Genomic DNA, 72,089 nt, shown 5'->3' on the forward strand with positions numbered 1-72,089 from the left:
TGATAGTGTGGCTACGCTATACTATATATCTAAAGTGACCCAGGTTCGCCCCCCAGAATGTCGAGCCGCAGTTAATGGGGCCTCATCTGCATGCTGATATCTTGGTCATGAGATCGAATCGGTCCAGTTGTTTTACCCGTACCCGTACTGCGGGTGTCTGGTTCTTATTAGCTCTGCACGCGCTTCCCGCTCACTTGAATTCCGTGAATTAATTTCAGTTTTGCATGTTGTTATTTATTAAAATTTCAGATCGCCTTTCAGACGTTTTGCGATTCTTCGTGACGCCCTTTCATATGCGCCGCTGAGCTAATTTCTGAAACAAATTCCATTCCTTGCGATTGATATCTTTGAGATATACTTTCTGTATATGCTGGAAACGTATAAACTGCAATATCATATCTCTCCCCCAAATAAAAGTGTTTCTTTGTTATTTCGTTTGATAATTATTTTTATTTCATTTTGTTGTGTGAGTTTTTTGTTCCTCTTTTTGTAGTTATACATTTAAAAATTCTAGTGTTTTTTCACGCTTTACAATTGTAAATGTTTTTGTGTTTTCATAAATTCAATTGGTTTTTACACATAAATACGATGGATTTAGATTTAAATTAATGTTTTGTTTTATTTGTGTTAGTTTACTTGCCCATAACATACAAAGTACACCTAGTTTATGTTTATTTTGTTTTTCTTTGTTTTCTTTTCCTTTTAATTAAAATTAAAATCATTCAAATTGATTATCACAGTATTCACGCGAAAAATAAATATGCTTAAAAGGTAATTTACTTGTTTTACGTGGAAAGTGTTTAACTTTATAATTATTCGCTAGGAATTCATTATGATGACTTTGAAAATGTGCAGAGACTTTACTTAAATATTAGTAATACACAAACGCCACAGAGAACCTTAAGGAAATGAAATTAATTTGCTGGTCGAAGCAAAAAAATTCCATTTGATTTTGGCTTGCAAAATGTTGGTGGTCAAGTAAACTTTGTAGATTGTAAACTTGATCAGCAATATTTTGTATTGACTTTCAATACAATTATATTAAAATAAATACCATTAATAGTTAACATAAGCAAACCCCGATTTGTGCAGGAGTTGATACCTATCCGTAGTACAGAATTATGCTAGTATTTGATGTGTTTGCGACTTTGAACCTGCAAGATAATAAGCAAAGGTAGAGATAACGTTAGTAAATTTGTGGTAAAAATTTGTTATGTTAATAGAAATCTATAAATTTAAAAATAATAATGTATATTATATTTTGGGCAGTAATTTTTTATTATAAATCTTGACAATATTTTGCGAGTTTGAAAGTCGCAAGAAATAAAGGTACTCTTGTTGAACAAATTATTAAAATTATTATTAATTGTTAATTATTATAAAATTATTCTTTGAGTGATGGTAGATAATGTAAAAATCTCATATAGTTACTTTTTTTATAATAGAGAAATACACACCTGCTCATAGTGTTGCTAAGCTTCCTTTGATTTCTCCGGCACATTGCACTGTCTTTGTCCCTAACTGTGACCCTCGAATGGTCCTTTGACCCCCTAGTGCATCATGTAGGAGGACTCCTCGTCGTCGGCACCCGTGGGACTGTCCAACGAGGGATTGATGCGCTTCTCCTTCTGCCGGCGGTTGCAGAACCACACGCGCACCACCTCCTTCTCCATGCCGAGGCGGTCGGCCAGCTGGGTGATCTCCTCGGAGGTGGGTTTCTGGTTGGCCAGGAAGGCCTTCTCCAGAGCTCCGCGAATCGTGGTCTCAATCGAAGTGCGCTTCTTGCGACGGCGGCCGATGATCTCCGGAGTGCTCACTGTAGCCTGCAGGGCGGCAGGATCAAAGACGCCACCTGTTGCCTGAATTGTGCGATCGGCGTCATCCAACCACTTTTGCAGCAGTGGCTTCAGCTTGCACATGTTCTTGAAGCTCAGATTCAGAGCTTCAAATCTCGAAATGGTGGTTTGCGAGAAGTCATTTCCATATAGTTTACCCATGGCTAAGCCCACATCTCCTTGGGTGAATCCCAGTTTGATCCTGCGCTGCTTGAAGGTCTTGGCGAACTGCTCCAGTTCCTCCAAGTCGGTGGTTTCCTCCGGCGAGGGTTCACCCGCTGCCCGAGCAGCTGCAGCACTGGCCACCGTTTTGGGTTGTGGGGTGGTGGTTCCCGGGTTCATCTGCGTGCCACTCGTTGGCGTACTTGGAGTTAGCATGCCACTCAACTTCAGACTAGCCGCCGAACTGGGTGGAGTTATTTGCAGAGGGTGGTGGTGGTGCAACTGCTGGGGGGAACTGGCAGGACTGCGGATGGTAATGGGACTCCTAATCGAGTGGGGAGTGGAGCTGCGTGGCTGCTGTTGCGCCATCTTGTGGTTCAACTGCAGTGGTTCGTCCTGTTGCCTTTGTTGTTGCTTCTGCAACGCTTGCAACTGCTGGGTGGCTTGACTCAATGCTTGAAGTTGACTCTGCATCAGGAACTGGGCAGTTGCCACCTGGGTGGTCAGTGCAGGATCATCCTGTGCCAAACCCAAGGATCCACTCCTCAGCAACTCCATGTAGCTGTTGAACTGCTGCGTTAATGCAACCTGTCGTTGTTGCAACAACTGCTGGAACTGGGCAAAATCCTGTGGGGAAAGGGATCCCGTGAGCAGGGGATTACTCATTCCCAAACCAGCTGCCGCAAGTTGAGCCTGTGGCGAGGACATTCCCGGAATGGCCAGCAGTGGGGAGATGCCACTTCCCATCGAAGAAGCCATTGCTGCGGCAGCTGCAGCCGCTGCAGCCATCGAATTCGGAGTGGTGGCACCGCCCGTGGGCGGTAAAACCGGGGAGATCATTGGAGCCACCGGCGAGGGAACCGAAATCACGGGAACTGGCGAGGCAATCGCAGATTTAACCGAGTTTGCCGGGGATTGAGTGCTGTGGCGACTGTTGTCGCTGGTCAAGTTCAGAGCACCGCCATTGGCGTCCTCGTAGTCCTCCTCCTGTTTGTACTGATGGTGGTTCAGGTGGTTCAGGTGGTGCGCACTGTGGTGGTGGTGAGCCGGGTGCGGCTGCAGCGACATCAGCTGGCGCTTCGCCTGCTGGTGGGTCAAGGACAACGCAGGACTCAAAGGAGATCGGCAGCGGTCGCTGGAGGTGCCCACACTCGAATTATTGTCATCACAATCAGAAGCTGCAAAAAGGAGGAGAAGTTATGGTTAGGAAAATTAAATTTGGGAAAGCTTAATGGTGGAGTGAAAGAATGTAAATTTTATTTTTTTTTTTAAATGGTAAAAAAAAAACGCTTAATTGTAAATAAAGAGAATGGTTTCCATAATTATACATATTTAATTATGTCACATGAAGAATAGAAACCCCACATCATTTAGAAGGAACTAAGTCAATCAGAACATATTTAAAAACAAGTCCAAGTTCTGATTAGTTTCATTTACAAAATTCCATTCCTAAAAGCTATGATAAAATATTTTCTACATCATTTAAATTTAAATAAATATTTTGATCTTACGACCGCAGCCTTACTTTATTATTTACCCCATAAAAAATATTACCCGAAAAGAAAACCCACACAACTCTTTTCCAATCAATCTAAGAAAGAGGCGTAACCAACTGGCCAAATCCCATGGAGAATGAATTTGCCCATCCACCGAAGCTATGCAAAAATGAGTCATCCTGTTGTGGAAAGCCGGGAAAGTTCCTGACCATTTCCCCATTCGAATGTCCTTTTGCATAAATTTAGCATAGGCCACACGAGCGTTTTGTATAATTTTCGTTCAATTTCATAGTCCGTTGGTTTTCGGTTTCGAGTGAAAGCCTTTCACGTGACCACCCACCGCAGTGGGTTTATTATGCGAGAATGTCTATAGCTTTTCTTTTTTTTTCTTGTTCACCCCCTTCGGTTTTCTTTTTGGGTCCATAGTTTACATAGTTCCACCTTGACATCAAATGGAATTCTCGTGTTTTCTTTTCATTTTGGCTGACGCTTTTAGCCGCTTTTAAGTGGCATTTTAGCATTTCAAATGCCTGGCCGAGCGATTTGTATAAATTTGCTATTTGTATGCATTTTATTTATACAACATGGGCGCCGACGGGAGAGGGGAAAGGGGAGTTCTACCAATTGATTTGCAATAATATTTAAATACAGGACGAGTTCATTTTTGAGCTAAGACTGCGAACTAGATGGCCAGACTTCCTCCCTCGTAAATGGCAATCAAGGGAGTCAAACCCTTTGAAGTGGCCACTGGTTTGGGAATCCCGAACCCCTCACATATTCCCCCATTCCCCCGCAACCAATTTCCACATCCTGTCCACTGCAGGCAATTTTTGCATATGTTTGCCTGGGCTACTTTATGACTTGTGCTCGCCTCCTGATGCTCAACGCTGGATTCCCAATCCCCGATGCTACGTGAATTTGATGACTTATTCGCCCAAGTGGGCGACCCACCGGCCAACAGACAGACCAAACCAAACCGACCGGCCGACCACATGGTCATCCTTTTTACATATGCGACCGGGCCAGGAATGATTTTTCCTCGGACGGGCTACGTGCGTCCATTTGGTATTCAGATGATGTGCAAATTCGATTTGTATGTGTTGTGTGAATGGCCATCGGCAGGGGCGGAGATTATATGGTTTTTGAAAGGGGTTATAAGGAAACTAAGGTTATTTAAGGGGTCTTATTTGGGATGTATTAGGTATTTATTTCGTACTATCCAGATGTTGCTTTATAAAAATGACTACCTTAATCTTTATAAGGGGTCAAAAATAATTTTATATTTGTTATAGTAAAGAATGAACATTATAACAATAAGTAATATAATGTTATTTTGAAACCAGAGTACATTTTTCAAAAAGAAGCCTTTATAAAAATAGTTAAAATAAAAGATAAGAAAATGTAGAACTTATTTTCTTATAAAGATCCCTAACAATGAAACCCCTTTCGACCACGCTCCTGTTCCATTTAGCACAGCCAATAAAAAAAAGCCAAATGGTCAGTTTGACTGCACATTGAGCTACCCCAAAAGCGCTCCCACATACGGACGGCATAACGGAATAATTTTTGCATAAAATATATGTAAATATATATGTTCATGTTCGTGAAAGAAATCACAGCAACTGTGTCCAGTCCCACACACACACACTCGAACATACAACCTCCCTCACACATATTCGAATTCAAATCAAGCGAAATGCTGTCAATAATGTGGTAAAAAAAAAAAAATAAAAAATAAAAAAGGGGGCAAGAAAAGGTTGAAGTTGGTTTTTTGTTCGGACCGTGACTAACGAAGTCCATGAAATTTGAAAAGTGTGAATTGCAAATTGAACGCAGCCTCCTTGCAGAACGAGTTATGAATAATAATCGAAGGTTTTATGAATCTATCAAAAATTTATAATGCAACCAAACCCGGCAGTTCACAATGGTTTTCCACGCACTTCAGTTAGGGAACAATTAGGGGGAATCGACAGACCCAATTGTCACCTCAGAAACTACTTAAGAAGCTGTTAAGTCGAAACACCCATTTAATAAGACATCAAAATCAACTTAAAGACGCCCTTCCCTCTTGATTTTCCCCGGGTTAAATCACACATTCGAAAGGGCTGTGACAAAAGTTTTGACAGCCATTGTGTGAGGGGCGACCCTCCCTAGAAAAGTAACCCCTGAATCGGGATTTATATGTAGCATACCCTATATACGGAGGGAATAGCGCGTGGCTGTCGCAGGCAAGGGTTGATATTATTATTCCCTTCCCTCCGGTTTAATGTCTTTTTGTCGAACTGAAAACATGCGAGTGATTTAGTGAAACCGAGATGCCCAAACCCGCTGCCCCAAGCAGATGTTCCAGACCAGAAATATTTTAGTATGTGTATATACAGAAGGGCATATCTCTTTGAAGTGGACAAATCTCGTAAATCGTTTTTCGGACAACAGCTGATGCTGGAAAATGGGGAAAAGACAACATACACTTACCATTCGATTGCAGTGGCGACGGCGAACGCGACAGACGACTGATATCTGAAAATAGAGAGGATAAACACAAATTTTAGACTGGCTAAATTGAGACCACTTAAAGCTAAGAGTAAAATAACACACACACGTCGCGGGCATAAAACGGAAAAGGAGCAAATACAAATTTACCGGGAAGCAAGCGCCCAAGTTTACGATACACCAAATCGATATCGATATACATTCTAAGCCAGAACTGACCAAATGGCCAAATGGCCAGTCCAGACATCGACACCGTCGCCTATAAAAGGATATTTTTATGGACCTCCTCGAGGGGATGTCCGCCGAACAGAAAAGGAGTTCAAGGAACACCTGGTCCGAATACGATTTGAATTCTGGAGTCGGGAGCAGACGGCATTGCAGTGTGTGTTGGCTACAACTTTGTGTCTGGAGAAATTGAATTTTGTTCGGTCTTGCTGGCTAATTTACGAGTGCAACATGGTGACCCCTCTAAAATGCATTACAAATTGAGTGCTCTTCTTTTCGGGTGTTGTATGACAACTATGTACTTAGTTTCACGCTTTTATTTAGCTGATTGAATTACTAAGGTATTAAATTACTGGTTTAATGATGATTTATTTTTATGAATAAAAAATCAACTTTTATTTCTGCTACTTATTATTTACTTTATTTACTTTACTTTATTATAAGTACCTATATTTGTTTATTCACTTATAGTTACTAATTATCTTAAAAATCTTAGAAAGATATAAAAATCTAAAAGATGTATCTGTAAAATTAATTAATTTAACGCCTTTGACCATCTGACATTTCCAAACGTTTTCTCTTAACCGCTGATATGACCCTATAAATACAAGGACTCCCTTTCGATTTCGCTACCTAAGATCTAGTTCTCAATGAATCAGTTTATAGGGAGTGGGTTTCTTTCCTTTTGCTGCCACAGTCTTCCCTCGCTTCTGGCACACTTCTGTCGCCTCCTTTTGGCCACGCCTTTGACCCGCTAATTAAGCGGCACAACTGCTGCCACTTCAAGTGGTGCGGCATATGTGCTTATCCAGAATATATAGTCGCATATCGGACCGTAGAGTGCGAGTTAGGTAAATGAACATTTTACAAAAACCCGGCGTTAAACTGCCACATAAATTATGTAACTTGGAGGTGGAGGAGGTTGAGAGTCAGGGAAATTCAACACCCTCGCGCGTGTCCAGCACGAGTGAAATGAAAATGAGCAGCGGTTCAGAAACGATTTTCAGAATTTTACAGTTTTTGGCAGAGAAATTGCGAAAACCACAGGCGCACCCCCTAGTAAAATTTTTGAGAATCGCCCAGCGGGGGTGGCGGTTTGGTTTACGATTGAGGGTCGAGGGGGAAATTCGGATACATTGGACTGTGTGGCGCGCACAATTAGTCAATGACCTCGACAGTTGGCCAGCTGGGGGTGGCTAATACAAACACAAATGCAAACGGGCGGGCAGACCTCGTATGCCATAAGCTATACTCGTATGCTATATGCTATATGGTCATCACGTGCGCAGACCGAGACTGACTATATCGATTGATGTCGTCGTCGTCGGCGGCGGCGGAAGCTGCGTGTCTTGAACTCTTGACCCCACCATTTCTCCTCCATGAGCTTGCAGTGTGGAGCGTGGAGCGTGGAGCTGGGAGCCCCGAAAAGTAGCCGAAAATAAAACATAAATAAATAAAATAAAATACAATGGAGCGAAAGGAAAGCAAACATTATGTGCGTGCTCTTTGGCCTTTGTCTTCGTCTGGATATTCGTAGCAAAACAAAACCAGCAAAATTGCAAAAAGAGAGAAAGCTTCAGATGCGGCGAAATGAAAGCTTGATTAGAGGATTCAACGAGAGAGAACAATTAAGGAGAGTGTCCTTTTAGGCTCAAAAGCAGAGAGTAATTTAATGATAAGCCAACCAGTCTTCAGCATTTTTATAAATATTTTTCTTTGGTTCCTGAATTAATAGTACAACAATTTAGCTTCCTATTTATTTGCAAATCGATTATAATGCAAACAATTGTGTTTAAATAAATGCTAATTAAATATGCAACTACCATTTATAAGTCTTTCTAAAACCAATAAACTCTTTTTGAAAACCCTAAATAAGCCCTGTTGACTTTTTGTTTATCACGTAGCCTGCATTACAAAACAATCTTGACTGCATTTTCCATCGATTTCCGTTTGCTAATTGTAAATCTTAATCGATTCTTCAATTATTTCATTGGGGTTCCAAGAATTACCTATAAAATTGAGCCAGCGGACACACGCCCTCTTTCTTGATCGTCTTTTATGGCAGCGATATGTGATAAGAAGGTATTCTAGAACAGCAACAAAACCAAAGGGAAAAGCAGGAAAGACTGCATGAGCTCATGGACAATGACTAAAAATAATGTTATTATTCAAGTTGGACATTGTCGTCAATTGACGTGGCTGTAATCGGCCAAATATATTAATTTAAAACTGATTGGCGCACCAGCACTGTTTTATGTGGGCCTCGATTAATTTATTAAAATCACCGAAATATGACGAGACTTGTTTACTCCAAGAGGTGAACTTCTTGGAATCTTTGAGTGCCGTGCAGGTGTGCAAAACGTTACGTCGACTTTTTTTTTTGGTTCGGGCGATAAGTAGTCGCGATAAGCAAATCGTATTGTACAAGGTAAACTCTTATATGAATACCATGAGACATATATTAGCTATCGTTAGTTTTTTAGATTAGACGAATCATTTGCGTCACGTGCTCCAAACGAGGAATATAAGTACTGCTGCACGAAGTAGTGGAAATTTGTTTAAACTGAAAAAATCCCCATTTTTATCATCTTATGTCTGGCTAATTAGAATGTGCCATTGTCGCCTGATTATCTGGTGACTGGAATATGGATTCCAATTACCAAGTTACTCATCAGATTTTACATAATCAATCATAACCCATTCGAAAGTACCAATTTAAAGTCAGTACCACTCGGTGCACCTCAAGTGTGGCTCACCGGAATTATTACGCATATCCCGAACGATTTTTTACAATATTTGTCATCGAAATGCGCTTTTTTATTGCCCCGCATTTGCTGCGCTTCAAAAAACGATAATTGATAAGGTAACAAATTAAAAGTACTGTTTACAGCGGCCAAACGGTTCCGTTGAGTGCCCATCGCCACCATCGCCGGTTCCCCCCACCGTTCCTATTTACATGGCCACATTTGTGGGCCGGTTGCGCAAGAAATGCGTCTTTAATAAATATTTTTATGGTCCGGCATTTGTAATACCCATTTGCTAGTTTGTAGTTCTCGCCGTTCGGTGCCAGGGATCTTGAGACCCGACTTTAAGTGGGTCGCTGGGAGTTAATATTTATGGCGGGGACACCTGTGCCGGTGTTTGTTTTCAATAAGCAGATTGCATTTTTTTTCTTTGTTCCAGGTGTTGGGCATTGAGACTTGGGTTTTTAGTATGTGCAGAGCACCTGACTCACTCATGGTAATTTTCACGAGGTCTGGCTTAGTAATGCAGCGGTGAAAGGCACCAGCGCTTGGGGAAATCGGAATTGGGTGGTTACTTGTGGGGGTTTCATCCAAATACTTTTATGAGTTTCCATTGGAAAGGCTATTATTCTTGGGATAATTGGAAGCACTGATTTATCACCTGAGAGTGCATTTATGAAAGTTTTCTTAATATTAATATTGGTAATAATTGGTTTGCTATATTGGTTTTCTTTAAAAATTTTTCAAATTGCATCATTTAAAAACAAATCATTTTAACGGATTTGCGCCAGATAGTGTTTTAAAAGCTTGTATTCGATAATTATTTTTGAAACCAAAAAAGAAAGAAGGACGGCTATAACTACTAGGAACTTTTTGGATATATTATAGCTTACGCATGTACAATTTTTCATTTTAAAAAAATCGAATAAGCTTTTTAGAAAAAATCTGTTATTGTACTGCATAAATACAAACAGAAAATGTGCTAGCTTATAAGCTCTCAGCTTAAAAAATGGATAGCTCGTTATACGAATAATAATTACAGAGAAATAAATTTACTTTATAAATAAATAAAGTAGGAATACTTTGATTTTAATTGTATGTGTTGTTTTGAAGTTGCATTAATAAAAGCTTTACAAGCGCTTTTGTCTAATAAAACTTATTTTTAACATTTTAGTCTAAATATGATATTGATGTATTTTTGATACATAAAGCTTGAGGACATGTTTGATTTGAATGTATTGTAGTGATTTAGAGGACATTGACTTACATCGATTCTGCATTATGTGAACGGCGGCCTCGCGGGCGCTGGTCGGCGTGGATTTGAGCAAGTCGCGCTTCAAGGAGTTGTTATTATCCTCGGGACTAGCGGTGTGCCAACGTAGCTCCGACATAACCATTTTCACAACTCAATAGTGCAATGCAAATGTTTCTATATGCGATATGTTCAATGTTCTGACCACTGTAAATTCACTATAGCACTTCGTACTGATTGTTTCTTATTTGGTGTTTGTTATTTTTTTGTTACAGAATATTTTCTTCAATATTTTTCTTAATTTTTTTGGAAGCGCCGCTTTCGTGTGGACGCGTTCGTGTCTCGTGTGAAACTGACAACAGAGAAGCGGTCGAAGCGGTCAGGATAGCTCTCTGCGAACTAACGGATAATCGTTCTAGGCCTGAATGTTTTGGGTCCGGATGATGATGATATTATGATGATGGTGTGTCTGCTCTCTCTTTCTCGCTCTCTGAGCACTCTCTCCCTCTCTCTCTTTCTCTCGCTCTCGCCCTCCTTCCCACTCTCCCTTAGCCGGCGTTTGGGATTTTGAGTTGAAAACTGCTGTGTTTGTTGCACCCCTAAAAAAGCGTTAAGGGTTGATTTGTCCTTTTTTACAACACAAAACACACACAGACACCGTTGAACGCGGGGGTAAAAAACCGACTGGGGAAATGGTGGCGTATACGTGATAAAAAACGCGACCGAGCGCTCCACACGTTTAACTGGTTCCACTTTTTCGCGTCGACTGCAGTTGAGTTGGAATTTGAGGCACAAGGCAGAATCGCTGGCAGAAGAGTGAGAGCGAGAGAGCGACTTGGAGCTTTGGGGCACGCTCTCTCTCTCTAGCGTTAGAAATGCGTTCCACACCCCCGCACACACACACACCGTCACGCAGCGAGTCCAATTGGAGTGGAGAGGAGAAGTTCTGCGCTCTCTCGCTCTCGTTTTGAGTGATTTGCGAATGTGTGCGAGGGCGAGTGAATTGTAAACTAACACACACATTTTATGCGCTTTAAAATGTTGTGTGTGAGTGGGGGCTACCTCGTCTGTGGTTCGTGGGCTCCATTGTTGAACGTGTGTGTTGGTGTGTGTGTGAGATGCGTGCGCTTGTTTGGGGTGTGGCTTAAAATTTAAATTCGGCTTTCAAATGGCAATGGATTTTTTATACGGCCGCGCTCTTTGGGGCTGTGTGTGTATGCATATTATTTTATGATTGGCGAGTCAAAAATGCTGCCCGTGTGTTTGTGCGCTGGCTATGTAAAAATATTTTAAAGCTGCGTCGACGTCGACTGCAGCAGAATGCCCCCTCCACCTCCCCACTCCCTTTGCCTAAGACCTCACTTTATATTTGCAGCATTGTCGTCTTCTGATTTCGCTCTTTGTTCTGGCTCCCGTTTCCTCTCCGCTTTCGCAATTTTATTTGCCATTCATGTATGCACACATGTGCGGAGGTCCCCTATCCAGCCAAAAATCTCCCTTTCCCCCTCCTCCCTCCCCCCTGAAAGTTGGCATCTCCCGTTTTGAGCTTGCCACCCACTTGGCAGCATTTTCTTTCATTTTGGGTTTCTTTGCTTTTGTTTCTCGGTCTTGGCAAATTTTCTTTTTTTCCCGATTTTTTATTATTTTTACGGTTTGTTTTGGTATTGTGTTTGTTTGTACTCCGCGAAGAGACATTTATGGTGACAAAAATTGAACTTTTTGATGCTATCGGAAAATGTGAATTCTAATAGATGCCTTTATATTTTAAAATGTATAAGATAAATTTAAAACCGATTTAAAATAACAGACTATTTGAACTTAAATCAAATCTTAAACAGTGCTCAATTTCTCTGAATCTCTATTTTTATGCATATTCAAAACAAATGTTTTTTATATTCCTAAGAACTGCCGAGACAAACGAATTATAATGAAAAAGTCACATTTTCAAGGCGATCGCAACAAAATCTTTCCCATATAAAAAACTAGCCCAACTACCTGACCAATGCACAATGTGCGCACATATTTTTTATACGTAGATCTCTTTGTTATGGAAAAAAATCATAAAAAATTGTTACAAAGTCATAAAAAGTCAAAAATTAAAAACAGGTAAGAAGGAAATGTGTGCTGGCGAGGAAAATCAAGGCAGAGGAAAAGGTGACTGGGTCCTGACAAGCGTTTAACGCTTCCATCAATGATAGCCACCTAGGGTTCTCTTCGGATCCGTATAGTTTTCCTTTAGTCTGAAGGATTTCGCGCTGCTAGCCATCTTTTTACGACGCAAACTGGCTCGACTTCCACCTAAATCATAAAAAACATTCGATACGTTCGGTATCTCGGGATAAGAAGTCATTCGGCTCAGTCGGTGAGTCAGAAAGTCGATTCGATGGCCAACATCCTGGGTCTACATGTTAATTAGCCCAAAAGGCACTGGACCACTTTGACTACTGGTCATTCGCTCTCTCACGTTCGCAAAGAGCTGTTAAAAAAAGGATTTCTGGGATGCCCCGAAGGGTATTGAGGTTATTTTGGGCGAGAAAAAACCTTTTAAAAATCGCCTTATTTTTTTGTGGAAGATTTTACAATTCATAGCAATGCCGTCAATCAAAATGTTTATTTTTGTTTGTAAAATAAAGTCACTTTTAAATTTTTGTGTTCAAAATGTTGTTTTATAAAATGTATAAATCAATTAAAATGCCTCAGATTAAATACTTTTCTGTTTCACAGCTGAAAAGTTAAAAAAAATGTATATTCAGATCGAACTCAAATTTTTCAATTTAAAGATTTTAAAAGGCAGGGTATCAAATAGTCTGTACAGGTTGTTCTACATAGCCAATGTTGACTTGCTGACCGTTTGACTTTTTTATTTGCGTGAACTCGAACTGCGTCTTTTTGGCCTACTGTGCGTGTCCATAAAAAATATCAAAACTATTTGTCGGCTCGCTCGCTATCTACCTCTCTTTCTCCCGCCATGCGCTGACCCTTTCGCACTCACCTCACACTGCGAGGCGTCCTTGCGGAGCATCGTAAAAGAAAATTCGTTGCCGAGAATTACTTAAGTCAATGTAGGCAAAGATCATAAAAAAGGCAAAAAAGTCCAGAAGAGTTGAGCCTGGCAAACAACATTTTTATTGGGGCAGCCGGAAAATATTAAAAAGAAAAAGGAAAGGGAATTTTCCCGTGCCCATTTGGAGGGTACTTGGTAAATTGTTTGAGAAAATAATGAAAAGTGAAATGTCTAATGAAGTCGTAAAGTGTTTTCGACCAGCAAACATGTTGGCATGTGTTTGTATTTTAGTGGCATCTCCCTTTTTGGGGCTTGTTCTTGTGGGTTTTCTGATTTTTAGATTTTAGTGAATTGATTAATGGGAAAAGGAAACTGAATTTGGGGTAAAAATTAAGGTTATACTTTTCTCGGACTTAGAGATTTTATAGGTTCTAGGTTAAATGTATTTTAAAAGAAGACTGCATGCTAACCATATTAAATTTATCAGATCCTTTTACTTCACCATCAAATTTGCTCTTATGGACTGAGTCATATTTGTGATGAAAATTGAATTTTTTCAACTATTTCTGCACACATTTTTGAAAGTCATCCGCCCTTCAAAATTTTGTTATTGCACCCTTTCAGGAAATAAAGTGTATAGCAGAAATCTCACCCCAAATTCAGTGAGTGTGTGTGCGTTAATTAAATTTGTCCCTCATTCTAATCAGCAGCTTAGCATCTCCTAAAATCCGCTCACAATTTCGCTTGAAATTATAGGAAATTTGAACTCAAGTTACTTGGGGATGGACCAAAGAGGGTAGCTCTACCGAAAATTATGAGGGAAAAGGAAAAGCTGCAGCAGTCAGTCCTTGGCCCAGAATTATTCATGATCCTTGGCATCGCATTCCCCTTAGGTTTTTTACATATCTCCGATGGCAACTTCAATTCAGACTTTGCCTTTGTTTTGGGTAACATGATGAAGCACCGAATCATCGATGTCGAGGATGACATTCTTTGATTCTTATTTATGTCCTTACAGGAACAATATCGGTCTGTTTTTTTGGGTAGAAAAGAAGAGAAATCAATTGCGTTGTCTGCCTACCTCGATAAGGAAATATTCCTTAAAAAACATACGATAGAGCGAGGCTAAACAATGGAATAGCAAGGAACACGCTACGGTACTTTGCTGGCATTTGACACCCCAAAAATAAGGACACAATCCGCAGGACTCTCAGGTAGTGAGTGCCGAGTCCTTAGATATGCATATGCGAGGCGTTTACCCACCCCAACTGCAGTTTTTTTCCGCTTTTTTATGCAATTTTCAGCATGAAAATTTGAGTTTTCTTCTGTTTGCTTAGGGGTAGTTGGGAAACTTTCTCTGCGTTTCATTTTTTCGGCAGTTTTATAGCGATTTTCTTTAATTGCGTTTTTTCTTTTTCTTACTTTTTCGAGTATACCTAGATCTCCGATTGTGGTTGTTAACGGTTTTGATTTATTTTGCGCCTTTTCTCTCCTCTTATATTTTTAGGGACATATTATTCGGAAGTTTCCCACGAGTTTTAGGGTAAAAAACGGAAATCTTTTTGCATGCCTTAGGTTGGGACTTGGACAAGGGATAGTTGCCTAATGAAGTATTTGTTTAGGGTAATTGGAAATTAGGAAACGAAGACTGATATAAATTTTAAGATAAGTATTTAAATGAGGGGTCTAAGATGCATCGTTTGTAAAATGAGTTATTGACTTTGAAAAATAGTCTCAGATATTTTTGTTATAAGTTATGAGTATTCCAATAAAACACACACATAAAACAAACTCTTATATATATCTAGTTGTATGATAGTTTGGGTAGTATTATTCAAGTTAATTTAATTTTTGAACTTTTATATCTTGAGGGTTCTCAAATTGGTAATAATTAAAATATAAAAATTATAAAAAATCAATCCTTAAAGTGCAGGGTAACTTATTTTGTTATTACCATGTTTTTAAGTTATGAGAACTTAAAAGTTAATTTTTAAATATAATTTATCAATTAGAAATACTTTCAACTATACTTTTATAATGAGTTCTCTCTATTATAGCGTTTACAAATAATGTAAGAATATTTCATGATTTGCTAGATTTTAAACCTAAAACTACAGTATATTCCTATGAATATTACTATGAAATGTGTCCTTTTTGTGTTTCTAAATATATGCGCTATCCTTCTCTTTCCATGAAAATCTTCTAAACTTTAATTTTATCATTTTACTTCTCTACTCACCACTTGGTTGCTGCAATTTCAGGCGCTGCTCTAAATCTCGCACATCCTTGCTGGCATTGTTCAAGTGGCCATAGAGAGCAACTGCTGCACCGGTCAGTCCCAGGACCTTATCCTTTTCCTCCCCCTCAGCCCCCTGCTCCTGTTCCTGTCCCTGCTCCTGCTGCTGCTCCTGCTCCTCCATTTTCAACTGCAGAGGCGACGAAGCATTGTTGTTGGCAATCTGAGCTGGATGCAGCCGTTCGGCTCCTTTATCCTTTGGCTGCTCAACATATTCATCACACGATTGCAACTTCAATTCGAGCGTTAGCTTCTTGTCCCGCATCCTCGCTCCCTCGTCCTTTTCCGAGCGGGGGGAGGTGAAGGGCGACGGGCAGGACACCAGAGTCGAGGAGGCGGGGGGAGGAGGAGGAGGAGAGGAAGGAGCTGCCGTGATTTGCGCTGACATCGCGCATATTTGTGTCAACAGCAGTCAAAGTTCCGTCTTTGTTCTCCTCGGGGCTCGTTAGGATGGCTTCATTCGCATCTTGTTGGCCTGGCTCGAATTTAAAGTTGCCGACTGCAAATGAGGACAGTTGAGATAAATAAACTTTGTAGTACCAAGAATGTTTTTCAGTAGGAAACCCTTAACATAAAGCACGACATTGGTCGAAAGATTTTAAAGTTGTAAATTTAATTCTGCCTTTTTGGGCTTACAACAAAAATAATTAAAAAATAACAACAAATAAAATTAACAATTTCTTTAAAATAGCTTTTAAAAATATAAAAGTATATCATTCAAAAATGGCGTTTACTATGGATTTATTATTTAAATAAGTTTAATATTTCCTTTAACATGCAAGAATCGTTGTAAAAAAATTAATTCAATTAGTTCTTAACTATAAGAAGTCATTGGTGGCTTAAATAAAAATCATCAACACCATTGCATTTAAATATTCACCATTTTGTAGGCCTATATATTTAAATAACGGTTGAATAACCAATCACAGCTCCAAATCTCTATCTCTTAAAGGGTTGACTCCGGCATTTACATAAGCCTTTCGTTATGGAATCACAGCAACCCTTTTTTACGACTCACACCCCGAGTGCCATTTGAATAAGCTTCCCCCTGGTGGGCCATAAAAAAGGGGTTGATTTACATAAAAAACGGGGAGGCAGAGTCGTGCCTTCATTTTAATATTCTGCCCCAGGGGTTGACGGTCCAATACGCACACTCCTGGAAATATGCTGATAACGTCATATTTTCCCTGCCCTTGGAGTGGTGAAAATTCGGGGGGTTTTAGCTGAACGGGGGGGTCTCTTAAAAAAGCAACCAACCGGGCACATTTCATTGGCTGAAGAGCCTTCGCTCGGCATGTGGCCCAAATGTAAAAAAAAACTGAACGGGGAAATATGAAAAATATTTTCATGGCAAGGCGTTGAAATGTCTCCGGGTAACTGATGCTTGAAATAACGGCAGGACATCGCCATCATGTGTTCATTGAGTCCTGTTCCTGTTCCTGTTGCTGGGTAATTTCTCTGTTCAGGAATGCCACTAAAAAATGAGTCACATGGATGGGTTTGAAGTGTGAAAGTTCTTCGAGGGGGCAGGAAATTAAAAGGGAAAGCCTAAGTGTGCAGGAATGTGTGATGTTTTAAATAAGGGAAGAAAGCCTATAGAAGTAAGATTTGGTAAAATTTATAAAAATTTAGGAGCTTATTTTGATTATATTATATACCTTTATAATGTGAGGACTTAGCTTAACAATCTAAATTTTCAGAATATTTTATATATTGCTTTGGTTTCAATATATAATATGTATGTATATAATCAATAGATTCCTATCTGAACATTAAGGTTTAAACCTTTTAATCTACAATGGTGCAATCTCCCAAACTAGACAAACCGCAAAGATTAGGTAGCTATTTTCATCACCATTGTCATTATGCCTTATTTTTGCCTTTCCAAGAATTAACCGACATCTAGTTTTTTATCGCAAGGTATTTAGGATCTGCGATATTTCAGGATTTCAATTTCTCGCCTCAGCAAACAAATCTCCGCCTGTTGCGCAACCTGAATATCTTAGGGAAAGGTAAACTTCTGAGGACGAGCCGCCAAGGATATAATAAGGATAACTGCAACTACAAACGAATTGCAGTATTAAACGGAAGACAACAAAGACGCTGAAATTATTAGATTTTTTACCGTTTGACAGCGCATTTCAATTGCACAATTACGAGGAAGTGGCAGCACCGAGAAAAGGATCCTCCTACGGTCATAAATTTGTGTCAGCCAGGGTTTTCTTAATTGAGGAGCTATCAGAAGGAAGGACCTGCCCGAGATTGATGTCCATCCATCTCGCTCTCTATTTATTTGTTTCTCCCCCGAAAACCAGGTGTTAGCGAAATCAAAGGAGGTGTTTCTGGGGTCCAGAAGGATTCCGATTCCGATTCGGATTCGGATCCTGATTCTGATTTTGTACCGCAATACAGGAGCAGTCGCCTTCATCGTGGGAACTGCACATTGCGCAAAGGACAAAGGATCGACCTCACCTCACCTAACCAAGTGCAATTTGGCTTTTGTCCCATGGCAACTGCACCGCACCCGCTGCGTATTTCGGATCACAAAGTGTAACTGTAACACTGGCCAAGAAAATGAAGAAGAGTCCCGGTCCTAGACACAATAGCGAATCTGGAAAATCTGTAGAATCGGGGAATGATGATCACCAGCCCATTGTGATCCCTTGGCTACGCACCAAAAATAAGCGAAACAAAACGGCGGCACAATAGCAAAAGTGATTATTGTTGCGACTTTTGCTCTTTTGTGCATGCGAAACATGAATTTATTGCTTTTCTTTTGCGACTTTTTATATTCTATCTTGAGGTACTATGATGTTGGTGGCAGGTTTCAAACAAACAGCAAACAGCGTAGTAAAAATATGGTTGCATTTTCATTTTAAATACATCATTTAAATATTTTCAATAGCAACATTTTACGATATCGATGTTATAGGAGCAAAGTTTTTAGTTACCAAATGTTTTCTTTATGTATTTTTTAAAGATTTTAGTTACCAAATATTTTGTTTACATATTTTTAAATATTTTGTTTACTTTGTCACCCAAAAAATTTCATTAATAGAGTAGATCTAATGTCATTCTTGGGATTACAATTAATATGTAAACTTTGCCTTAAGTATAAATTAATCCTGATCTAAGTAGGCAAGCTTTTAAACTCGTTTACAAATATAAAATTCGACTATCAAGAAAGGTTATTTTGTGTGAGTTGTTAAAACCTACAATCAGCTCTTGCCCTCAAATCATTAAAAAATAGTAATATTCAACTAAAAGAAAAATCAACCGCAAAATGAACAAAATGGAAATGAGCCTTGATAATATCATTAAAACAAGTCTTTTTGGTAACAACAACAACCGTCGCAAAACTAGAGGTTACCGTCATCCTGGCGGTGAAAGAAAAACTAGAGAAACGTTCAGAAAACAAAGTTCAGCAAGTGGACCAAAAGGAATTTTAAAACGCCGCATAGAATCAGGAGTCATTCAGAAGAAAAAATTCACGCCAGAAAATGCAATCAGTGAAAAGAAAAGGATCTCTCGTCTCATTATTGGCAATTTGGACTATGGCGTAACCGATACGGATATCTGGGAACTATTTAAAGGCATCGGACGTATAAAGAGAGCGGTTGTGCACTATGATCAATTTGGCAACTCATTGGGAACTGCAGAATTGGCATTTAAATATAGATCAGACGCATTGAAGGCAATGAAGCAGTTGAATCAAGTTCATTTGGACGGACGTTTGATGAATATACAGTTGGTTTTGGACGCTAAGGATGTTATGAATTTTCCCCTTAATACCAGTTCTTTCAAGACTAATTCGTTAAAGCCACGCACTTTTAAGGAGCATATTATTAGGAATCGATCTTTGAACTTTAATAATTTCAAGTCTGTTACATTCAAACCTCGTGATTCTTATTTTCGTTCTTAAGAGATGGTTAACGTTGACCTGATGATACTGGATTCAAACCATTTCAAAACCCTCATGAAATCATAAAACCCAAAGAATATAGATTAATTTAATTTAATTAATTTAAACCAAAATAAAACTTGGCATAATAAAAAAAATTAATTCCAAATTTGTGGTTCAATAACGAAATTAATTTAGAAAGTCTCAAATTGATCCCTGGACAAAATTAATATTTTATTTAATTAATTCTCAAAGTCTAGTTTTAGTTTATAAAAACAAAAACGATTTTGTATTGTTTTGTAATGCAAAATATTTGGAATTTGTATATTATATTTCCATGTTGCCTGTTTTGTCGTATGATGTGCGTTATTCTTTTCATTTCTTGATCCCCGCCCAATGCATGTACATATTTAAGCCATGCATAAAATACACTGGCAGCAAATCTTCGGAGCAAAGCTTGGCTCTAATTTAAATAACGGCGCGCTCTGTTTAATGCGCACTTCGCACGCAACCTGGCGTCTTATTTTTTGCATACACTGAGCACAATTAGCGCTCTTAATTCGCAGTGCGTTCGTCGAGCGGAGTTCGTCCGCCCCTCGTCCTCGTTTTTGACGCCCCCGCTTTTTACACGCCTTTCTACACTTCGCTGCTTGTTTGCATAAATTTCGTGCCAGGCACCTGAGCCCCCCTCACTTCCCCCCTCTCTCCCCGTCTCTTTCCCTTCCACACTTTGCATGTGCAACCGCTCGAGACGCCACCGCTTTGCCCCTCTTGCCGCAAAACCTCTCCGACTTCTGCGTTTTTGCGTTTTGTAATTGCAGTTATTTGGCCCAAGTCGCGCATTATAAAAGCAAACATCAGCGGGCCGCAAAGCAAACGGTCTTAAATTGCGTAAATTCGTTTTAAACACATATATTTAATTTAATTTTTATTTCTATTGCATTTAAATTTGCCGAAGCAGCGCTGCAAATGAAGTGAAAATGTGTTGCAAGTCCATAATTATAGAGGATTTTCAATTGCTGCCTGTGGAAATTATAGACTAAGGTTGATATGTTTAAAATTGTTAAATAAATTATTCATTAGTGTTTAAATGAAAAATAATTGGTTTTTATGCATGATTATTATAGTTTGTGTTAAAGAAAACTAAAAAGGAAATTAAAATATTTAAATACCATTGAAATACGCAACCCATTTCATTAGTAGAAATTTTTTATATCTGCTACTTTCCCAAAAATATAACAACCATTATTTCCTAACAAAGAACCAAAATGTTCACCCTTTCCCACGCTGCTAAAAAAACCCGCAATATTTTCGCATTTTTTTTATGTGTTTTTCTCCCATTTAACCATATTTTCACAATTTAAAACCAACATTTCCCAAGAAAACACTCAATTTAATGCTGGTGGCAATAAAATCCTTTCTATTTTGGCATTGAAAAAATACGTTACAAAATTGTGCGAAAATGGGAGAAACACTTTCAAGAGGTTAAATGTCACTTAAGCGGATTCGAGTTGAATTTTTTTTCGCACCCTAAGATTTTTTTTCGGGTAATTACTTCCCGTTTTTTTGCAGATTTTTTAGCAAATTTTGAGCGCGCAAAGTATAAGGGAATTATAATGGCAGCTGCTCATAACGCAAAAAAGGGGTGGAAAAGGGCGATCATAAAATGTGGGCATGGCTCTAAAATAAAAAATCAAAAACTATATGTACATGAGTTTTCAACCCTATTTTGCATGAACATAAATGATAAGCGAAAAACAAAGTTTTGAAACTCCCGAGGGCCAATAAAAAATTGTTTGAAATAAAGAAGCTGGATGGGGTTGTATGCTATGTATCGAAAGAGATATCATTGTGATGATCACGAAAAAAAAAAACCAAAAACGAAAATCGAAAGCAGCGCGTGCTGGAAAAAGGATGCGCCTCTCGCTCGAATCCTTGAACCAAGCGTGCTGCGCATGCGCGCCTTGTTTGTTATTGTCCCTGTTATGTAACCCAATCCCCGGATCCCTGCAAGGGTTAGGGCACCCTGCTTTAAAATTGTTTCGAGTGAGTCGCTGATTTTTTTGAAAACAGAGAAGGTTTCGTCGTTTGTCGTAGCTAAATGTGGCGGAACTTGCAGCTTCCAATGGCAATGGCATCGCATCGCATCGCATTTATCATCATTAAAGGCGGTTCGGCACACGCATATCGTCGTCGATCGAACATCCTGCCCTGAGATCCTTTCACTTTTGTGCCAAAGGCTTGTGGCCACTGCGGGTCGCAGCTGCTCTCCCTCTATTTGTTGGGAAATTAAATTTGACATGCAAACATTTTCACATTTTTCCCCTTTTTCTGTTGGGGGTGTCGCATGTCCTGCGAAAGGATTTTGATTTCGATTTCGATTTCAATGGATCTCAATTCAAATTCAATCTGTCGCCGCTGACTTCCTTGTAACATGATACAGCGGGTGAAAGTAATTTGCGACAAATTTCCACATTTTCCATTTCCATTGGCACACACACAAAAGTGAAAGCCATGCAAATGCCAAAACAGATGTTTTTTCGACTTGAAAAACGATTTTAGTCTGGCAATGTGGCAAACAGCGTTGAAAATTTGTTAGCTAAAAATGTTAACAAGCAAAATTAATGAGCCCTGCAACACCAGCAAGAAAATATAATTTACTTTTTCATTTTGCTGCAATTCTTCTTTTTCAGAGCAAGAAATTATTAATTTAGATGCTCGGTTGCGATATGTGTTAAGTGAATAATTACTGGGTTTCTGGGAAGGGGAGTGCCTATGATCAAGTGAGTGAATGAAAATTTTAATTTAAAGCGATCGGAGGCAATAATCCATAAATTTAATTAACAAAACTGGGGGAAGATAATACACACTTTATGGATATTATAAACTAAGAAATACATAGGTGTTTGGGTATTAGGTTATACCTATGTGGCGCAAAAAACAAATAACTTTGTTTAACGAAATTTTATGTTTCCTTGTGAAATTTTTGTTTTTGAACTGAATTTACTAATGGTGGAGTTCAAAATATATCTTATATAAAAATCAAGTTGTTTGTGATATATTAAAAATTGCAAGTAGAAAACTTGAATAAAAACATTTCATTTATTCATTTATATACCTACTTTTAAACATATTTTTAGACCAATATGTATGCTCATCAGCATTTATTCAATAGCTCTGATCGAATCAACCTGTTGGCATGAAATTGCACTTTCCTGCTTAAGTACAAATCCCTCACACAATAGGCACTAAAGATGTTCCATTTAGAAACCCGCACAAACACTTTCCCATGCAAATTTCCCTTAAGGTGATTTTGCATAAGATTGAACTGGAAAACAACCCTAAGAAGTCTGGGAAAATGTTGCGATGAGGCAATCTCACCTGCGAGTGCATGGAAAATTGCAAAACCAGGTAGTCAGGATGCAAGGACAACTTTCACTGGATTGCCTTCCACTTGAACGGAGATTTCTGTGAGGAGTACGATATCCAAAAGGATCCGAAACTCATTTCGCATTATCCTATTGATGGGCACTCATTATTATTTATTATTTCTCCGCTTTGAATATGCAGCAAGGTGCTGGAGGTTCTGAAACGTGGGAATATAAACAAGTCCTGGGTCTTGGGGGAGTTTTCTTCTGATTTTGTGTTATTTTTTTTTGCAAAGGATTTTCTTTAATAGTTTGCTCCTGGCACTTGCTGTGCCTTCCATAAATTAAACGAAATTTAATTGTATTTCGTACAAAATAAAAACCTAGAAAAGGGAATGCTTGCCACCCTTCTTCCGCCAAGATGATTCCCATCTTTTTGATGTTTTTGGTTCCCATTTTTTGTGCTCGAACGGATATTGAGCCAATGATTTTATTCGATTGTCTAGGGCAGTCGGTCAGTGGTGCAACTGGGAAATGGGGAAAAAGGAAATGCACAAGTACATAAATCAAATGATGCCAAATTGTCGAGGATGAAAGGAAAACGCAGGTGTCCTGGCCTCCAAACAATTGGTTAATATATTGGCTTCGGAAGTCTGCAAATTGATCTTTAATAGATGTCAAAATAAATCCATTGCTAATAATGCTGGATATTGCAATAATATTTAATTAAGGCCAAGAACTACAAATCTCCCAATTATATTTGAAATTCAATATATAAGTTCAAGTTCCTCAAGTTGGTTGTTGGTCTTAAACTTTTCTAAAAAACATTAATCATGTTTCATGGCGAAGAGATAACATTTTGCTTATTAAATTCCCAATTCAGTATTTAAGTTAAACTTACTCAAGTTGGTTGTTGATCTTAAACTTTTCTGAAACACATTAATCCAGGCTCTTGGAGCGTTCAACTGCCTTAAACTCAGCTGGCAGTCTTTGTACTCGTAATATGCACAAACATTTTGCCCCACATTAGTCATGGTAATTGCCAGCAATAATTGCAATAACAATTAGTACAATTATTGCAATTTACTTGGATCGTATGTGTGACTGTGTGTGTAAATCGGTGTATATGAGTTGCTGTAATTTTCAATTTGCAAAAACTAAACTCATTACTATTTGCACACTTTTCAAAATCGAAATAAACGCGGCCAACTATTTGAATTTCATTGAAATCCCCTTTCGCTCTAGGCCATTTAAATAAATTTCAAATATTTTCATTTCGCTTTGTTAGTTGCCTGCGTTTTTCGCATTTTTTTCCTCATACAACACGCAATATTTTTACCCCTTTTCATCGGTTTCGAATTTCCATATCTTTATGCAAAAAGAAAAGAAACTCGTTGCACTTCATAAATTTTTCAACTGGCTGTGGCAGCAGAAAACCCTAATTAGCTTTACAGTTTTACTGGGGATGCGTGCCACAGTCAAACGAACTAAAAATAAAACAAAGAGGCAAGAAACAAAGCGAAAAATCATTGAAAAATGCTTTCAACTTTGCCGCTTTTGAAATGTGGCAGCGAAAGATCAAAGTCAAGGATCAGAAATCTCGGCTCTGTTCTTGTCTTGTTATGATGATTTCTTCGGCTGTCTTCTCATCGTTTCAGCCAGCCAATCCATCCATCCGTCCATCCAGCCAATCCATCCATCCAATCCATTCATAATAATGCGAAAATCGGCAACAAAAGTTAAGAAAATCAAAAGCGGCAGCGGATAAGAGTTGAGCGGGGGTTGGGGCAAAAAATTTGCGCAGCTTGAAACAAAAGCCGCTCAGCAAGTCCGTTTGGAGACCCCTTTACCACTTGGTGTTCTTCTGACAGCGTTAAACGAGCTACAGAAAAAAATTTCAGCTCTTAGTTGACATTCATCTTGGACTTTCAAGCCGACTTCTTGGATAAATCCCAGGCTGTCTCTAAGCTCGGTTTACAAACAAATTGACATTGAAATTGCTCAAAAGATATAGAAATGTCACTCAGTTAAAGAGCAAAGCCACAAAAAGTTTTTGTTTCACTACAGATATAAATATTTAATTACATTTTTGTTGTCTTTTAAATAATAACGATAAAGTGAATACTTGTTAAAATACAATAAAAATTTAAAATGTGTCCTCTGCTTCGAAAAATCTTAAGCATGTGTTTCAAAACTATTTTTATTTAATAAATCAACTTTATCAAACATACTTGATTTTCTAATATATTTTATTTCCTTTCAGGACAAGTAGATTTTTAAACAATATGTTAACAAATATTTGGTAATAGTTACATAAATATTAAAACGTTTCCCGTCCTCATATTTAATAAGCCCCCAGAAGCCTGCGATTATCTCTGGTAAAGATTAGTAATTAATAAGAGTTTTAGACTACTGTTATCCCATATGAAGTTAGAGTGTGAGAGGTAAAAATTACTTTTAAATGGTAGCAACAATCAAAACACGAAATGTACGCAAATAAGCCAAAGTTGTAATTTTTCAATTGAATGAACAGCGGCTACAACAATTGCATTTTCGTTGTAGAACACACGCATATTCGCATTCAGGGTTACGAAATGCAAGGAAGGGAGGAGGTGGGGATGGGTAATTAGCATGCATTGCGATTAACATATAATTAATTGTAGCTAGCTGTACGAAAAAAAAGCACAACAGCAACAGCAACAAATTATATTTTCCTGCAAATTGCTACAAAAACAAGAGAGCTTGCAGCCAGAACTACAACAAATAATTATCAGCGACGGCATCTAAGCGGCGATCGCATGCAAAATACATTCCCCGGGTGCAAAATATCGCAGAGAACACGAAGAGAGCGACAAAGGTGCGCAGGGATCATGGGCGGATAAAATACCCTAAAAGGTTATATAATATTTATAAGCTATATAAAATTTATAGATATTTTACTACGCCCTTAAACGGCCCTTATTAAAATTACTTTAAATATCGTACAAGGATTCAAAACTACAAGTTCATTCCACATTTGTTTTATAAGTAAGACTATAGAAAGATATACACTTTATAAATAATACTTGTGATACTTTATTTACCTAAAAAACTTGTTTAGCTGGTAATCTTATTTCTTCGTAATAACAAAAGATGCAGTTTCTCTTATTGTTATTAATAAATTGTATTATATTATTAATAAGTGTATTTGATTAAACTCGTAAGCAAACTCCCCAGTATAACACTATATGCCCGCTCATAAACACAGTGTATTTCAGATAGCAACAGGTGCAATGCATTGCGCACTAATTAGTTGCACAACAGACCGAAAAAACAACAAAAGATACGCAAATATTTGCTGCAGTTTCTGCTGCCTTCATAACTGCGCCAAACTCAACTCAACTGAACTGAGCTTTGTAATTGAGACTCGGACGGAAAACGCAGCGGCGATGTCGATGCAGCATTTGTCTGCAGGCGCATAACAGTTTGTCTCGGCAAAAGTTCAATTAACGCATATTCATAGAGCAATACTGCCAGATAAAGAGGAATAGGGGGTAAAGGGGGGAGGGGGAAGACATACCACTTAGGCGCTCAAACAGGCCAGAACGTCTGCGAATCGAAAGACTGAGGCAACGAACCTCGCTGGCATCTTCATAGATGATAATTTCATGGGTGGGGAAACAAGGAGCAGGGGGGTTGATCATAGCTGGAGCAAGCAATTGCCTTTCCAGCACTGTGGCATATGCAAATTTCCCTATAAATCAGCTGGCATCTATCGATTCAATGCCATATCTCTCTCTCCAGCTGTGAACGCGAAATTAAGTTCTCAACTGCAATCGGGCCAAAAGCGTTCAATTAGCTGACCCCGGGGGTGCCACCAGCCACCAGTTTGGGGCAGGCCCAAATGCACTGAAAACAGTTGGGTTTTTCCATATAATATGCCAGCATATGTTATGAAATTAAACTGCGAATTTGTCATTTGATATCATTTTATATGACTTTAAATTTCATGGTTCACATAACTTTTCTAAAGTTCCTTTCACCTTCTATAGGTTACTTTTCTTATTACTTAAACACAATTTTGCACAAATATTGTCTAACCATTATCTGTAGTATTTTTAATTTAAAAAGTATTTTTTTCCTTAAACAAATAATATTTTTCGCCCTATTAACTCTTCATCAAAAAGATTTCCTGTGCATTTGCATTCCCCTCTTTTGCTTTAAATTTTTCGTTGTCATTCATACACACATTGGCATTGGCCTGCAGCTTGTATTTGTATTTCTTTCATTGCATCTTAAAGGTTGCACCCCCTTTCGCCCCACTTTGACTAGGGGCCGCACTTTACCTGGGGTAATTAGCAAATGTTTAATTATAGTTCACAATTCGCTAGTTGCTCCTTCTTTTCAGCTCTGGCTCTGGGTTCTTTTGGCTTAACTAATTGCTCTTGGTGACTTGACTTGACTTGCTGAGCAACTGAGTGAGTTGTAGTTGCAACTGCCGGCGAACTGACACAATTGCCTGTCAATTGTAATTAGTTTTGCTTTTTGAACATTGCATGGAGGTGGATACGATGAGGTGAATACTTAACTCAAGTGCAGTTATCCAGAAGTTGGTCTCTGGGTTCGAGTCTTTCCGTTGAAAATATTTTGATAAATATAGATTTTTAAAAACAGATAAATAAGTCTAAAAAGTAAAATATGAGTAGTTTTATTATTGTTGAAATTGCAGAAAGTCATCTAGCGTTGAGTAGACAAACTAAATTTAGGGGTGAGTTCTCCTCCAATTAGAGCATCAAAATATAAAGAAGTTTTGGCAATATCGGTTCAAGATACTTCTGATTGGGTTAAATAAGGGTAAAAATACATTCTATTTGTAAAAAAAATGCAATATCTTAAAACTATTCCCATTTTATTCATCCAACAAGGCAATTTAAGCAATCAATATTTAACTTCTTTACTTGAATATCATACATTTCTTATGAATCAGTGACCTAGCACAGTTATCTAAATATAGATAAATCTGAAAAGACGCGGCACAATAAAAAATATTGAATATGATATTATCGCTATTATTTTCCCATTAAGTCCACCGTTTCCCAGGGAGCAAACACCTCAAGAAAGTTTCTATTATCCGTCACCCAAAACAACAAATTCTTCCATACAAAGACTATTTTTAACTTGTTTGACTTCTTTACGGAGCTTGTCTGCCGCTTGTCTACGGTTGCAATTGAGGTGCAAAGAAAAAAAGCGAAACAGTTAATAACTTTTTATAGTCGCAACAAAGGCGAGTGCCGTGAATTGGACAAGTTTTGCCGTGGCGATCAGACCACAATGATTCACCAGGCGAACCAGAAAAATCCACAATGAACCGATCTCGTGACAGACAGTTGCAGCGACATCTAGCGGCGGCTGTTAACTAGTGTTAAATAACAATTACAACTTTATGAAGTCGTTTTTGTCATTCCAAATGTTTATGATGGCAGTTTCGAGATCGCAAGAGGAATCTTTGAGCGCAGGGAGCTAATTAGTCCGACAGACAGGCGGCGGGGGCAATATAGAAAATATCGAAAAAGGGAATGGAAAGGGGAGCGGGAACAGGGGGAAAGGGTTTACCAAAACTAATTTCAGATATGCATCGGCCGATGTTGCTGCCACGGCTGCTGCAGCACGCCCTCCATTGTGGCCAAGAGGTCGCTTCTGTTGGACGATCCCGGCCAAAGAGCGGCCTCAGCCTGAACCTGCCCGGCTCTTTCGGCTTGAATTAAAACCAATCACAGCAACATGCAAAAAGAATCTGCAGCAACATGTTGCTCGTGTGCATGTACATACAGTTGGGGTCACAGCAATAGCACATCGAATTTTAAATGATTTTTTGCTCTATTAAGAACAAACAATAGTAAATACATAGATCAAACTAATATCTGTATCCAAAAGATGGAGTATAACAATTTTAAATTACAAAATGATGTCAACTTCAATTAAACCCTTTACACCAAAGAAAATGGTAGAATATTTTAAACATAAAAGCTTAATTAATGAATTATAAATGATATTAAAATAACAATTAACAATAAAATTAAATGATAATTCAAAATTCTTAAACCATAAGCTTATGATTAAAATTCGCGAATAAGATAACAAATTAGACATGTAAGTATACAAAAATATTGATATGTATCATATAGACCGAGCTCAAAATGCTAAGTAGTTCATAATACTATATATCGTATATGTTGCCATACACATTGCCACTTATAGAAGTTTGTATGTATCAGAAAAAAAAATGGTAACCACAAAAACAAAACAAAAATTAAAAAGAAAAAAGTTCTTCGTTTGAAAGTAAAGCATCCGAAATCTGTTACCCAACGCTCTTTAAACTTTTTTACGACACCCCTGAACGCTATAACACTGACTGCACCTGTTGATATATAGAGAGAGGATCTCTTTTGGCTCAGCGTAAAAGTTATATACAAAAGTAATATTCGTCATAATCATAATGATAGGCTTTCAGAGCTGCGGCAGCGGCAGCCGCCATGGCAGTTGATTATGATGATGACTCGCGTCCTTCTTTCGCAGCCACAGCAGCAACAACTCACAAAGTAGCCGCATACAGAGGGGCCTCCCTATGGATGCCATCCCAGTGGGTGGGGGAAGGGAGATACAAGAGGGGGCACTGCGGCAATTCCAAGTCGTCAGTCTTACGTACGACGTCCGCACGATCCATGCAAATTAAATGAAACGTACGAAAGGCGCAAGCAGCGCAAAAAGTTCCCATGACTTTGGCAATGGATGATCGGTTCAGGTTCAACTCGAGGGGTAAAAGGGGGAAGGGGAGGCAGGGGGAGGGGTCTATAGGAGGGGATAGTGACTCTGGCAACTTGCAGATCGGGCTGCAGTCGGGCACAGGTCCAACCTGCCGTCTCGCTGTACTTCGACGCTCTTTTAGCTGCGCCTCATTTTCCCATTCATCCCATTCAATTCACTTGCGTTGTTGCCAGGCACCAAAAAAAAAATCCATGGATCGAATACAAATTTTAAAAGATTATAATAATTTTTTATGATTTATATAATCCGAAAAATGTTTTACATGGTACAGAAGTATATTGAATGTTCTATAACAAAATATTTGTGATGATAATTGCTGAATGAACAACTAATAAGATTTGGTATGTAAGTCAAATCGAATTTTTTATTCAATGTAGATTTTTTTAATTTTAGATAAAATACATATCTGATCTTTATACCCGTTCTACAATTCTTCAAATGCCTTTTTATATATTCACTATAAGTTAACAGACTTTGTAAAATATGATATTCATTAAACATTTATGAAACTACCTCCAATTTCTCTCTGTGCGTTTTGCGATGTTCTTGAAAGTTGCTGCTGTGGTTGTTGGTGCCCGCATTTAAGTGTCATAAATCCTTTCGACTTGGAAGTATGCACCTCAGTATAAAATCTAAAGCTGTGCTAGATTTTGTAGCTTTAATAATGGTGGCAGTAGGAATTTGGTAAAACTAAGACATATCTCCAATATCGCCGAATGGTTAGTAATAATCATTTTAATTTAAATAAATTTTGTTTATTGTTAAAAACTCTTCTCATCTGCTTGAAAAAAAATGATTTGTTCGATTGAATTTCGCGCCAAGTCAGCAAGAAACGTTTTCATTCTTAATCTATTTTTAAAGGTAAAACTTTGTACTTTTATGTTATTGCTATATTGGGATTGATTTAATGAAAAAGATTAATGTTTTAATTTTCTCAGAAATATTAAAGTGCTTGCGATAATTTAGTCTGGTTTACGATGATAAGGTTTCTGGAATTAATAATTCAAGGAAATATGCCAGCGTACAACTGACAAAAATGGTATTGATATAATTTTGTGTACCAAATTTGACTATTTTTATTTTTTTAGGAAATTTTAGGACAGCTGCACTGGCGCTCCCCTTCTTGAAATATACAAAGTGTGGTCAAGGCACTTAAAAAACGAAAAGAAAACGAAAACAGAGCCGAGGACGACTGACTCGGACGTCAACTTGAAAATGTGTTGAAAAGTAATAAAAATGTTGGCACAATTTTATAACTTCGGAGCGTCGGATGAGCACAACTTTTGCACCACGAAAGACACTGGCGTTAAACCGAGCCCCATAAAAGTCGGCGTCATGGGGAGAGTGAATAGTTTGGAGTGGCGCGAAGATTCCGGACGGAAGAGCGGAAGACTCCTCTTCGGCGCCTCCCGAAGACTAAAGACTCTGAAGGTCAGTCGTCAGGGAGTGAGAGTGATTTGAAAGGAGTTTGCCGACAGGGGAGTGTTTGGCTCCCTGAATGAGATTTCCTGAATTATGAATTCAAAATTAATACCGGGAACTGTCTAAGCAATCGCTACCGAAGATCCAACTCCTTTTGGGCCTCCATTAATCTTCCCTTAGCTGGCAAATTGTTTTTTTTTTTTTTTAGAGTTTCGTTTTGCAACTCAGGTAGGTCCTGTTTAGAATTCGATTCGTTGGGTTCCTGTTTTTGGGCCTGTTCGAAACTCAATTTGCCGGCTAACTGTAAAAGAAGTTGCTGCCTAACGCCTCCCGGCCCAAAAGGAACTTGGTTAATTGTGTTCCCAGGAAACTTCGTTCGGGCCACAAAGCTAATTTGCCTACGAAATGTTGTCGGGATCTTTGGGCAAAGGCAATTAATTTTGGCAGAGGGAACGAACAGTGGTTCGGGGTCCCTTTTATATTTTTTTATGCATAACAAGTTTATTGAGACGTGATTTTTTAATTTAAATAATATTATATTGTTTTTTTAAATAAATAAAAAAGTTATTTAAATTATTTGGAACAAACCCTGAAATAATTTTTGAGAAAACCAAGTCATTATTAAATTTTTGCACTGTATAATTTAGTTATAAGTTTATAATCCTTTAAGTACTTTGCAAGGTACATGTAAATAGCCTCAATTATTGTGCCCCAACCACTGTACCACCGACAATAATTTGACCCAAAACTCTCTCACCCTTTCACTCCCGACGACCGAGGGATAATTTGAGCACATTTTCAAAGAACAACATATCCGCTGACCCGCGGGATCCGCGACTCCCTTTAATGGGTCTGCAATTTTCATATGACAAGCCAGGCGAGATTCCCGGGCAATTTGAATCCGCAGATCCTCGGAGACCCGAAGCCTTTAAATTATGATTAAGTATGATCATCTGGTGGTACTCTCACATGGCCGCCGCATGGCTTATGTGCTGAGCAATAATAAAAAGCGGAAATGCTAATGATAGGGTTTCGCAGTTCGAACATTGAGTGAGCAGGGAGTTCCCCCGAGTCCTCCATCGAATATATATCCTTTCTGGCCAAAAACTCGGTTAAAAACTCACGTTCCTCTCGCGAAAATGAAACAAATTTATAGTTCTTATTCCTTTGTCTCTGCGCCCTGGCTCTTTGAAATTATTATTTATGCATATAATTTGACCAGCTGCCTTTTTCGGTTTTCTGCGGAAAGAAGAGTCGTCGACGGATTTTTATGAGAAGCCGACCCTCCCTGCCAAAACGTAGGCAAATTTGCTCAGAGCCGCAGAGTCGAAATAAAATATCACGTCTCAACTTTATTATGGCTAATTGGAGGCGAAGTCTGCGGCGGTGCAAATTAAATCGCTGACTGCGAGGGCCCACGAGGCGTATGAGTTACGATGCGCTCGATTCACTGGAAATTCAGCGGCTTTCGCTCTAAGGAAGGCGCCAGGATGCAGGTCTTTTGAGACTGCATTGCTCAATTCAAACAGAACGTAGCACAAATTTACCATTTTTTATGGTAAACATTTTGGAGAGGCTCTCAGTTCAATTCGGTTCTGTTTGCTTCGGTTCCTCCAATGGCCATTGGCCGGCAATCAAACTTAGTTAACTGCCCGAACGTGCCTGAATGGCTCTCGCTTCGAACGGAATCGAATGCAATTCTAAATGCAATTTTATTAAAATTTTTAAATGCCATGCAAAGAGGGTAAGTTCGTGCTCGGCTCGCAGCTTTTCCAATGGATGTTTAATGAAACGTTACGTGTGTATCGAAAAAAGAAAGACTTTAAAAATCAATTTACGAGAATGTAATAATAATTGAATAGAACGTGAACGTGTTCAGTATTCCTTATACAATAAAGGAAGAAGAATATTAGGAGAGTTTTACGAAATGAAGGACATACAATGAATAACATGACATGAAGGACATAAAAAAATAATGGAAGATATATAAAAAAAAATTGTGATTTCCCTTTAAATTTATTTTATAAAATTAAATTGTTTCATATTATCAGTTTTGAGTAACAAATTAGCATTCAATAAATACATGTATATTCGGTTGACAGAAATAAAACTTATTTTTAGATGACACAAAAAGCTGTAACAAACTAAATTTTAGTTTAGACCAGTAGTAATAAAATAATTTTAAATGTATAATTATTACCCAAAATAAACTAATAACAAAGTTAACAAGTTAACTTAAAATCTTCCCAAGCTTTGGGGTTACGACTTTACAATTGAACACCTTGTTTAGTCGACAAAACCCGCAATTACCATAAAAGTACATTTTATTACCCACCCATTGAGTTAGCAAACTCGCCTGCCCAAAAACGATCGGCTCCCACACACATAAATTTCAGGGCAAAAAATTATTATCTGCACCCATCGAAACATATTTGTTTAAGTTCAGCCCAAAAAGACACAGCCCAAAAAGCAAAACACGAAACACAAAACCGAAATCGATGTTAAGCCAAAGACAAAAGAGGCTTTCCCACAAAGCAAATTCCCATGGCCCTATGCCTAAGCATGCATAATTTTAATTTATTTGTAGCAGCAGCAACAACCGAACAACCAAACAACCGAACAACCAAAACAGCACAGACAACTGGCCAGCAGCTAATAAAAGTAAAAAGCAAAGCCCGAGCAGCCAAAATGAAGCAAAGGCAGCCAAAGCCAGGCAAAATACTGGGGCTGGGGCCAGGGAATATTTATGGAAATACCTTCGGGGCGGAGCTCCCGAATTGCGAAAACGTTGATCAAATTTTGCCAGATAAGCGACGACGACGAAGACGAGCGTGGATGATGATGGTGATGGTTATGGTTGTGGTCCAAAAGCCGCAGCTCTGGCGATGTGAGCGTGACTGAGGCATATTGAAATTGGTTCTGATTTAAGCAGGTGCAAAAGTCGATTTAGTGGAATTAAGGAAATGGCGATGGGGTAATGGAATCCTGAACGGGTGCCTAATAGTTCAAAGAGGATTATTTAGCTTCTTTTGCACTACTTACAGAATTATAATTAATTTTTCGGCTTGATTATCTTTACGTAGTATACTTTCAGAAATAATTTTAGAAACCCAATACATTCACAATATAAGTTTACTTACAAACCTTTTGTTACGAGCAACTTGTATAAAATACAGAACATTTTTTCTTCTCCGCAAATATCACGATAAAATTTGTACTTAGTAACACTGCAAAAACTAATAAACTGTGGCTTACTCACACTGGTTACACTAAAATACAAGCATGTTGTCTGTTGGTCACACTGGAATAACGCGTATCAAAGCATTGTAAGTGATACAATAACAATTTAATATTTATTGTAACATCTTTATGCTACATTTAAATCCTTTGATAGCTGATAGCTTCCTATTTTTTGTTACGGAGCCTAAGCCCTTAAGAACTCCGTGCCTCACGCACCCATCTCGAACCCATCAAGCTCATATGCATGTCGAGGTCTCCGAGTCATCAGCCAAAGGAGTAGGAGTTCGCAGAGGGGGCATTGAAAAGAGCGGGGAGGGGGAGGGGGAGGCTGCAGCGGCTTCAACTCTGCGGCTGCCTTACAACGTCATCAGTTTTGGAAGGCGTTGCCAAAGAGCAACCGCCGCGGCGACTGTGGGAACCTATATTGCATGCTGCACACATACAACTCGCCACGGCGAGCGGTACGTGGCAACTCCCCTCGCAGCCGATATCGTGCCTCTGAAATCTGCATTCGGTGCCTCGGACGAGCTGCAGCAACTCGTTTGCATTTCTTATTTGCGGCGGCAGCGGACTGAGCCCTCGTCAGATTGGCTGGCGTAATCTGTTTTAACTTGGCTCACAACTCGCAACTCACAACTCGCAACTGGCAACCCAAACTCCAGCTGGATGCGCCTGCCTCTTCCCCTTGTTGCTTTTTTTTGACGGTAGTCGTGCTTTGGTTATAAAAATTGAAGCCGCCATTAAATTCTGACAGTTGTCAGCTCTCTCGCGGTTTCAGTTTCGGTTTCGGTCTCGCAGTCAAGTTAAGTAGTTGGGAGCTGGGATCGAGCGGGCTTAATGGCTGCTGTACTTGGCCAAATGGCTGATGATCGCTTGGGATCGCTCCATTGGATTTGGTTATACGGCAACGATGGCCAGGGAGCCGCAGAACGTTTCTCCCAGCAATTTGCAACTCCAAATGCCCGAGCGGGCATTTAGCCGGTAATAGTTTTGCGGCCTAATGGGATAACGAATTGAACTTTAATGCCCGGACCAGCTTATCGAAATTGTCTACATCGCCTTTGAAAAGCTCTGCGAGTGCGGGATCTGCCACGATTTATATTTGATTGATGATTCTGATGGGCTATCGGCGAATCTATTTTAATACAATTAATAAATCATCAGCCGAGTTCACAGGGTGATCGGTTATGGCGATATCGATAATACAAATTTAAAATTATGCATACGTGGAGGGTCTAACTTTATCAATCTAAATTAGTGGACACATGACTTCGGCAGTGATTACTTTTGAGTTAATAACCAGCTTTTGTGCCTAACTAGCTTTGACACTAGTAATTAAGTCACCTTAAATACTATTATTTTTATACTAACTATGACTATAAACCAATCAATAATTTAATAACACCTGAAATTATCAAGATGAATAATAATGTAAGTCAATTTAATGGTGTTATTTTCCAATTATATGTTATTTATATTACTAATTGGAATTAACCAATTTTTGTAAAACTTTCAATACTTTTTAAGAGATTGACAAAAAAATTATTTAGAAAATTAACCATATAACCTAATTTGGCTTGGTTAAAAAAAAACGCAATAAGTAAGTATAACACCACGGACAAAAGTTAATAAAATAAAATAAATAATATTCAGTTTAAATTCATCTAGCGCCATTTGTTATTTTAAATATTCTTGAAATGTTAGCTCGACATGATCTTCAATGACCACTTCCTTTGTGCGCTTTTCAGGTAGCAATCAGAGCTATCAGTCAACCGGCTGCAGCTTGATGAGTTCAAATTGCTACTGCACTCGCCCCGTTCAGGAACTCATCTTCATTTATCACTTTCAATAATAATCAAAAGCCATCAAAAGCGCTGAATGAAACCGAAAAAGGCGTCAGAGCCTCCGAAGAAACCAGACAATAGCTGACAGACTGCAATCAAGGTGGAGCGAACAAAAGAAGCTGCCTGGCGGAGAATTCCCCATCGACGGGGTTATTAAAAAAGAATTTGCATAAAAGACAAACCGGGGCACGAGTTCTCCAAAGCGAAAACCACAAGGATTAAGCAATAAATAACCGAGAGCGGAAAGCGAGGTGGTTAATTTTCTATGAAATTATATTCAAATTAGTTTGATGTTGCCGGTCTCGACTGACGGCAAAAGGCTCAAAACTGTTGTACAAATGGCATAATTATGGGATAGACACAAAGCACTTCGAGATCACTTCGAGGGCACTTGAAAATATGCTAAAACGCCAAACGGGGAGGGCAGCGACTCTTTTACGGAGGCCTGACTGTGGCTCCGCTCATCAATTATCCACGTGCTTACAGAGGCTGGCAATTTGTTAGATGTCTACGCGATGGGTTGGCCCAGAAACTATGGGGAGGGAAGGGGTTCGCTTTTGACACCTCTGACGTGATTATAACACTTTTATGGTTGGTTATTAATGATTTTCATATTCAATAGAAGCAGGGAAATGGGGTTCTTACGTTAAGTAGATTTAAATTCACCAAAGGGTTGGGTTGCGATAGACTTGGGTGAAGAGTACCAGGTTTTAACCGCATATATTAGCAAATTCATTATTTTTATTTTATATTATTTCTTGAAAATTTATTTTTATAGTTTCATATTCAACAGAAGCAAGAAAAATTGGGTGTTTTATTACGGTAAAGTTTTATGACTTCAACAAAGCGTTGGGTAGCGTAAAGAACAATCAATTTGGTAAACATTTTCTCTTACTAAAATGTTCATCGTTGTTATTGCAAAATATTTATCTGAAAATATTCCGCAAATCAAAATTCCATTAAACTACTTCCCCAGTCTGATTTCTTAATTAAACAGACCATATTACCCTAAAGCCCTGTGCTGATTTGCATAATTCCGAAAGATATTATAATTTAATGGCTCCACATGCGATTTCATTTCCTGAGCAGTGAGGCCATGTAAATTTCCTCGGAGCGAGACATTTATCAGGCGGGCAGATATTCAAAACTCGAGCAGAGAATATTATTCATTCCGGTTTCCTACCAAACACGTCAAGTGATGGCCTAAACCAACAGAGAATATTCCTATATCTACGAATATTGCGTGCAGACACAACAGACGATTTTGTGAAAAGCAAACCGAAAGACACCAAAAAAAATATGAAAAGGGAAACAGAAGTCGACGATTGGCTGATGAGAGGGCGCTGCGGTGATGTTAATGTTTTGGCTGATGATGATGTTTAGAGGCCGGGACACGGGGACCCAAAGAAACCTGGCCCAAACCGATCCGTCGACGGACTTCAGCGGAGGCGGGTGCGGAAGTGCAGTGCAGCAAACGTGTCTGCTGATGAGGCTAATGATATGAAAATGAGTCCGGGCCAAGATGACACGAAAGTGTGAGCCAAGCAGCCATAGCATATATGGCATATAAGGCGTATATAGCATATAGCATACAGCATAATCATTTCATTTTATGAATGAAATAAAGGCAGCATAATAAATCAAAAGACACACACGTTGCCAAAACGGAGTTGAGACCTGGATCGAAACGAAGCAGAATTAAAGCGAAGCGTGATCGGGACAGGAAATGGAAATGAGCTTGCATTATCAAAACAGCGAGGGGTGCTCAAAGGATTCGCCTCGGAAATGGTTGAGAGTTAGATGGAAATGGATATTAGGAAGCGGGAGTTGGGGACAACAACAGAAGACAACTATAAGAATTTTAAAGAGACAGAGTAGAGACAATCGAATACTTTCAACTAGCGCAAAATGTCATAAGATAATTTTACTAAAAGGTTTACTATTAATTAAAAACTGAAAGGTTTGCAATGTGTTACATTTGTCAAAGATTTTGTATACCAAAAAAAAAACATTTTTGATTCTTATGCTACAATTTTTAACCATTTTCCAAATTATAGCATATAAAGAAGTTTCATAAGACAGATGAAAATCATTTACCTTCTCGAGAACTAACTAATAAACAAGGTCTCTTAACTTCACAACCTCTCCTCGTTGCAACAGATTGTTGCTGCAGCTGCCAAAATAATCATAAAACATCAAACTTACCGCCTGCATTTTGCATGTGGTTGCCGATGTTGCTGTCGTCATCATCATCTTCGATGTCGTCAATTGTTGCTGCTGCTTGGGTTGCTGTTGGCGCCTGCGAAGTTGCCGATGTTGTTGCTGTCGAAGGGCTTGTTGTTGCTGCTTTTGCTGTTGCTGCGGATGCTGCAGTTGTCGCTGGTGTTGCTGTTGCCATTGTTGCCTCGGGCAGGGCATCATTTTGCTGTAATGCGACTAATGAGGCGGCAAAATTAACGTGTTGCTGCGGCGTGAAGCTAAAGACCGACGTTGCTGCCGCTGATTGAGTTGTTGGCTCGCTTTTAATTGTTGCTGCTGGGTGTTGTTGCTGCTGTTGCTGTTGCCAGTACTCGGCGGCAATCAAATGCTGCAGACTGTGCGTAGGCAAATGCTGGCCAAACAGATTGCTCAGATGTTGCAGCGGCGAACTGCTGGCCACATGTTGCTGCAGGAGTTGCTGTTGCAGCAGCAACTGCTGCTGATGGTGGAGCTGCTGCTGATGCTGCTGCTGCTGCGTCTGCTGGTGGTGGTGATGGTGATGATTGTGGTGCGGATGATGATATAGCAACGTGGATGCTGCAACGCTTTCGGTGGCCTCGCCATTCAGTTTATACTTCGATGTTGTCGTTGGCGTTGACATTGTTAGTGCTTCCGCTGCGAACAGCTGTCGCTTGTTGTTGTTGTAGTTGCTGATGTTGTTGCTGTTGCCGCCGCTTCTGCTGCTGCTGCTGCTGCTGCAATTGTTGCTAGCCCGATTCGAATTGCAATGGCTCTTGTATTCAAGTAACATTCCGTTGTTGCTAGCAACACGCTGCTGCTGGCGCTGCTTGAGTTGCTGAAGTTGCTGCTGCTGATAGTAGTTTGCTAGCAACAATGGCATAATCAGTGTTTACGGCTAACTGTGCCAATAGCAGCAACAGCATAGAGCACATAGGTAATCACTCCCGGTCGCAGATAGCAGTTGAAACTGAAGTTCTCGACAAAACACTTTTGAGAAGCCCGATTAGAGCCCGATAGCCGCAAGTTGGTCAAGTGGACGAAGACGGCCCTGTAATTAGGCAAAGAAGATTAATTAGCCATAAAGGGTGTGTGGGAGAGCCGTAAATTATGCCAAGGCGATTGTCATGGTAATAAATAAATTAAAAAAATATGTCTTCGGCCCGATGGAAATTCTGGGCAAGCCAAAAGCCGCAACAATTAGAAATTCAAAGCTCAAAGAGAGAACTCAAATCGCATTTTCAGCTTAGAAGACGAGCAGGCGGGAAAATTCATTTATGCAAACTCATCACTCCGCACGCAAAGTTTGATGGACATGTGAACCTGTTTATCTGCCGGTTGAAAGCCACTTCTTTTCTCTCCGTTTCCCGCTCTTTTTGTCATTTTAATTAGTTCAATTTCGGTTCAGGTTGTTTTGGTTAAATCTGCTCATTGCCTTCGAATTTCACTCGGCGGCGACAAGAGCAATAACATGACGCGCTCGAAAATTAAAATCCCAAAGTGCCAAATCATTCTTACTTTTGTTTAGCTTATCAGCCAGCTGCAGATGGGGGGATGAAGGTGGCCTAAACAGTTGACAAATTCTCTTGGCGGCAGCAGGCAATTGAACTGAATATTCATAATCGCCAACCGAAGAAAATAGAGAGATACTCGACAAGGAAAAAATTATCTAACCAATTTTAACTAATAAAACAAATATAATGTTATTGTTAATAGTATAAAAGAATTTGGTTATTTCTTTGCTCTAAAAAATTACTAATTAATATGTATAAGTTATTTAAAATTATTTTTTGAATATATATTATTTTATAAATTTGTTTATTGGCTTTATAATTCTTATACATCTTTAATACACAATTATAAAATGTCTGGCACTCAAGTACAGAGATTTTTTAATAGGTGAATAAATAAATGGCTTTGTTTTAAAATTTTACTTTAATTCGGTCAAGATAACAAATAAGAAGAGATAAGAATATAACATGGGCTTTTTAATGGTAGTTGAAGATGCATTTGTACAAAACATAAGTACTAAGGAAAGTACAATTATTCTCAGTGCATAGTTTGATATTTACAAAGCTTTCCAGTGCTTTCGGCGCATTAAACTCCCCAACTTCAGCATAGATACTCGCACAGACTCCGATCTCGGCATCGTAATTACAAGTCATCTACCTGATGTTTTTGACCATTTAAGCCACAAACGCAGAAGCAGACAGAGTTGAATAGACCAAACAGTAGCCGAGTTGGGAGGAGGGGCAATCGTATAAAAATAAAACAATAATCAGACAATAAACACCGACAGAAACAAATTTCCATTATGTACAGGGCCTAAACACGCATAATTGCTAATGCCATTTAAATGTGCGTAGAGAAGGGAATACTTTTTTTAGCCCAAGTCATGTTCTTTTATTGAAGAAGAAAGAGTTTTCAGTTCCCCATTTCGATCTAGATCCGAGTGCAGCGGAAATGTGAAAAGTGACGCGGCCGATTTCTCTTCTTCCCATTGTTAAATATTTACGATCATTTAACCCTATAAGCGTATTACGAAACCTATTTTGGGGCTAAATGGAACAAACTGTTCGCCCAGACAGTTTACTGTTTAAGCAGGGAACAAATATCTATGTCATGTACACACGTTAGTTCAGTAATACTAATTATTTATACTTGGGAAATGGTCATTCTTACAATAATACTTCATAATTTTAATAATAACTGTAATATGAAGGAGACAATCCTTAAATCTTAATCAATATAATTATACAATTACTTTTGATTGCTTTTGGTAATAATAATATGAACTTGAAACTATAGTAAACCGGGACTATTTATTTTCACAGTACTTAGAATGGTAAGAATTTCAGCACAAGGACATAATTTTAAATACAATCCTAATTCATCACCGATTTGATTAATTCTTTTAAAAATTATATTATTATTGCCATGTATAAAAATTTATACTTTATTTTATATTTATATATTATTACTTAATGTGTTTCTTCATAAGCTCCTTAGTCAGAATTCACTTTAATTTGAATCATGTCATTGCCTTAAATAATTTCCAAGCAGGTCTCGAATCGCGAATTCAAAGCAAATATTTTGGTTACACACGATCCATAGTTCTATGTAAATATTGATAAGCTGCATGGAGCAGGTCTGCCCCTACATGTGGATGTGACCTTTACCCAAGTGTGACAAAGCCTTGCCACTCATTTTGAGTGGGTCTGCCCCCCACTTCTGGAAATATTCATGCGAATATTTATTTTCGCCCGCGTAGCTAATCAATTTCAGCGAAAAGCCCAGGGAAAACATGAATACGTAGATAAATTCGTATAAAAAATTGACAATTAATAGAAATATTAATTTAGCTCGCGGACTTAAAATGCTAATAGAAGTTTACTAGCAAGTCCATTAATATTAACGGAATTTACAAAATTAATTACGTTTAATGCATATCCAAATAAAAGAGGTCTTCCATCGATTTCTGTCACCCTTCCAAAATCGAAGGGGGTCTGTGTTTTTTTCAACTTATGAATAATGGGGCGCCATTCGTAAAGTGCCAAAGGTGGATTTCCTGCGGCTCAAGTCTACTTAACTCTGCCCCACAAAAATACAAACCAGAAAAAAGAAGAACGAAAATGTTGAATACTAAATGAAACAATTTGTGACTTAGCAACTAAGACAAATTAACCCCGTTGCAGCTCAATATTAATTAGGAACACTTTACCGATTGCCTTGTCGCCGTAGCCCAAAAATTCCTAATTCTAAACAAATTATTTGTGCTTCTATCTAGACACCATCACTTCCCCCATTTGGCACTTGCCTTTGACTCATTTCCATTTCGCGGTATCAACCGGTCCTATCTTGATAACCGTCTGTGTTTGCTAGCTAGCCAGGTCTTACTGTAATTGACTAATGAATGCCATTCATTGTTCCTGCTTTTTTTTAACTTGTGAAAAATTTTATTTATTATTACTTCGGTTTTGTTCTTGTGTCATGTTCGATCGTTATTGGTTTCGTTTATTGGCAGGCGGGTTCTCAAGAACAGACTGCCATCTAACAGCAATCACGTGGTACTAACTGATCGATTTTACAGGTGGCACTTAAAATCTGAAGAGGAAGTGGAAAAGGTCAATAAGGGGAAGCACAAAGTTTGGACTTTTCAAGATCCATAAAACGGGGAATAGTTCTTCGAATTGCGATATTTGGCTTATATTGTCTAGAGATAAGAATGCACTGCAGATATAGAGTATATTCAATCTATTTTGAGACATTAGTTAGCTCTTTTAACTATCAAGAAATAATTTGTTTTAAAGATGTTCCTGCTGATCATCTTAACTAAAGAACTACATTTATTGTAAGCTTAAATATTTGATTTAGACATTAAATACAAGTATAAGTAAATATAAATATATTTAAATGAACAAAACATATATATTTTATTGAATAAATTATACTTAATCCTTTTAAACTAAAAATATAACCTATATAGCAAATACCAGGCATATATCTCAGATCCCCAATGAATTCGTTCACCCTTAAAGCCAATTGGCACTTGACGCAAGTGCTATCGCACCGGACCTTACTTAACCCAAAACGACGAAAGGAAAAATCGAAAACCGGTGCGAACCGATTTTAAAGATTGCGAAATGGGAAAAGTGTTGAACCAAACGAGCCCCCAATGAACTTTGTTCGGACAAAACATCAGCCCATATTTCGAGATTCTATTGTTTACCCCCGGCGAAAGAATTACGAGTTCCAAGAATTGTGGCACTTACCGCACCGAATTGAACTCAAGTGAGGAGTGAAGTGAGCTGAAGTGGAGAGCGCAATAAACGAAATCAGGTGAATTTAATAAACTCTAATCACAAGCCTTCAACTTATTTGTTAATTTTGCAAATTATATTTTATTAGATCGCTCGTATCGCGTTTCCGCATGAAGGGGTTGACGGAGCGGGAGTTCAGGATCCTTTTGACGAAATTGGCTTATCGACCGCAAAGAAATCAATAGTTCTTATCACCCCTCCACTGACTCGCTTTCTTGTCGCCAGGTCTAATGTGCACTCTTTATAGCTATAGTGAATCATATTTAAATTATATGTGAAACTTATTGGCCTGATAACATTTCAATCAATCGATATCAGACTTTTTGCATGCATCATTTCCTTAGCTTTTCAACAAGGCTGACAAATGAAATTATTTTTAGAACACGAAAATGGCTTACATCATAATTTGTGTGAAAATAAAATCCTTATATAATATAGATAACAATATCAGTATCAATTTTGTGTTTGTTTGATTTTTAAATTACTTTGAATGACAAAAGAATTTTCGCCATCCATATTTATAAATTGTCAGTTTAAGTACTCCTTAGGTTATTGTCTGATGTAATTTTAATGATACAAATTTTCAGACTTCTAATCTGAGTTATCGAATGACAATCAAGCTTCCTTCTAAAAAGCTGATACTAAATAAAAAAATTTTGATTTAAAACTTACATACATTTTCTGTGTCAATAGAGAAACTCACGAAATGAATGAAAAAAATTTTTTAAATATATTTTTTACCAAACATGACAAATACAAATTTTATTTAAACCTCTTCAAAAAACATATGTTTTATGGACTTACTTAAGAATTTACTGCCAGCAGGTCTATTTATTCAATGATTGGTTAAGGTCGCAGCAATCGTTTATGGTTTTTTCCCAATCTTTATAGCCAACACCTCCCCAAATGTGAATGGCTCCTCCCGTCACATCGATACCCATTCAATTGATTAGTTTTGAGGCTCGGGCAAGTCCCATTGTCGAACACGTCGACGATGATATGCAAAGTGCTTGGGGCGGTTGAAGTGGGCATGACACTCGTTCTTTGGGGACATTATCTCAACTCAACCAAACTCAACTGAACGTACCCTCACCTGCCGGCGGTGTCTTATCAGGCCAGAGCAAACAAATTGAACTCATTTTTCTTTTTAAACAAGAGCTTCGACGCAATTGTCGACACGGGTCTACATAGATACTCCAATAAGACCCAACTCGTCTTGGCTTGGCCTGGTCGGGCTTAATCAGTTTCAGTTGACTCGAGTTCAGTTCAGTTGGCGGAGCACCGAATATGGTAAATGGGAAAACTCAGTCGAGATAAAGCCACCACTCCAAGAACAAAAACAAGAACAGAAGAACGAGAACGAGAGAAGGAGCAGGTTCCATTCCATTTTTATCTAATTAGGCTAAGCAGCCAACGCCGCAAACGATGGACAAATATTTATTATTGTACTGTAAAAATAATCAATCACTCGATCGTTACAGCAAATGGTAATGGTATCTGTACGACTGTATCTATATACGCCGCTCAGATAACGGCATTTGAATAAGAAAAAAGAGTCAAGAGTTGAACAAAAAGGAAATGCAGTTCCAACTTGTCCAGAGGCACTTGAACTCAAAACTGTGGCGCACCACAAGTGTTATGCTAATAAAACATATCGACTCGATCGCCTTATCAATAAGGCGACGAAAAACAAAACAAAATAACACGTATGTATATAGATATAGATATGTACAATAAACAAATCGAGAGAGAGGTACGATATTTAAAGTGTAAATCGATCGATTTTTCTTACACTTTGTTTGCAGTATTTATTTCAATTTCAATATTATTTATCGCCTGACGACGGTTCACCCCGGCGATATTGCAAAAGATACTGGAGCCCCACTTTAACTTTTTGTAGTGTAAACTTTGATACAGGTTCTGTTTACCTCCAGACTGGGACTCAAGGCGCCTTTCTCAACAAGGTTTAAATAGCCCATTCCCCGGCTAAATCGTATAGATTTCAATAACTTTTAGTAACCTTGAGTCTTTCAATCTGTGCTCAAAATAGTTGCAACGAAAATTCCATACTCTTGATAATCAAACACAATTTACTGTTGCTATTGGGAGTGAAACCCCAAACAAAAAACGGAGTAGCATAAATTCAAGAATGTTTCATTTATTAAAGATTGTTGAAGATTATAGATTAGGATTGTGAAATTCTACACGGTTTTGATTAATTAAGTGATTCATGATTAGGGTCCAGGTGGCCTGGGGAACTCTTATCAGAAAAGTTTTCGGATGTCAATTGGTTTACAATTGACTCATTTTGTGTTTTTTAATTGTAATAAATTAGGAACTCTAGTTAGCAACAATACGTTAATTACGTCACAATGCTTACAATATTAAAAAATGATCTTTTATAATTCGTTTTCAATTTTGTATATCTTTGTCTTTTGCATTCAAATACTTGTAATAACTAGGGAAATATGAAAGCAATGATGAAACATATGTATTTTAAAATTAGACAATTTTAAAATTTTTTATTAAAACATTAACAAAGTTTTTAATAAGTTTAATATTAAAACCCTTTTAAAATGTATTTAAAACATTTTAATTTATCTGTAAGTCCTGTGACTTAAAAATAATACCTTTTTGTTGACTTGCAGACACACATTCGGAATTGTGTTAAAATCGTCAAAACAAATTATTTCCAACTTACATGCCCTAATAAAAGTCCATAATAAAATATTATGAATAGTTGTAAAAATTAATATGGTAATTTACATTAAATAAGAAGAATAAGAACTCGCCTATATTGTTAAATCTTTTAGGCAATCTGCCCAATTCATATATTTTAAGTGAATTGCCTCTAAAAGTTTAAGCTTCAATATTAAATTCATCTTATTTAAAAACATTTTAGAATATTTTTGTGCAAGACGCACTAAATTTACCTTTAGATTATTGTCGTTTTAAAAAAACTGTTCAGGATTTACCAAAAACAATATTCATATTTATGAAGTGATTTGTTTTTAGTTAGAATACACTTTTTTTATCTGCACAATGGTCACCACTTTTTGAAAAACTATTAGACAATGGTTTTTCAACAATTTTTGATGATTCCGCAAGCGGAATTTGCGTCTCATTCGCAGCGCGTTTCGATTCGCACAAATGCCGTCGTCAAAACGCAAAAAACTGCGGCAGCAAAGAGCTCGGGAAAAATCGCGACGCGAGAGCGATGAGAACGGGGGGATTTCAGAGGGGTTCCTCGGATCGGATCGGATCGTATCGTATCGCATGGATCTCGCGGAGGACAAACGTTGCTAAAAGTCCGGGGAGCGCGCGCACTTGAGCTACGACCACTGAACGCTGGACTCAACTGAGGCGAGCTCGCCAAAAGTATCTTAAAGATGCGCAACAGATCGGCAACTTTAACGGCAGCGCGCTGCAACAAGTTTTTTGCCAAATCCATAAAAACAAAAGGCAAATAAACAAACGGCAGTGCACTCAAACAATTGCAACGCAAAGTGTCTCTGTGTCAGTGGGTGTATCTGTGTGAGAATGTATCTGATGCAGGTACTTGCACAGATACATACACACCTGTTTGCAACATTGCAATTGTGGAAAAAAAGAGAGAATGAACTCTCTCAACCTGTGATAATTTTAGTTAAAATATTAATTTTTTTAAATTCAAAAGAATTTAAGGTTCCTTTCAGGGGCTAATTTCTCTCGCTTTTAGTTCTCTGGAAATGTATCTCTCTTCAAAGTCTCCCTCTCTCTCTCTCTATTCCCACGCACACAACCTTATAAAGCTACGATCGCTCTCTTAGGTTCCACAAAAAGCTGCCGTCATTAGTGGAAAAGAGACAACTAATCCCACTGACTGAACGTCACACACACACTTGCCTTATTCAAATCAAGCTTTTTCCATCTCCCTCACACTTACGGAGGCCCCATGCTCTCCCTCGCTTTATTTAAATTTATGATTATCGCTTTGTGTGTGTGTGCCTACTTAATCCAATGGGAGGTGGAGCCGTACCTCTCTGTCCAATTGGGAGATACTTGCACATAGACTTTTATTTCGACTGCATATCGCCTCGTTAGCTGTCACAGTGGGGATGGGGGGATTTATTTTTATTTTGGAGCCCCCGACTCTATCCAATTGGATTTGTGTTTTGCAAACTGGTTTCGCCAACGCCTCTTATTGGCAGAGTTATTCTTAGGCCTCTTTTGGCTATTAGATAAATGTTAACTAAGCGCAAGTCAAGATATAGTTTTAACATCTTTACGTACAGAAAACGGATAACAGATAAGTTTACAAATATGCAATTAACAAAAAACTTTGATAATTTACAGTTTTAAAACTTTTTTTGAATCGGTGCCCTGCGATTATAGTTAATATAAGTTTTTATAACAATTAATTTTAGTTAAAATAAAAGAAGACGAAAACAGAATTAAATTAGTCCGAACGTAATTAATAGAATATATTAGATTTTATAGAAATAAATAAGATTATTTATTTAAAAATTTATTTTTTGTTTGTTAACATTTATTTACGACTGTGTAAATGATTTATCTATAGTAAGTGAATAAGCCCATTAGTAACCTTTTTATTTAATTTTAAGCAAAGGCAAAACTATCAGTTTGTTAGAGCGGCAGCAAAAACCAATAATAATAAAATTATCATTGATCAAAATTTGTTTACGTAAAAACATTTTAAAGTTTAGATTTACAATTTTCATGCCGCTATGAGTTTTTGATCGAATACATTGGGCAGCGATTACCTATCTTAGACCAATGTGTCTTTTTATTTTTAATAATACATTACTAACACATATTATCAAACATATTTTTAACAAATGTTCCCAGATAATCTGTAAGCCATTGAAAGGCATCGGGCATTCAGTTTGGATTCGCCTCGAGGAGTTTCCACCGAAGGGCATTGTTTTTGGCTGTTGCTTCTTCTTCTGCAGAAATGTATTACATATATGCGCGGCATATCGCAAACGCACGATCTGTTGACACAATTCCGCCAGCAATTAAGTTGATTCACCTCCGCGGGCTGGATTTTACCTGGCGCTCAATTTGCCGGCGTTTAAGAAAGCTGTCAACGGCGATCGGCGATCGGCGACCTGGGTGCATAATGCCAAGTGGCCAACTGGAGCTGATCTCGGCCAATTGTTTACCATATGCAGTCCGGCCAGGCATTCCAAACTGTCCGCTCGGGCTTATTAGCCTGTCGTTTGCATTTCTGCGGCATTTCCACTTTGTTCAAGGCGCCGGCCTCCCAAGCGAACTTCGCTGAATTTGAATGCAAATTCCAGGCATTGCGCGCTCTTGGCCATTCAAATGTTGCCGCAGCTCACTGGCCGGAAAGTTATGGATTAAATGGCAAAGCATCCAGATACCCTGGAAAGATACCCATGGAAAGTTCATTGGTTAATTAGGCTTTGACTGCTTTTAGAGGAAAAAATATTATTAAACTAAAATGCCTTGGTAACCTCAATGTCAACATTTTAAATATTTCTTATTAAAACTTTTTTATTGTTTTAAAAACATATAACGTATTTTTTTGCACCTATTAAATCAAAAATTAAAGTTACTTAAAATAGTGTAAAAAAATATTATTAACTAAACTTATTAAAAATCATTTTCAAAAATCCAAAATGCTGATAATATTATAATTATAAAATAATTACGAGTACTTCCATTTTATAGGTCGGAAGCTACCTTAATAGAAATAACTATTCGTATAATTATTAAATACCTTCCTAATATACTTCCATTTCATAAGTCTGATGCAACAAGTCAAAAAAATGATGGGCAGTCCTTAGGCCTTTTCTCATCATGGTTGGTTTGGTTCCTGGAACTCCAATCTATGTTTAAATTACCATTTAAATGTTACCTCGGCCGCAGCATTTCAGCACAATGTTACATTCACATTACTCAGACAGCATAAAATTGCAAACACATATTATTGACACATCATTATCAATCAAAGTTATGCTCAGTTGAAAGTCCGCAATGCTTCCGCAAAAGCGAAGACGAAGCGCAAGAATCGCAGTATTCGTTCTCTCCACAGATTACAGCTAAGTTTTATGACCATGATTTATGGCAGAATTCTTCATAGGCGGCCGTTCTGGTTTGATGGCCCAGGCCCAGTGCACCATGAAGCATCCGAATCCCAATCCGAATCCGAAAAGACACACTCGCTGACACGCACAGTCTAGATGCCAGATACTAGATACTAGATACTAGTTCCTTACTAGATATCTGGCAGATACCACCGCACTCTAGCATGCTTTATGGTCTAATACTGATGGTTAGTTTTGTTCAACATAAACTGCTCGATTTCATGTATTCCATTTAAATGTCATAGAAAGTTGTTGCAAATCAACGTCGTATTCTTTTCATTCCCCGCTTTTACATCCATATTTATTCGCCATAATTTCGTGGATTTATGGATTTCTCTTCTATTTCGCTGTTCTCCAAATGCATTTGCCTTGTTTAATCTGATTATAATTGGTAAAACAGAAGCATAAAATATTCCAAATGATTGTTATGCCAAAGTTAATGGCGATTTTGCGATTTTTATGTGGGTTAAAAAGGGGGATAAAATAGAAAAATATCTTGTCGGAAGTACTACTTGTGTTCTGCATACAAATTAGATATGAAAGTAGAGTTTAATATAAAGCAAAACTATATAGAGTGTTTGAATTTTTGTTTGAAATTTTTAGAAATTTTAAAGATTTTTTACAAGCATATTTAACTTTGCTTATTATTCAAAATATTTTGACTTATCACTAAATTAAAACTAGTTTATCTTCTTGAATCATAAAATTGTATTCTAAAAATAAATTTTTTTTTATGTATGTGTGTTTATTATATTTGATACTTAAAGCTTCTATTAATATATAAAACAAAATTGATTTATATTTGGGTGTAATTGCTGTAATTTTTTAAATTGGAGCCCGCCTTGTTATTCTTTTTATATTAATAAATGCAAATAAATAATATATTATAAAAAGTAGGTGGTTTTAACCTGCCTGGAATGTTTTGCTAATGAACCCCATAACATGACCTAAGACATTAATCAATAAGCACGGCTTTTGATGAGGGCAGATTTTGTACCTTTGGCTCTTTAATGGAAACTCATCCATATTTAGCTGGCTGCTAGGCAATTTTTCACTTCACACTTGCGAACACGCCATGCCGAGCGCATTTTTCTCTTTAACGCATTTAAACCGCACTGGTTAACCCCAAACTTTGCATTTAAATTAAAAACAGTGCGCGAACAATAAGGGAAAAACAATTAAATGTGATATGAAAAGGGTTGCCTGCAACCAACTCGTTGACAAATTGTGCGATTATGCTAAGGCCAGGCAAGAAACAGAAAGTTTTATAACTTTAATTGTCGCGTTACAACACCCGCAGCAGCAAACGCAAAGTGCAGACAACAAAAGGCCATGTAATTATATAGCCACTATATCCCCCGCCAACTCTCCTCTGACACACGGAATTCTTCTGGAGCATTACAAATGAGCCATTGGCGTGCTGTTCCCTTGCTTATTTTATTTTTTATTAACGCTTTTCCTTCTGTCTAATTGTTTTTAAGCAAATCGAGCCGCAGGGCTAAGATGTCTGGCTTTTATTTTAATTTTTATTTTTAATGCTGCCATAAATTCAGATGTGTTCAACTTTATGGGGCATTACCGAATATAATAAAATAAATTATAATAAAAAATATATATAAATATATTGTTAAAATATCACAATTTCAGATAATAATTTATATATAATACATAAAACATTATATTAATGTACTGTGTGGCTCTTTTTTTATTTTTATTGCTCACATAATCTGAGGTGTATTAAACTTTATGTGGCATTGCCGAATAAAATAAAAATAATAAAAAAATGTTTACAAATATATTGTTAAATTATGTACATAAACATTGCATTAATGTATTTAAAAAAAAAACAGGAAATAAAATCCGCAAAAGTCGTAAAAATCTAATCTGATGTTTGATAAAAGCGCCACCAATTAAATTTCAATTAGCATAACCTAACCCCAAAACACTTACTCTTAATTGTGGAAATAAGTTCACGCATTTCAAGTGGTTTTTCCCTACTTTAATAAATTTATAAAAATACATAGTTAAAAATTTATACATAACACATTACGTAATGTATGGTGAGCTTCTTAAAAAACAGGAAATAAAATCCGCAAAAGTCGTAAAAATCTAATCTGATTTTTGATAAAAGCGCCACCAATTAAATTTCAATTAGCAGAATCTTACCCCAAAACACTTACTCTTAATTCTGGAAATAAATTCAATCATTTCAAGTGGCTTTTCCCTACTTTAATAAACGACTTTATGGTGTTAGGCTGTGCTGGGTCTGCAAATTGCTTAAGATTTTAATCTATAAAACACTTTTTTGTACTTTCAACTGCTTTTCAGATCAATAGTTAATTATTTCAGGAACGTTTCCAACAGTTTAACGGCTTTGTTGGGTCTGTTGGCGCCAACGGCGATTGGTTGATCAGAAATCTACTTCAACAGTTTGTTAATTGGAGTTTACAGTTCGCTTTGGGTTATTATAAATGCACTTCCTAATTGAACTGCAGTCGCTTGAAAGAATTGATGAGGTAATGAAGGTAAGGCTCTGCGAGATCATAGATACATATGTCAAGTGGGAAATAAGCCATTAGTTATTACAATATAGAAAATCTGATATGGATAACACAAGAACTGTAATTTCATTTTGGGTTTGTATTTGATTTAATAAAACCTCACAATTGGTAAAGCCCTGAAGCGTTATAAAGAATTCTTGACTGTGACTTTGATATACAAGATACAAATTTCGTTTTTAACTAAGTATAAAAAATAGTTGTGCTGCGTTTAATTACACAATACGCTCTTTACATTTCTTGTCGGCGATTCGCTTTGACTTCTGAATAACCCAAAGGCATATAAACTCTATAAACTAAAGAGCAACAAATGCAGAGGGAAATGCTGCGTTCAAGAGACGCAAAAATGCTGTACAACAAGCGCCAAGTTTGCCACACAAATCAAAGCCGATTTGCCGTTTGCCGTTTGTGTACCACTTTGGACATATATGGAAAAATTAGTGGGATGTTTTCAGATTGTCCAGTGTCCAGAGAGATAGCTTGTGGAACCACAAGGGGAGTTGAGGGGTTTTTTTTACCAAGGTGTCGTCGTCATTAGCAGTTGTAGATAAAGCTGCGATGGAGAAAGAGCGAGAAATATATATTCGAAATTGGCGTTTGATTTTTGATTATGAAATTTGATGCACTCACACTCGTTGCGGCGTTATTGTGTGTGGTGTCCCCACGGATTCGAGTGGCAACATATCCTCACGCCAATAAACGCGCAATTATAATAAAAATAATCACAGGGGGCGACTGCTGATCCTCTCCATTTGGTCATAACCAGCCGGGCCAAAAGAGTGGAGTTGCTGGCTGCTGGATGCTGGATGCTGAGCTGCTGGCCAAGATCCAAGATCCAGACGCGTTTGATCGTTGCGATCCGTGGTTCCCGATCGGTTCCCGACTGGATTATCGCCTTTTCGAACAGCTTTTTCTCCTTTTGTTCCCGTTCTCTACAATCTCATTGCGACGACAATTGGCGAGTAATTGCTGCTGCATAATAATTCCCCGCCAGCCATCGTTGGCCTGGTCAAGTTTTTGCCACTTTTTGCGCCTCTTTGCCGGCTTTTTTGCCCTCGCCGCCAGCCACTTAATCCGTTTTTGGTTGAGTGAGTTTCCTGAATTTATATACAAAATATTATATACATATTTCTCACATATACACTCATTTTTTTCTTAATCTAATAAAGAGAATTAATTAAAATGGCATGAAATAAATTAACGAAGCAATTAGACACAAATTCCATTACAAGGTGAGGGAGCTCAGAAAACTGCCTTCAAAGGCATTATCAACTAAAAAGTAGCGAAATAATTCAACAAAAATTGTTGCAAAAAATTAGCATCGCCAATGAGGTTGGGTTTACTTTTAAGAGCTGAGAAGGCTGTAATTTAATAAATTATATATTTTGGGCGTAGCAAGTTTATTATTCATTTCTCAATGTATGATTTTTTGATGGGAACGCCATAAAAAAAATTTTCCAAGTTGCAGATTTATGGCATCCAAGTGAAAGGAAAACAACATACAATATTGAACTACGAATTTTTTTATGATTGTTGTTTCCTTATAGAATTTTATATTAAACTAACTTAATGCAAATTGCTTTATAAGTAATAATTGAATTATAATGCATATAATATAATATATGATATAGAACCGTGTCCAAATAAAATAATGACAAATATTAAATAATAAATATGTATATTACTCAAAATTTATGAAATCAGCTTAAAGATTTATATGTTCATTATATAAATTTTTTTATTTTTAAAACGTTCAAAATCATTAGAATTGTTATAATCACATTTAAACCAGTATTATATTTATTTTTTAAAAGACTTATTTATTAAGGATCTTTTTCAATTACAGGTGTATTAACTTAGGCAATTTAAATGGAATCAAGTTTCAATATGTTTTGCATACATTTCCTATTAAGTATCTGGCCTTTATTCATATCTCTGGAATCATATCTCTGGAATCATATCTCTGGAATCTTCCACGACATCTTTGCCTAATCAATCATTAAATGTCTATTAGAGTTTATCTACGGCTAACGATCCATCAAGACCAGTGAAAAAAGCTCATTTTCCACGGTCATGAAATCAATATTCAAAAAGCCTCCACTACCAAATTGGCAACAATCTGTCAGATGCATTTCATAAAGCCCCAACGTCGGTCAGAAAAAAAAAACCGCATCTCAGCGTTGTGTGAGAGGAGTGAGGAGAAAAAAGTCGAAAATTGCTTTATGAACACGTTTCAATTGCGTTTTGCCAGCTCGCCAGGCATGTTCGATGTCATGTACTCCATGGCTGCAGTCGAGGGAGAGACACTTCTCCTGGCCTGATGAAATCGATCATTTTCCCACGATCGACTGCGTCGAAGGCATCGACTGGCTAAGATCGGCTCGGTTGTCAGGCGGCCCAAGTCTCAATGACTAACTCTAACTGCACAACAAGTGGCCAGTTGGCCGGGTTGATGGACAGCGTGTATAAATGAAAAAAACCTGGCCAATAGCAGGCATTACTTGATTTGTATGTGCTGCTATGTAAATGCTATAAAAGGATTTTGATTACGGCCAAATGCCGGCCCCGCCAGTCGGACGACATGGCCAGAAGGTGTCTGAATTCTATTGGGATGTAATGCTCCTGGTGCAGAGGGTCTTTCTCCGAAAGGCGGAAGCATGACTGGTCGCCTTTTTTGATCGTCAGCCAGAATTCATTGATCGATATCAGGGTGCCGGGGAATTAAAATTAAAATCTCACCATGCTGTACTTCTTGCTACCTTTTTCAAGAATTAAAACGCTTCACTTATGGTTATATTTTCGGAATACAAAATGTTTATGTTAATGTTAATGTTACAAGGAAATTAAACTGTTTTAACTAAAATACTGAATAGAAGAACTAGAAAAATGGATATTATTCAAAATCCATTTGACATTACATTAATTATAAATTGATCGTACATGAAAGTTATATTACTTTAATATTACATTAAATTGTAATATATTATTTACTGTATCGAATATCAGTCAAATGAACATAAATTTGATGTAACTTAAATATCGTTAAAATATCGAAAATATCGCCTAGAGAAAAAAAAATCAAAATAATGTAAGTATAATTTTTTCAGAAACTTGATTAAAACTTGCGTTTAACAATTTAGATAAAAATATTTTAAGTCTCAAAATTGTTAGTGAACGATAGTTCAGTTAATATTAGTTCAGTTTTATTTAAAACGTAAGCTAATCGCCTGAGACAGTAGATAAAAATATTATTTCTTACATAATTCTTATAAAAATAAAAAACGTTTACAAACGCAGTAAACAACGAAAGTTTTTAAATCAACAAAACCTTTGTCTAATCCCGCTCCACGCTGTAAGTCATGTATAAACAGTTTTTCGTTGGGGCTTTATTCTAATTAGCAAGGTGTTCGGCCTTTCGACACCTTTTGCCCTCCTCTACCGGTCTTACGCACTCGCCATGACTGGTAGAAAATAAATATTTGAGCCTCTTAATTGGGGCGGACAGTCAGCTCGATCCGCTCAGTTCTTTGACATGTTTTCTATTTGTCTAATTTGTCAAGTTTTGACTGGAATATTTTCGGTTTGTAAAACGGAAATGATCCAACAAAAAGTTTGTGGCTTACAGATTTTTGGGTTTTGAATTTGAAAGCGTGGCCAATTTTTTGGGCTGAGTTGAGTTGGAAAAAAATACATATTTAAATTGATCCCCTTGAGCTCGTGTTCAAACAATGCTTATTTTGCGTCTTGATTGGCAAGTGTGCCTCAGTGTTTGTTTTTTTGGTCATGGATTCGTGGCAGAGCATACATTCAGAAGCTTATCTTGGCTTTTCAGCTTACAAATCGAAGCGTGCTGGTAAAATAAGAAGCTTAATGTTGGGATCCCTTGATCTAAAAAACTTTCAAAAATTATCAGAAAGTGTGCTTTTGACGAGACTAATATTGGGAAATCATTTTTTATCACAGGAAATAAATTATTATTCACAGGAAATAATATTGGGAAATCATTTTTATCACAGGAATTAATTTTTTTAATACATTACATATTACACATTTAAATTATAAACAATTTATATCGCACTGCTTAATAAAGACCTGTATATCAACTGCAATACTTTTTTTAAAATTATGGTTTCCTAAGTAATATGTTATTGCGCATTTGTATATCATCATTTATCTTACCCCTTTTGTGTAATTCACCAAATCCAACATGTTGTATTTAAACCTGTGTATGGTACAGAAATTTCCAATCAAAAGTCCCTGAAAAGTTTGCCATTTTATTAAAGTTCTTAGTAAATGCATTTTTAACTTATACTCACCTGAACAGAAGAATTTATAATATGTACTTCAATAATAAATACAACAAATATTATTGAAAATGCTATATAGAGGTCCTTACTTTCTCAAAGTCTAAATCAAACTGAGAGCTGCCGGTAAAAAATAAAATTCCAACCACCCTTCGATAAAAAATGAACAGTCATTCAACCCTTTACGTGGTCTCTCACTTCCAGTCAAGGAGTTTTGCATAAAGCAATGGTTCTTTCCTTTTTTAGAACTCTTCCAACCCCTTCGATGAGGAGGTGGAACCAGTTCCGGACGCCAGATGGCGCTGCTGGACCATTTTTGTTGGATTTCCACTGCGATGACATTCATTAATGGCAGAAAGACTTGTGAATAATTTATATAATTAATACCCCGCTACGTTGACCACGCACAGCTGGCATTTAGTCGCAACTTAAGGAGAGATCTCTCAGCTGCTGTTTAATAAAATATTTTAAATAATTCCGTAATCTAAATGCAGTCATCGTCAGAGCAGCAAAACAAGCCCAAGAACGTTGGCGACGTTTTCCTCATTGGAGGCAACAGTAACAGCAACATCAACAGGATGCTGAGATGCTGAGAAGCTGAGAAGAAGCTGGCACTGAGAAAGAAATTCTAAATACCGACGAGTCACAGCAGCAGCATCCAGCACAAATCACAAATTGTCACGTTAATAGTGGCGGCCATCCCCGATCCCATCCCACCTCCATCCAACCTCCGCCTCATTTGAGCTTGTCTTGCATTTCGCATCCGTATAAATGCAATGTAAATTTTTTTGTGCTCTGCGCGCCATTGCATATGTCAAGACAACAACAAAACGCTCGCGGAGGAGATGGCCAAAGAGGCCAACTTGGGGTTTGCTAAGAGGTAAGCTGGAGATGACACAGTGAAGATTAAAATAATAATTGTTTTCATTTTTTTTCATTGAACAGTATAACTATTCTGTGGAATATTAAAAAGGAGTTACCTTTATGTTTTATTGCAAAAAGTTTTTATTAAACTGGTTAAGCATTTAATTGGTTGTATTATTATTTTTTGGTATTTCGGATCACTTTTTTATGCCAACATAGAAAGTCATCCAAAAAACGTGTCGGCCATTATTTTTGTAAAATGCTCAAAAAAAATTGAATACCTCAAATTTGAAGTTACATTAATTTGTAGTTTACTATGATAAGAAAACACTTGAAGGTCTGGCTTGATCGCCCAAAAAAACTGCAATATTTTTTAGAATATTGTAACGTATTGTTTTTAAACAAAGCATACTAATCAAGTAATCTTTCTGTGCCCCAATAAACTCCAACACGCTGCCATCTCGAATGCAGTGGCCCGATGGAGTGGCATTGGCAGGCACTCTTCTCCGTCTCTCAGCACCTTTCGCCTCGATAATTTATGAGACGCCTTATTAACATCAGTCAGCATCGGCAGAAGCGCAGATTCAGTCTGCGAGCCGCGTCTTCTTCGGCCTGGTCCGCGGCATCCAACTGGCTTTCTCGGAAAGGAATCTCGGCTTTTTGCCGTCTCTCGTCGGCTGCCACATTTTCACTCATTTTAATGTAATTTCTGCTGTTTAATTTGTAAATTATTTTAATGCAGCCTTTGTCATAATTTATTGCCTGCTCTTCGCTTGAGGAATCCGTGTATCCGGTAGATACACACATCCCATTGCTGACGAGCTATACGAGCATGCAAATTGGCTGCAATCGGGCAAAATCCCCGGCGAACCAACCTCATTCTATGCAAATCCGTTTGTCCCTGCCGATTCAAGTCCACCGAGATGAGGTGGCTCGTTAGGTGGTCAGCCGAGGGGATTTGCATAAGTATGTTGACTTTCAATTAAATGCCAGAGCTCGATCAGTTGTTAAAGGCATTCCGAATGTTAATTCTCAAGTGCATTTGATCGTAATGCCCAGTATGCCAAACGAATTTCGGAAATTCCTAACCCTATGGAGAACTAGATATACCCTACATTTTCTGATCTTTGAGATAATTTATTTAGATTTGGGTTTTAAGGTTACATTTTTAAATTATTTTTTTAAATAAATAAATACTATTTACTTTAACATTATTAAAATAATTTTAAGGAAACTAATTTGCAAATTTTTGTATTAAAATTCGGGAAATATTTAATTGTTAAAAATAATTTAAAATGTTGAGCTTATAATTTGCAACCTTTTTCTTACTACTCTTGAGCTTAACATTTTTTAATTTTTAAAGAAAAAAACTTTTCTTGAAAATGCTTTTTAATTTCACGAGAAAAAAAACATGTTACAGTACAAATTAACCTTATTGACTTATTATATCCCCTATATAATTTTAATGCCTTGCCTAAACCAATATACACTTTAGCAATTCGAAAACAACATTCACATTTATAAGGCACAACAATCCGTTCAATGACAAGCAGAGCAAATATGTAAGTTTGCGATTCGATTGAAATCAAGTCAATTGAGGGCATCAGAATGTTTGCATAAATTGAAAAGGAAACCTGGCCGTAATTGTACCCAAACAATTATCAACTGTGAATAAACATAGCTCAAATAATTGGCAGGGAAAAACACTTGAAAGGATTTTAGTCGGAGACAATTAGTTGGATGATTTTTCATAAATTTCTTGTAAATTAGCCACTCCGAAAGGACCGTGACGGATCTCTGATAAATTGGCACTCTACCGGCGTTCCATCTTCCTCCTGCCCAAATTACAGTATTTAAAAATCTTCAATAAGCGCAAAATCAGGACTGGAATATGCCGCTGCCGATCCACTTCAGATGCACTTCAGTTGGGGCGTGTCGGCGATCTTGAAAAGCGCCGACACCTCAACACATCATCATCTGCGTCATTGAAAGCCCGAACAGAAGCCGTCAGATGCCAACATTCTTTTCGCCATCGTCTGGGCCAATATTTAAATTAATTGATGCCTGACTCACTGCGCATTGAAAGGTGAATCGTCACAGTCGGAAAATTTACATTCGTTGGAAATGGAAATCTTGCTCGGCTTGGCATTGATTTTTGCAATTATTTAAACAATGCACACATTTGTAGGCTATTTCGTAATTGTAAGCGGCCTCTCTATGCAACATTTCCGAATGTGTGAAAAATAATTGGGTTGTGAATAATATTCGAGCGGAAATAGCTTACTATACACACAAAAAAAATCATTCTTTATGGATGTGTAGTTAACTGAAATTAATCATAAAGCATAACAAATCTGTTCTTGTTTTTCTACAATTAAAAGAGCTTTATGATTTTAGAATTTTTTTGTATGTGTATGTAAAAAAGAACATCATTTATTGATCATTGCTAAATCTCGATATGTGCTCGATTTTTCGCAGGCATTCCATTTAACTTAGTTCATGGTAATGGACTCCAATCAGAGCTCGATTAACTGACTAACTAGCCTCGTGATTTCTAAATAATTATGCAAATTTTCGATTTGCAATTGCAATTATTGCCACGTTAATAAGCAGAAGCCAAAGCCAAAGGCATCGGTCGCCTGCAAAAAAAAACTTGGCAAATTATTCAATCGAAAAATTGTTTTCCAACAGCTGCAAGATCGAACTCAAATCTGACACACGAAGGAGAAGGAGGGAGAAGTTGGCGACACGGCGACATTGCCGTCGAAGTGTTGTTGGCCCGGGGCCACAACTTGGCCGGCTGGCTGGCAGCTGTCAGTCAGTTTGACGGTTTTGACCAAATCGTGTAAAAACCGTTGAAAACGACAAACGACACGTCACCAGCAGCTGAACTCGCGAACAGATGCAAGCTTTACAACTTAAACTCTTTGTGATGGATGCGTGAGAGGAGTAAATATTCATGCTCTAAAGAAACGTTTTAAAATTTAAAGATCTGATTTTGATTAAAATAATGTAAAACATTTTTAGTATGGATTGGCTTTTGCCAAACTGATTATGGAGAAAAGCTGTAAAATAATAAATGTGAATTACATGAAAACATAATTTTGGCGTCATCCAAAATTTTAATCATTACTTCAGAAAATAAAACTTAAATAAAATTCAAGACTATTCTTATTTCAAAAAAAAAAACCGTTTTAAACCATTTTTTATTGCTAGTATTTCTTTGCAAAGGGAAAACACTATATTAAATCTGTATACATATTCTTCATTTAATACTTGTACTTCCTTAAGCGAATTAAAATTAATTATTATTAATTTATTTTTTCAAGATCACTCATCCCTGATTTTTGCCTCCCTTCTCCGATAATGGCAGACAGATATTTTATTTTTTACGCTTTTTGTCACCAGATTTCCCAGTCAGTCAGCCTCTGGCGATGATTTCCCCCGTCGTTTCCCTCCGACCGATTAATTGTTGGCAATGCGCAAGCGCGCGCCTCTCCTCAAAAGTTTGTTTTGCCAGGTTGGAAAATGTAAATTATTCTTTGTGGCATTTGTTTTTGCTGTTGTTGTTGAATTCGCTGCCCCTCAAGTTGCTTTTAATGAGGTAAAACTATTTGCATTTTGATTGACAGCACTGGAGATTGTCGAAATTGGACATGCGCATGGATGCATATTTGGCAAACGCGATAATGATGCAGGCAAAAACAAGAAGAATTCCACAAAACAAAAGGTAAAAACTTTTGATAAATGTACAAATTTTGTTCACATTTGAAAGGTGAGGAATTTTTTAATCTACTAAAATTCTGTTTCCCAAAAGGCGCTTTTAAGATGACTGAAATCGAAGGGGTTAAAAGCATTTATTGCAAAAGGTCACACTGAAATTGTTCTAAAAATTGTTCTGTACAAAAAAAGGGTTATGTTAAATCCAATAAAAAGGGGTTACAAATGCTCTTCTGCTGAGTTTTTTGTGAAAGGGTTGGTTAACCATTCCAACGCCACCCCAAAAATCGCTTTATCGTTCCAAGGAGTGTTGCATTTTCTGTTTTTTATTTGTGTCGCGCACGATTTAGTGCGCATATTCAAATTATTTCGTGTTGCCTTTAAATTGGAAACCTTTCCAACGGAAGGAATTGGTATAAAAAGCAGACAGTCGCCAAGACTTTGTAGTCAATCGCATTTTGACGGCTCTCGCGGACGGATCTGAATTTTGGAATACCTTCTCTTGGATTATACTACATATTGGATACCAAGCCATGGAATACATCTTTTACATTTTTAATTTTTTTGTAAATTTATTTTGACACTATGAATTTATTTATTGGTCAACAGTTTTAAATTTTTTATTGCATTTATTAAATCCATTTCCACATTTAAAAACAACTTCAACAAAAATACAAACAAACGATAAACTTGTGAAGCTGAAAAACACAATATCTTTTTTAACTTTGAGGTCGATTTCAAAACATAAAAATTAGTACTAATCCTAAATCTATCAGAATAAATTATTTTTAATATTGTTTAAAAGTCTAGAAGAAGCAATTGCACTTTAGTTTAAAATAAAGTTTAACAACTTCAACAAAAGCAACGTTTTATTCGGCTATTAAAAGAAAACAAAATTTCTTCGTGTTCATTTTGTCGCTCAACCAAATCTTTAATGTTAAAATATTTAGTTTTTTCGCTTTGTAAAATTTTATCGGCGATATGGTGTAAGAGGTACTGTAAAGTTACTGTAAAAACTTTTATTGCAGTAAGTCTTTGCACGCTGAATTTAATTTTCCTTTGATCAATTTCTTTTTTTCCGAAATTCGACTTACATATTTTGTTGGTTTATTTGCAACCCGATTTCACCTCGCCGATCTTTATCAGTTCTAATTTGCTGTAATTAGCACTAAAAACATCGCAGGCAGCTGTATATTTAATTTGTTTTTGGGTTTCTGCCTCGTTGAAGGCCTTAAGCAAATAAAAATACACCTTCGAGTCGAAATCCGAGGCAGCAACAATTTGCGTGTCAATTTGTGAACAGAAGAGGCGGCCGCCTCGAAAAGGCAAAAACTGTTTATGCATTTTGTGCAGCGAGTGCAACAAATTTAATTGTACCGATAGACATGCATTGGCAGTAAAAACCAAAACTAATAATACTGGCGAAAAAAATAGACGTGGTAAAAACTCTAGCTAAGTGGCAATAAAAATGCACAACACCAAAATTTCAGCCCAGCGACCATGCAATGATATCATTTGGACTCCACACCGTCCTGCGTGTTGTTAATTAAGCTCATTAATTTCCGCTGCTGTCGCTTGCCAACAACAACAATAGTTCTTTACCAACAACAACAAGAAAAACAAGGAAATAAAGACGTAAACTGGCTGCGAAGGCAATGCAAAAGATACTCGGATACGCAAAACTGCACCCCAACAAACATCTTTCATTTCGCCTCATAATTTATTTAATATTTCTTTTTTATATCATTTTCTATTTTATTATATTTTCGCTGCAAAGCGATTTGTTGCTCCTCAGCATAACTCACTGTGTGCAGCTGGGCATCGAAAAATAAAGTTAATAAAGGTTGAAAGACAAAAAAAATATTACAGACCAAATATTTAGGCATAATTTTGCCATTTTTTATTGCACTGCTCTGAAAGCGTTCGCAACTTGAGTCTTTTGTTAAGGCCTTAAGTTGATTTATTAACTGCAGCCATAAAATGCCATTTATAATCTTGATTTTAATTTCCGATTTTTTGTTCGTGAGTTCGAAACCAAGGAATTTGAAATGCATTTTTATAAAAAAGTAAATGGAAAACGCTAATTGAATTTGGACAGTAATGAACAGAGAAAAATGTTTGAATCGAAAATATAATTACAGGGTAAAAATAAAATGACTGATAAGGTGCAGAGTTACTTAAACAAATAAAATCTTTCGTGCTTCTAGTTGTAAATGTCACTAGGAAGTTTTAATTTCAAGGGTAGAAAGGAATTCCCAGGGTAATAAAATAAATTCGAAGAACTTCAAAGTTACTTTAAACTCACTCGACACATTATAATACCCAATTTAACTACAGTTATATAACCATTTAGAAAAACGTTAAAAATTAGCAAATTCATGAACTAAAATGTAAGATAAATACATTATAAAAAAATTCTCCCCTCCGCCCACTTTTGTAACGTTCCAACTAAATACCAAAAGTCATGCAACCCATCCGAGAATTAAGTTTCCAAATAGTCTATGCATAGATAAATTGTGAAAAGGGTTCACAGCGAATAAGTCAGCAAACCAGATCAGGTCAGCACCAACCCATCATTATACCGCCCAAGATGGGCTATCTGAAGCCGTCTATAAAGTCGAGTAAGACATAAAATTATGCTAACTACGGAAATTGACGACTGCCAGTGATGAAATGGAAATTGATAATGACTTGTTGGCAAAGGAGGAGTCTTTTTTTCAGCGGAGTCGACAATTAGCATTTAATTCTAATGCGACTCTGACATGCAAATGATAAACTCACGGCAGGTACGTTTTTTTGTTTGAGTTATTTATATGTAAAACCTAGGAACACATTTTAAAATTTTCCAACTCCAGAGCAAAGAACACGCCCTGAAAAACTCACTGAAGCAGAGTTTTATGGGAATCAGGCATGCAAATGCAGCCAAGCCTAATCCAAGTGCTTAACTAATAAACACATTAAAATGTAATTTGTTTTTAATACATTTTGCAAAAGAAATGGTTTTAGTCTTGCACTTTACGAGCCATTCGGCCATTAGCTGGTAGCCCACAACCCATTATTAAGCAACGTAATAACATGTCTGTGGGAATAATTTAATAAATCTACTCCGATCCAGTTAAGCTGGAATCTTTCGCCTTGCGTGAAGATCTTCGAGCAAACTGGAGCTGCATTTGCCGTACTTTGTTTAATCTCTTTTACAGATTTAGATATGTTGGGGCGTGTCCAAATCTTTTAATGATATAGCGATCAAATGGGGATTAGACTTTTGCATAGAACCGGATTAGATCTAATAACGGGTAACTAGAACGAAAAAGAAATGGATTTAAAGATGCGAATTAATTAACTGAAAAATATTTATTAAAGGAAACCTACCCAATAACTCAGAAATTAATGTGATAATATCTTGTATAAATGCATAAATTATTATTTACATATTTTCCATATTTGCTTATGAGTTTTTATACCATGAGATTTTTGTTAAAAAAATTATGGCGCATAATTAAAAATTTACATGAAATACAGTTTATGCATTATCATACTTAATGACTTGAATGTTTTTGCAGCCTTCAAACTTCGTGTCAAGATACATAATCTTATTTTTATGCGTAGCTTGCATAAATTTTTTTAACGCCTTACGCAGGAGCGCTAAAAATATGCTTGAGCTTCAATCTTGGCTCAAAAGTAATTAAAGTAGCTGTCAGATTGTAGGCAAACTTTGAGCGCAATTCGTGTGGCACGGTGCATCATGCAAATTTACTAAAGTGTGAAATATTGCAAATTCATGCAGACAGTGGCGAGTGGGGGAGGGAAAAGGGGAAGGGGGAGGGGGCTTGGCACCGCAGGTGGCCATCATTGCTGAACCTCCAGACCAATAAATTAACACTCTATTTTCATACAATACTTTTCCCGGATCGCATGCAAACCGGCCAATGCAGAAAATGCTCGAAAAGAGGTTTTCCTCTGAAACAATTAGCTATGCATATGAAAATGTATTTCATTTCTGTTCCAGTTTTGCATCAGGGGCACGCTATGGTCGCAAGTTTGTTTGTTGGAAATTATTGAATTCATTTTTGTAATGGTTATGAAGTTTTGAGAAAAAAATGTAAAGAGCATTAAACTTTTTAAAATGCTTTTTCAGTTTTCGTATGTTTTATATATTTAAGACTCATAATTATGGTTAAGTTTTTGAAATATGACTGTAGTAGATCTTTTATTTTTACCCTAAAAAATAGTATTCATTGTATATAATTGTTAGTAAGATAAGTTGTATTTTTGCAAATTCCTTTTTTATTTATTACGGAAATAAAAATTTTTATTATTTTCTTTTGTTGTTTAAAGAGACCGTTTTGCCAAACCTACTATTATTTATCTAAAGCCAAAGTTTTATTACATAAATATTTGTAGCTCCCAAATATTTTGCACAATTATTAATTGTGGAAATTAGCCTCACATTTTAAAATTAAAGTAAAAACCAAGTCGATTTACAGTTTTTTTACTCCAATAAATGCAGTTGTCGTACAATTGAAAAGTTCTCGGAGCCTCTAAGTGCTTCCCTGATATCAAGTCCTTGAACAAACTTAAAAAGCATGTAAAGGAATATTCTTGGTCATATCTATGTCCACAATTTAACTTTGAACAGGTCGCATTTCATTTGGTCCTGCAGGGAAGTGAAACTGAAATTAGTGAAGCTTATCGGCAGTCCATCAGGATGAAACATCCGCAACTCTTCGTCTGGATTTTGCCGTTGACAATACGAGGACATACAACAATGAGCATTAGACATATGTCCGTTCTATCCAGCGATTCCATTTCCAATCTCCCTCCCCCTCTGATCTCCGCACAAACGGAAAAACCTACCGTAAATAATAAAAGAAATCGTCTTAGGCACGCATCTCGGGCGGCTGATGGACATTCTGGCACACGGACGTATAAAAACAGGACATCAGGACGGCGAATGCCCCACAGGACATCACTTTGAATATAAAGCAAGCGAATAAAACACAACAGCGAATGAATGAAAGGACGTGTGGCATAAAAAACACTTCGGATGGACGAACTCACTGACGGGCAGGAAGGAGAGAAAATAAAAAAGAATTTCTTATTACAGATATTTTGCTTATCTGCAGCAAAACATTCGTTCACACTTCCCACAGGACATCGAGTGGGGTTTCGTGGACTCCCGCCTTTCCTTTCATCTTCGCTAAGGGTGAATCCTGAATCCTGAAACCAGGATCTCGAGTGGAGAGTCCTGAATCCCACCCCCTCGAGCACACATGAAACTTGGATGGACACAAATCCGCTTTTATATTTTCAACTGTCAATCGTCGTCGCAATTTCCCCGTCTGCCTCTTCTTCTTCTTCTTCGTAGGTGTTGGAATTATAATCAAAGTCCAGTACTTCCCCCCAGGAAAACCCAACCCAGTTCGCATTCCTTGCATTATCTCGACTCAAACACTCGGACACTGGAGCGTCTCGAACATTTCCCACTCGATTTTATTCCCTTCTATTTGCTTCTCCTTTTGGCCCACAAATTGTAAAGCGCAAATTCCAGCAAAACTTGCTCTTAATGCCCTTTTTTCACTTGACTGACAGGCTCCAGCACCATTTTCCCTTTTCAGCTCCCTCTTCCCTTTCCTCGAACTTTTCTAAATTTCCGGTTACAATTTGTTGAAAATGTCTTAAAAACATTTACTAAATTAGTTTTTTAAAAGATGCTTATCAAGATAAGAAAAAACCTGCGGCCTTTGATCTAAAAACATTATCTGATAAATAAACCATTGTGTATAAATGCGTGGAAAAAATAATACAAACTAGCCTAAAATAACGAATATTGTTATTCCTTTTTAGTTTTCCTAGTGAAATCAATAACCATAGGAAGGATATAAATTTAGTCTTCATATAATTTAAAATATAATTTTTTTTTCTTTGCTTAAGCTTAAGTCAATAAACATTATTATTTTTGTTGTCATTAAAAGAGAGATTATAATTACGTATAACTCAAGGTTCTTTCAAATTGTTATAATTTTAATTATGTATTTAATTACTTTGTTACCTTATTAATATTTAAATATACTTTTTATAAATTCATAAAATTATATTAAGAAATAGAAGTTATTGTACAATTGGTTCTATATAGTTATTGTATATACCAAGGGACACTTTGAAGCAAAAATCTCAGTCAACATTGGGAAAAACAAAACTTATCCTCAGGCCGTTCACATTTCCCCATCAACTTATTCAAATGGCTGCATATTTAGGTTTATGACAGCGCAGCACATAAATCTAACAATGAAGGACTAAGGGTTGTTCGATGCTAATGAGCAGCGTCCAGGTCAAAGGTCGGGGTTGGAGCGGAAATGGCGAGATTTTCCCTTGGCTTTCACCTTTTGTGGTGCGCAGAAAGTTTCTGCCAAAAGCGCCAACAATGAATCAACGCGAACCACCCACAACCCACTCGCAACCTCTACTGAAGCGTTATAACTGCCAAGTTTGCACAAAATCCTGGGTCGGGGAGATATATACATATATCTCCGACCGCCTTGCATGCATAATAATAACAATCATAAAAATTGCGAGAGGAAAACGACGGAACCGAATTATGCATACAATAATCATGGTTCATGGCTTCTTTTCCTGGCTAAAGTTTTCTTCGGCATTTGGATTTATGACTAATCAAATGTATATAATTTTTACTAGCCAAAGATTTATGTCTGCTGATTTGGTGGATTTTATGGGAGGAGGGCACCCTTATGTAAATTTATACAACCCTAATTTAAATGCAAATGAAGCGCTGAGAGATCGGGGTAAACATGAAACTGAATAGAAGTGAAGGGTGTTTTGCGTTTAGAAATTGAGTTTAAAGAAACTCTCAAATGGCGGCGCTAAAAAATGGAACTGATTTTACTTGCCATCCTCTTTCAGTTGAATACATTTTCAAAAATGGCGGAAGGTAGAGTAGATATCATTCCCAATCAAAAGGTTACTTAAGATGGTGTTTATAAACTAATTCAATTAAAAAAGGTTTTTGTACTTTGTTGCTTTTGGAATTATATTCCCTAAGATAAAAAAGTTTTTGAAATCGGATATTGGTTTGGCAAATCTTATTTGTTTGTGGTTATTTGTTGAAACAAAATGTTTTATAAAGTTTCTATGTTTTTTATAAATATTTTTAGAAAGATTTTTCAAATTTTCTTGAGTGTTGTCAAAATTCCATGTTTTTTTGGTCATCTTTTTATGGCCGTCTGGTAACTGCAATGCAAGGTGAAACTTTCCATAATGCACAAAGTCTGGTAAATATGTATAGCCAAATGCTTCTAGACAGGGCGAATAAAATCGATTTTGTGTCACTTGCCACGGTGGCATTTTCCTCTCCATGTGCAGCCAGCAAAAAAAGATAGACTAAACAAGAAAATACTCTTTGCTCTCGGCTTTTCCCCCTTTTTCGTAGGTAAAACTTTCTTTTGGGGGCCAGGACATTACTTTGCATGTGTTGGAGGATGGGACATATCCTTGAAGCTCAGAAGATTGTTGTTGGTGCCGCGGGCAGGAGATGAAACAGCTTCCAGACTGTGCGTGCAAGATAAGAACTCGGAAAAGAGGAAAAGTCTTGCGAAAAAGAACGACAAAAGGGGGCGTCTGACTTGGAGTTTCCTGTTGCAAGTGTACTTCTGCACGTGTGTGTGTGTGCGAGTGTGTGCGTGTGTGAGATCTGTCTGCCCTGCAGCAGGATATCCGGTTTGCAATGTATTCACACAGACAGTCGAGGGAAAGGGTCCAGCGATTGGATTGGCACGCTAGTCGATTGGAGCGGAGGAACGATATGGTATTTAAGCCCAAAAGATATTGAGTTGTAGTAGTTTTAATATAATTACAATAAAATATGAAAGTCAATAAAGCATAATTAAAACTAGAAAGTAAGTATACTTGGAAAATATATATTCTATTTAACTAAATGTTTAAAGAATATGTTGAAAAGTTTTACAAGAACGCTTTAGAATGTGAACACAATGAATAAATAAAAAATACATAAATTGAAGGTAAGTTACTTTTAGCCAAAGCCCAACTTTTGTAAAATCAACAAATTTTAAAAAATTGGCCTAATGTTTATTTCTTCATATAATTGACATTCACAAGAAAAAAGCAATAAAGAAGTTAAGCTGAGAACATTTTTTAAAATAACAACCATCTAACTCAAATGCTTTAGTTTCGTACTAGTTAAGTCAGTTAAAATTAAAGATTTAAACCAAACATTTTTTTACCATCTAATAAATTTTTACAATTCTAAAAACTCCTAATTAATCACCTAATAGCAATGTCTGTGGTGCTTATGTAAATTCAATGGTTATGGCCAAATAAGAACCGCCAACGAATTGTAAACAAAAACATTAGAGTAGCCGATAAAAATAATTTATATTGCTTGCTTTTAGGCGAAACTATCAATTTGCGGAGAAGTAAAGAAAGATGATTGGACGTAGAGAGGGCAATTTCCCAGCGAACAATTACCGAGTGATGGCATGCTTTTAGTGCTAATGCCTCAAATGTCCCCCGATTTGCTGACCACAGCAAGTCCAGAAAAAAACATAGAACTCGGTTAGATGGGGGCCAAAAAACAGGACATAAAATCTACAGCTGCATAAAAGCCTCTTTCAATTAACATAAAATTAGCATTCCAATTCAATTTATTTTTATATACGGCCGGGCAGACTTTTTCCCGGACAAATGGGTTGAAGTTATTTACGCGAAAGCCAAGGCAACATTTACATTCCCACATGCGGCTAAAAAAAGAAGAAACCAAAATTCATGACCAAGTGTGTATGAGTGTGTGTATGTGTGTGTGTATGTGTGTGTGTGTTTGTGTGTGTGTGTGTGGGAGGGTGCCGGGAAATGTAAGTGGTCATAATAATAAAAATAATGATGCCCGCAATAAAGCTGATTCAAGTCCTCTTCTTGGACTCCAGGAGCGAGCTGGTTATTGGGCTCGATAGGCCTGGACATTCGGCGACGATTTGCGTAAAAAATGGCAGGGTCCTTGTGCAGATAAAAAAGCAAACAGCAGCAAACGTGGAAAGGCAAAGGCCGGAAAAGCAGCGCAGAAAAGCCGAGGGGAAACGGTCAAACGGCGGCACGGCCAAAGAAATTTTCCTGCGAATCAGCGTATTTTTCATGCTGCAGCGATTATTCACCACTGCGTCCGAAGGAAAGTGCACTGCAAGAAAATAAAAGTTGGAAGAGAAGCAAGAGCAATGCAGAAAATTTAACTTTTAGAAACAGGAAAGAAATAGTTTATACAAATAAAGTTTTTGGTGCCAGCATTAAACATTTATTAAAAAAAAAAAAACTATATAAATTAAAGATATTTTTTAAGGCTTAAATTCCGTGTTAATCCATTAAGCCTCAAGGTAATGAAAATCTTTCAGTAATGAAGAATTGAACAAAAAAAAAAATATGTGTATCAGCAAAATACGATTATTCGGTATAAGATTTAATTCTTTTTGCATCGAAATACAGAATTTCATGGTGTTTAAATGAAATAAACAAGAGGAGAAGCCTACGAATATTTAAATTCAGGAAACCAACAATATATTTGACGTTATTTTATTTCAAACAATAAATATTATATTTGTTAGTTATGTTATTTTATATATTTTAGAAATATTTATTAAAAATGTTTTAACCATTTACAAAGGCTTTTTCCGCTGTGTGGCGGGCAAGCTGAAATATACCGACTCACCCACTCAATCTGGTCGTACCACACCACCCAATCCCACCCACCAGCAATCCAACAGCAACCCACCAGCAAAGCAGCAACCCATGCCGTCGTACGTCTTGGGCAAAGTGTCATAAATTCATAATAACGCAAATAAGCACCGGCACTAGCAGAACGCAAAACTTATCGGCGGGATCTAAATCGGTCGAACCAGAGGCAGCGGCACAGAAATCGGCTAAAGCCGTGGCCATCGGCATCCTGCCAATAACAACATCGATGGGCTCGTCCTGGCTGCGCTTGTGTATGGCGGCAAATACGTTTTTTACGACTTTATGCTAAGCACTTTTTATGCATAAAAAGCAAAAAACATCGAGGAAAAAAACAGCAGCAGCAGCAGCAGCAGGAGGCAAAGAGGCACAAACAACCACCGATGGACCAGAAATGATGGCAAACCACCACGCAGCAACTGCCGCACCACCAGCAACAGACATAACCGTTATTTTCCTCTCGGACGGGTCCTTATTTATGCGTTTTTTAGTATGGAAAGCACACAAATACATACACATATACACACACACACACATTCAGCGAGTGATATCCTTTCAGCTTCGCGTATGTAAAGAGCAAGTGCGCTTTTGCCTTTTATGCTTCGGGTAATATATTGAAAATAGCTGTCCGGCGTAATAAAATGTATCTTCACTGGAGTGTTTGTGTGCACAAGGACCTCGGTGTCCGTGTTTCTGTGGCTGTGTGCGTGCCGTTTGTATGCATACCAATAAAACTGCCAAATGCGAAAAGGAGAAGCAACAGCCACCAACAAAACTCAATTTGCTTACTAAGTCACAGTGGTAAGCGACCAGTTGAGAAAAATAGGAAAAAGTAATTCGTTTAATAAGTTTATTAAGGAAATCCTATATACATGCTTTTATCTATTTGTTATAAATTATTTAGGACATTAAAAATATTTATTTTATTTATTTTGTATTATATTTCTTAATTTGTTTTATTACTTTTAAAATATCAATATTTTATATTAACTTGGAACAGTGAACTTACATTTTTTATTTATTTGTTTTTGCTTTTAAAATATTTTACCAACTTAGTTCAACTAAATAATTCTTTTAGTACTGTTTAAAAAACAAAAAATAGGATAACATCAAAAAAACCTATCAATAATAACAACGCTCAATAATAAAAAACAAGTTTGTGCATTGATTGTATGGATACATAACAATGTATCCACGGCTTGCAAATTAGTATACATTTTAATTGTGCTGTTATTATTGATAAGATTTAAAAAAATCTCTATATGAGAGGTCCTTTTAATAATAATGTGATCAGATGGTAGAACCCACTGTAGGGCAAAAGTGCGCTGACCAGGCACTCTTGTGCCACTCGACTCACCCTCCATTTGTTGCTCTCATCCATTGTCATCATCTTTGTCCATTTGGCAATCCCCTTGTACGAGGCTATGTTTTTGAATTGCTGCTCAATGGAATTGCATCGATGATTATGTTGATTTTTCCTTCAATTTCCTTTTTTCGCAATTTGACTTGGCTATTCAATATTTCTTTCTTTTTTTTTTGCATAACATTTCGAGTTGCAACTGTTCATAAATAAGAAACGTTAGCAAGAACGCAAATAAAGCGCATGGAAATGTGAAGCTTTGAATAATGGATGGGATTGATACTATTAAACAGA

The 72,089-nt window shown here is 37.3% G+C and overlaps 1 protein-coding gene and 1 long non-coding RNA gene across 2 annotated transcripts; both read right to left on the reverse strand.

Annotated features, from left to right (window-relative positions):
- Positions 1–527: 527 nt before the first annotated feature.
- On the reverse strand, positions 528–38,963 carry LOC108094513 (protein nubbin). Its single transcript, XM_043208627.1, is given in 6 exon segments — positions 528–1,154; positions 1,458–3,175; positions 5,969–6,013; positions 15,451–15,847; positions 15,849–16,006; positions 38,292–38,963. Coding segments are annotated over 5 exon segments (2,880 nt in total). The 5' UTR covers positions 38,947–38,963; the 3' UTR covers positions 528–1,154; positions 1,458–1,550.
- Positions 38,964–50,934: 11,971 nt separating this feature from the next.
- On the reverse strand, positions 50,935–56,200 carry LOC108094497. Its single transcript, XR_001771552.2, has 4 exons — positions 56,111–56,200; positions 55,974–56,051; positions 52,425–52,891; positions 50,935–52,347 (listed from the first exon to the last, which is right to left on the reverse strand). It is a non-coding gene; the product is annotated as an uncharacterized LOC108094497 (long non-coding RNA).
- Positions 56,201–72,089: the final 15,889 nt, after the last annotated feature.

Source organism: Drosophila ficusphila, unplaced genomic scaffold (genome assembly GCF_018152265.1).
Source record: "Drosophila ficusphila isolate 14025-0441.05 unplaced genomic scaffold, ASM1815226v1 contig_607, whole genome shotgun sequence".
NCBI classification, from domain to species: Eukaryota; Metazoa; Arthropoda; class Insecta; order Diptera; family Drosophilidae; genus Drosophila; species Drosophila ficusphila.